Consider the following 72,089-nt stretch of genomic DNA (forward strand, 5'->3'; position numbering starts at 1 on the left):
CCCTCGCTGGAACGAAGAAAACTTCTCGCGCAACACGAGAAAAAGGCCTATCATTGTTGATCGATTCTCTTAATCGATTTTCTCTTTAGCGAATAAACTGACTGCAAATGAATATCCCATTGAGTGTGTTGTTTCAGGCGCAAGCTAACATTATCTTCTGTCGAACTGTACTGTGAGCTTCGTTTATATCGCCGTGGTAAACCAAAGAGAAAGTCGATGAAGAGAATCGATCAACGAGGATAGGCCCTTTTCTAATGCTACGCAAGACTTACACGCTTTCGTACTCGTTTCGTGTGACCTTCGCTGGGTCAGTACTACCAGATTACGTCGCGATAGGGATGATCCGATTACCTGTGCGCTTGTGTGTACCAAAGGTAATGAACTGCACAAAATGTAAGCGACTACGGCATACTGCGGCTTTCTGTGGTAACAAGCCACGCTGTGATCAATGTGGGGAGAAACATTCGGAGGGTTCTTGTCGTGCCTCCCCAAAATGTCCTTATTGTTTGGAAATTCCGATGATACAAACAGCAGGGAGAAAAACTCCAGCGGTCTTTGAAGGCTCGCGCGCAGCGTTCCTTCACGGAAATCCTAAGATCAGTTACTCCATCTTCCCGAGTTCCTCCGTGTAGTAGCCCCTTCGACCTTCTCTCGGTTAATGACCCTAATGTTGGCGAGGGAAGTCATTTCGTTTTCAAAGCCCCACCTAGTAAGCGATCCAAAATGATCACGAAATAGCCTCAGGAGGCCTCTCGTATTGAACCTCGAGTCATCTGGAAGAAACCAGGAAGTAGCGATAATGTTCCGAAAGCCCCTCCACCGGGTTTCAAACCATTTGATGTTTATAGGGACTTTCTACGGCTTCCAGCTTCTTCCAAGGCTCCGGATATTCCAGTTCCACAGCCAGGACTACATGCAGCCATGTTCACGTTTTCAGAAATTGTATGGAATTGATAATAAGCCGCGAGTATTCGGACACCTTTTACCTAACTCTATTTAAAAAAAAAAACATTGTAATAAACAGGGCTGGTAGCGAGTCACTTTTTAGTGACTTGGTCACTTTTTTCAAGTCAGTCACTAAAAAGTCTCTTTTTTAAGGCCAAGTCACTAAAGTCACTTTCACTATTTTCAACTTTTTTAGCGTGAATTTATTTCAAGATTGATTATTCTTTGCGTTGTGACGTTTAATCGTCTTTCTCTATATACAGTATGTCTACTCATTTTTCTGGGTAAAATTACCTGTGTTTTCTAAGTAAGTAAGTCCAAGATCTAAAAGTATCCTGATGAATGTGGGCGTCTTAGTGGACTACCTGTATAATGAGAGAGAGAGAAGGATTAGTAATTTCCATTTAATTCCACTACCTTACGGTAGGTAGTGGAATTAAATGGAAATTACTAATCCTTCTCTCTCTCATTATCTAAAAGTATTCAATGTCTGGAAGTTTTGTATTCCATGTACAAGTTCAAGATATTGAAAACATTCAAAGTGCCAAAGTAAGGTAAACAAATAAATGATTTATTTCATGTTCGTAATTAACTTTATGAAAGATTATAGATCTTCAATGCAGTCCCATCAACTTTACAACAATTGTAGGAACTTTGGAGAAGCTCTGAGGAATGAAAGGAAATGCTGCGAATTTCAGTGAAGCTCTATAAACAAACTGTAGGAACGTAAGGGAAGTTAACACGCTGAAAATATGGGAAACTTACTAGAAGCTGTAAGAACCTCAAAGCGGTTCTTTTATGAAGTTCCTAGAATTTCAGAGAACTTCATAGGTGTCAAGCGAACTTGAGAAATTTAGAAAACTTGAGGGGTATTGTGTAATTTTTTAAGAAGTTCTTAGCACCTCAGAAAAGCTAGATAGATTAAAAATCTATAATCGTAAATTTTGATAAATTCAAGATAGTTCCAGGATGTGCTGAAAAACAAATCGAGAATTCTTAAGATGTTCCGCGAATTTCAGGGAAGTACAGAGACCTTCAGAAAATTTATGAAACTTCAGAAATATTTCAGAAACTTCACAGAAGTCGGATGAATTTCAGGGAAGTTTAAAAGTGTTTACTGGAATTCTATTGATTTCCGAGCAGAACCGAGATCTTCAATAGAACAAAGAGCTTTATGGAAGCTTCGAGAACATCAAGACAGGTCAGATAATCAAAGGGCAGTTCAAATAATTTCAAGGAAATATTAGAAACCCTCAAGAAGTTTCGAGAAACTCAGTGAATTTCCGAAAACTTCAGCAAAGCTCCGAGAGAATTCCTGGAAATTTTATGAACATCCGGAAAACGTGAGAGTATTTTAAGGGTGTGTATCATGGAGGTTTCAAGAACTTAAAAATGCGAAAATTCAGCTAAGTTGATTAGAGAACATCAACGAAGAACTTTTAGCAAGCAGCGATATCTTTAAGAAATTCCAGAGAACTAAATATATATATGTTTAGATAGTTTAATGATATTCAGCGAACTTCCGATTACTTCGCGGACGATCAGAAAGCTTCAGAATAATCCCATTAACTTAACCCAATTTGCACCAACTTACAAGGAGTTCCGTGGAATTATAGGGTATTCCAAGAATTCTATGATTGATCCTTAAACGTCAGAAGCGTCAGGGAATTATGAATATATATCAGAAAATTTGCTGGATTATTAAACAAATTTAGAAAACTTCATGTAAGCATAGATAAGTTCAGGGAAAAGCTAGTGTTATAATACTTAAGGAACATTTTCGAAACTTCAAGGCAAATTAATTGATTTCAGTAAAGTTGCGGGTTCTTAAAAAATACTGATAAATTTAAGGCAGTCTAGAGAACTTTAATGAAATTCAGTAATCGTTTAGGCACCAGGAAAGTCTAGACTATTGAAGAAATTTTAAATTAGTGTCGATAATTTAAGGGAAGTTTTATGAACTTCAGAAAAATCTGGAGAACTTCAGTGAAAATCATAGAACTATATTAATTATTTCGTTCTAATTCCATGAAAATGGCGAGAGCACAAAAATTCCATAAATTCTCTAAAACTTCGGAAACTTCACAGAAGGACAGTGGTCTTCAGAAACAAAAAAGATTTTTTTATTTTTTAAGTTTGTTTCTTATTGAAGATTAATCCACTGTGAATGTTTAAAGTTCAAAGTGTGAATGAAAATAACGAGAAAAACTAAATGGTTGTACAGTCGTACCTCGATATAAAGCAACGTTACGTTATATCGAGTTACGTTATATCGAAGCAAAAAAAAAATATTTTTTTTTAAATCGAAAATTGTTTATCGTAGCCCAAAGATGACCCAATTTTTTTTCTAGTCATCTAACAGGTTTACAATACCTTTCTTATATAATTTTCCCCAATTTTATTAGATAAGTTCCCAAAGCTTACATGAAAGATATGAAAATGAAAAAAAAGTACTAGGGTCTGTGCCTAGGGGCACGAACGGAAGGTTGATGTAGGACCGCGATTGGTCGGTAGACTTGTTTTTGTGCTTAGTTCTTTTCGTTGTTTAAAATCGATATCCTTAAAACTCTTTAAATATTTCAAATGGTGCCGTTTGTGTGAAAATGGAATCGATACCAACAGTGAATGAATTGCGGCACCGGTGGTTTAGTGGTAAACGTGATTGCCTCTCATCCCAAAAGGCCTGGGCTTCAATCCCAGTCGGTGCCTGTGGGGTATTTCTGAGGCATAAAATCTCTGATCACGCCTGCCTTCGGAAGGGAAGTAAAGCCAACAGTAAAGCCGTTGGTCCCCGGTCCATGAGTTGATGGGTCAATAGGGTAGGGTCCAGGTGTGGGAGCTGGCTCAACTTTAGTACAACCGCTGCATTATTTTAATATTACCGATGAGTTTTCTACCGGGGTCTCATAGCCTAGTCAGTAAAGGCACGGTATTACATTACCAAGCCAGAGGCGCCCGGTCCGGTCGAGGGAATCTTTCGGGTTGAAAATTTTCTCGACTTCCCTGGGCATAGAGTATCATTGTGCTTGCCACACAATATACAAATTCATGCATTGGTAATGCATTGAGGCGAATCTAGGAACCTAATGAAACGTGCCACACAAAGAAGAAGTGTTAGTTTGTGATGTCCGTGCAAGTGAATATAGATTCATCCCATCCGTTCGCGATTCTGATTAGTACGCGATATATTCATATTTTATTTGTTAAATTTCTTAATTGTTCAATTGTTCTATTTTCACTATTTGTACTATAAATACATCAAAAAACTACAAGGGACAGCCCTATGGGGTTGTACGCAATGGTGACGTAGGACTACGTGGTCTTATATGAAAAATGTTATTGCAGAAGGAGATTTTTAACAAATTTATGGTGTTCAACACTGATGAAGCTGACGAGCTGTATGTTGTTTGGAACGAGGTTGACGCACTTGGCATAGATGGCCCACAGCGGCTCACGACGCGCAACTGAATCCGATCAGTAGCGGTGCGGCTTCTTCCTCTTTCTTCGATGAATCCAGGGCTCTTGTGGGCAGCTGCTTGCGGACAGCCTTTCATTATGTACTGGAAAACGTCACGCGCCGAAAGCACTGCTGCTGCTAATGACGATCGGACACCACCATTCACCACGCACGGTGATTGAGTAAACACCGTTCGGCGAGACTGAAGGAAATTCCGTTTTTAAATCTGTGTTAAGAAATGCGCTTTTTGCTGGCAATCGGTGATAATTTTGATCGCCATCGCAACAGTTGCACATTCGTACAATTTTCAATAGTGACCTTTTGTAAATTGATAGTCTTATTCTCATTTGTAGAAAAATTTCCAATCGATTGGCGTTTACGAATTAAATTCCATCATCTCTGGATCAAAATCAAACCAATTTCATGCCGCGAGCAACTTTGGTTTTTGTAATTGTGGATTGTCCTAAAAATACATGGTATGTTAGATTGAAACTTATGGGAACTTATATCCGATTAATGACCTTGAGAAATGTCCAGAAAAAAAAACTATTTAACAAATTTATGGTGGTCCTGAAAAGGAACGTTTTGTCGTAATGGTTGAGTAATGCTGAGCTACTATTAGGGTGTTCAATACAGATAAAGCTGGCGAGCTGTATGTTGTTTGAAACGAGGGCGATGCACTTGGAATAGATGGCCCACTGTGGCGCACGACGCGCAACTGAATCCGATCAGTAGCGGTGCGGCTTCGTCCTCTTTCTTCGTAGAATCGAAGGCTGAATCGAGAGCATGCAACTAGCTGCATGCCGGCAGTCTTTCATTATGTACTGAAGAACGCCAAGCGCCGAAAGCACTGCTGCTGCTGCTGATGACGACCGAACACCACCACTCACCACACGCAGTGATTGAATAAACACCGTTTGGCAAGACCGGAGTGAAATCAATTTTTAAATTTGTGTTAGGAAAAGCGCTTTTCGCAGGCAATCGGTGATAATTTAAATTATGATAGAAACAGTTGCACATTCGTGCAATTTTCAATAGTGACCTATTGACAATTGATAAAGTGTTTATTTTAACAGATTTGTAGATGAATTTCCAATCGATTGGCTTGTTTAGAATTAAAATCTATCCGATATGGACAGAGTTATAACTGTTCAAAATCTTTCATAATTTTGTTACATGTTCCATTTTGGATTTTCACAAAGTGTACCCCCATATAGAGATCACAGACGTAGTCATTCGTCAAAATTGCTGGATGCTTTCTCCGTCGAATGAAATATTTCCCAGTATGTATTGGTTTATTTCTCCATTTATAAACTTTTCGTTACATGCCTCCCATGCCTGAAATAATAAAAATCTGAGAGAGAGGAGACAGCTTTGCTATCGATCACGCAAACGTCATCGAGATCCAGTCATGAACTGTCACTGCAAACTAGGCCGAACATTAGAAATGGGACTATCATCCTTTTGAAAACAATTTTTTTCGTGCGGGCCCAGGCTTGGCCTCGTAAACCAACAACACGATTGGGTAGAGGAGAAAAAAAGAAGACAAAGAAAACAAACCATCCGTCATTGAGCTGGTTTCTCTCTCAAGGATAAAAATGATGTTTATTCAAGAAGTCGGCTATGGCGTATTCGGCCCCAACCTAGAGGCCTTCCTAAGCCTACATCGATCTTCTCGGCTGAGGCAACTGCCATCTTCTCAGCCGTTACGGAGTCCAGTTTTTCCTGGAAGGCCAAAGAACCGAAGAACCGACACCCGTTGGTGTAAGCAATCAGAATGGCTTCGAACAGTAACACCGTATATGTCTGGATTCCCAGCCACTGCAATATCAGTGGAAACGAGGCAGCGGACAAGCTGGCAGCGATCAGCAGATCGAAAACACCAGTGGAACCGGTAATCCCTGCAGCGGATTGTGGTAATCTAGACTAGAGAGTGTTAGTGCGGAGGCACTTCAGTACTTAGAGGACAAGGAAGAAAGAGAGTTGGTTACACTGAGACCAGTGAGTGAATAATAAATATTGAAATATCACACGGATTTAAAAATCTGGATCAAAACGATCATCGCTTCGGCATGGGACAAGGAATGGGCTAATACCCGAGATCCTTTCTTACGCAAAATAAAAGGAGATACGAAATGCTGGTCCGACACCAAAAACTGGAAGGACCAGAGGGTACTGTCCAGGTTACGATGCGGGTACACCAGATTCTCACACGATCTCGGATCCCGTGATGGATTCCACAAACAATGTATGGGGTGCTCAACCAAAATGTCAGTTGAGCATTTCATAATAAATTGCCCTGCACATCAAAACCTCCGAGACCAATACGGTATTGGTCTCAGCATCAGAGACGCATTATCCAATGACCCAGACAGGGAAAGATCTCTTCTCGACTTCCTTAAAGACACAGGCTATTATCAATATACGTAGAACCCTGCAACGAACAATGACACGACAACGGACGAACGACGGCAGTTGGACAACACCAGCTCTCTAAATGACATGTCAAACGGAAGAACAACGATGACAACCCCGCAGGCTACGGACATAGACTCTCTCTCTCTCTCTCTCTCTCTCGGAAATTAACCACAACTTCGTTCACCTTCCTTACTGTTAAAACAATCGGAACAGAGCTCTGAGATACTTAAACTCTGTAACAAACACTAGATGTAATTTATTTATTTTCTCTCTCCGGGACCCCCTCAGGAGCCCCAATCCTTCAAAGATACGAACCAGTTACAGGCTGAAAGTCTCTATAATAAAGCAAAAAAAAAATGTTTATTCAACCCAGTGTTATATGAAAAATTTAATAATACTATGTATAAAATAATTTAAAATGGATTTGTAACAGTAATAATCGATTGTGAGTTGATATTTTTCAATTTTTAGACTTAAAAAAAAAGTTACGTTATATCGAGGTGGAAGTTACGTTATATCGAGTTACGTTATATCGAGTTACGTTATATCGAGTTACGTTATATCGAGTTACGTTATATCGAGGTTGCTTTATATCGAGGTATGACTGTATTTTGAAATTTATTATTTTCTATAAAATATCCTTAGTAAGATTTTTTTTTTTAATTCTTTGAGACTTCCAGGTATTTTAAGGAATCAAAAAAATTCCTGAGGATTCCCGGTTTTCCAGATTTTTGAAGTTAGTAGACACGGTACTTATACTGTGGGTCTGGTTATAAGCTTTCTTTTGAATCTTTCACTTTAAAGTTTCATATCGTACATAAGTGTTTATGAGATAATTATTTATTTAATGCACCTTCTTTTAGGTCACTTTTTAGTCACTATTTTTACAACTATAAGTCACTATTTGGTTACTTATTTATTCAACATGGTCACTAAAATCACTATTTCTGACAGCAGTGATCGCTACCGGGCCTGAAAAAAGAATGAATTTCGTTAGCGTTAGCGTTAGCGTTGTTATGATATACTTCGTAGATTGGATACTAGCGACACTCACGTCTCCTCTGAAATTTTCAGTTAGTCTACTTTCAGGAATAATGCTTACTCCCCAGCATTGGTTCCAATCTAAACAAGAGTAACAGAAGCATGACTGTTGCTATTCCCGGCCACGCCCATCTTTACCATAACTAGGGATAGGTGTCAAAAGAAAAATGAATTTCGGCTCCGTGAAGTTTCCGCCTTTGAGCCTTGATAAATAAATGAATTTAAAAAAAAGATAGACCAACTACCTGTATGATTTTGAATTTTGACATAACAACATTCCCATGATCAAGGCAACTTCTGAGTATCGAACTCAACATTTTTTTCTTCATTCGTGGCTGGATGCTTATTATCGTCTATGTTGTTGTCAATATTAATATTCGTCTTCATCTTGGTGGGGATGATTTTGAGGACCAAATGCAAAATGATTATTTTCATTTTATACCAATGTAGTGCTCATGGACGTGTCGTGTTGGCTTTTACTCATAGATCGATGGCAAATTATTGCCTCATGCTGAATTGATGATAATATCGAGGTTTTAGGCTCTGGGGTCGACAATATTCAAAATAATTTTCCTTAAATGAATTTGATTATTTTTCTTTTGAGGATCGCTTCTGATTTTGACAACTTTGGGTTGGATAATCAAGTACAGGTGAATATAAGCAAACGCGTATTCGTCGATGCATAACGAACACATTTGTTCGTTTCGATCGTACGTGACAGCAAAGATTTTCAAAATAAACGCAATTCATCTACATTGGGTTTAAGGGGGTATTCCCGATCTTTTTTTTTTTCAAAATATTAAATTTTTTTTTTCACTTTTTTTTGTACTTTAGACTATATACTTTCATCCCCCCAAGCCGTTTTCCGATCAGCGAATTCGGTGTCCAGGCGTAGCTGACTAATGGTAAGAACCCCCAAATGGTTTTAACTAAAGTCAAAACTTTAAACGCGTTTTTCTCGAAACCACATTTTTTTTATCGGGCGAAGATTTTTCTCAGAAACTATAAGAGATATTGACTTGAATCTTTGCGCATTTTGTTCCTTATTAAATTCTTTGGAGCTTCTCCCACTTTCAGCCAAAAATATTAACATTTAACATTGTTTGAAGCACCTTAAAGCTGCAAAAAAGCGGGCTAAAAATCGCCTGTTTTTTCATATGGCCGCCATTTTGTTAATTTGCAAGATTTTTTGCTGCCAACGGGAGAAGCTCCAGAGAATCTTATGCAGATTATAATTTCATCACGAAATCTGTTTCAGATGAAGCCGTTCCAGAGAAAAGTCTTCGCCCGTCCAGGCGTTTGCGGCGAACAGGGGTCTGTTTGCCGCCATTTTGTGACGTCAATAATGTCTTTTTTTATGTCGAAAAAAATTTATTTGTAAACTTTAATGTTCAATAAACAAGAATCCCAAAGAGTTAGGCGCATTACTATTCATTTTCCTTGAAAAAAAATTAATTGAAAAACAGGCCGAAAAAAGGCAAAAGATTGGGAATACCCCCTTAAGCGATAAAAAACAGACACCGCTCATGCGGTTTGAGGTGTCGCATTAGAGGTTTTGGTCCAAGTCAGAAGCCGGCTACTTCCCCGGAGGTACCTGGATGTAACGAATGTGATCCTGGACACTCAATATGGCCACCATTGAGCCTGTTTTCGAACTCTCATGTGTTTTGATATCTAGATAGACCTGGAATTAGAGCGTAACAGCTTTTGTAAACAGTGACTTCTTTCGATGATTTCTAGGAATTCAAGGCACGCCCATGCAAACCAACATAACCATCGGGTAGGGGAACTCTTCATCCACCCGATGGGAATGTTAATTTGCGTGGGTGAACCTTGACTTTCTAAAAATCATCGAGAGAACTCATTGTTTACTAAAGCTGTTACGCCCCAATTCCAGCTCTATCTAGATATGTCGCATGACGTGTTTGATACGTTTTAAGTCACGAGCTACATTATTTCGTTTCGCACACATACTTACTCACAGACATGTTCAAATCTCGAAGACCTGAGTCGAATGACATATGAATCTTGGCCCTCCAAGCTTCGAATCGTAAGTTCATTTTACAAGTGGCATGGCATGTATACACTTCGTTGTATGAAATGAACATGTAAATGTAACAAGTTGCAAACTCTTCAAAGCGTGACCATCATTCGATCCTTTCAGTTGTTCCGGAGCTCATCTTTCCATAAAATTCTCACACGTATCTTCCATCATTGGACAGTGGTCCCCACATCTGAATCAATCCGTCAATAACCGGATTATCTCGAGCAATGAATGACCATTCCCAAACAACGGCCAACACCGAGCTCAGGTAGGCCTCCGTCCCAATGTAGGTATCATGTTCCCAATAACAAGAACCGAGCGATGCTGGCAGAACCAGTGAACCGTTCGGAGGAAGAAATTTGTAGCGGGAAATTATGCATGAAATACCCGGCGGCGGCGGCGGCGTTGGCGGTGTCCTTTTCGTCCTTTCTTCCATGTTTCTTTGAATCTCGCTTACCGGGAACGGAAGAGGGCAGCCCAAAAATGAACATCTCAATCCGGAATGGGACTGTTTTGCCATTATTGTTTGAACAGAGCTTTGCCTTCCTGAGAAATAATGGTGTGCGAAAAATCTAGCAAATTCCTTTCGAAGGAGATATGCCTGCTTATTGGGTTCCTCATCGATCACTTCGGCACACATATATTGGTAACAAGTGATAATTGATGTTTCAATTAGCCCAGTGCGAACAAAGGGCAGTCAGTCTTTGGCTTCGTCGTTCGCTTAAGAAGGAAGTGGTTCCTTTTCTCAAGATCACTTCACAGGCAATGGTTTCGGAATTATTTGCTCAAGCTCGACGTCGTCGGTGGTCACGGTCGACGATGGGAGTGGTAGCAGCGTTCCCATGGTCTTCTAAAAAGAGACAAAATTCAGACTTATCGTTTGATTGTAGATTGACACCTTAACTCCTGGCGGAGACGATGGACTGTTGTGAGCGTAGGCAGGCACTGATTACCATATCGGTGCGATGCTGCGAGGTTGTCTTCTAGTTGAAGGAAGAGCATCAAGAGGACATCTGTGGCGTCGCATGACAAGGATTGGCTTTTTTTTAGTGGTGTGGTCTGTGAGCTGATAAATCAAGACGGGTTTATTGCTGTAGATTTTTTGACTTCATAATCGGCGTCGTTAGAGAGCCGCGCGATGATAAAGTGCTGGAGATTATTGGCTGAAACGAGCGGAGTTCTGTGGGAATAGGTGTTATCTTTTATGTTCAGATCTCTATGCTTTTTTGTTTGTGGGACTTTGTAGGGGAAGGAGCTGTCCATTTGTTATGTCCAGAAAACTCTTTCAGATAATTTTTCAAAATTAAAGAACCCAATTGTAGAATTTGGTTTAGAAGTATTCTAGAAATGTTCTCTTGAATCCATTAACTGTTAACTCATCTGACGTAGAAAAAATACACCTAAACTTAATAACGGCTAGAAATTAGATCACAACCATCCCTCAGCCAGCTGTCATCTGTCAATGCTCCCACGAAACACGCTTCGAAAGAGTCAGTTCGCTGTCATCATCAGGCGTCGTCAAGTGTTTCTGTTCCTCGCACTGTGTGAATAATGCTGGTGGTGGGCGCATGCTAATATTATGATAACCTATACACACACACACATACTCAGAAATGTGCGCAGGCGTGCTACAGCAGAACCTAACGGAAAATTGATCCTGATGTGGACTTTCCCCTCGTCTTCTCAATTTGTTCCCTGTATAGACAGTGCTGGTGGATGATTGCAATCGCTTGCTCTCTTTCTCGATCTAAAATATGTAAAGTAACGGAAAGTGCGCAGCGCAAATCATAAGGGCTCATTCATGCCATATGTCACTTGGCTGGTTCGCTTCCCCCCTCCCCCTGCCACTCTGTCCCAATCACCCAATCCAACCCGCGTCAGTGTGTGATATGTTTCAGATATCAGACTGCCACAGCGCTCCTCATGTTTCATTGCACGCGGCTTCGTCTGTCAGTCGGTCGGTTTTTAGTACGAGCTGTGAAGAAACTAAGTTGTTGGTTGTTTCACCGAGCACAGAGAGACCGTTGAGAATTGCTTTTGATTGCACATGTTTGTTTATCACAACAGCGACAAACGGCCAAACGATGGCTATCGGGGCCCGGGACATTCATCTTTTTTTGCTGAACCAGACACGGTGACATCATTTCCTCCGTCTTTCTTACTCTCTCTCTAGCTCTGGGCAGGCGAATCAAATGGCTGGGCCACCAAATGAATGCTCTACTCTAATATGTGACATGGTTGCAAATTTGTTTTGGGTGATTTTTTTTATGGTTGCCTGTGGGGAAGAGTTGATTGGGTGTATGCCAACATTATTATTTAGTCTTTACTTAATTAATGGCACCCAGATGTACAACAAACCTGATGACACAGTGAGTGGAGCAATTTTTAATAGATCAATGATAATAGACGCTAAATACTTGCCAGGTCTTTGAAAGCCCCGTGCCGTACTGGAGAAACGCTTCCAAAGCAACAATTTTGGTTTTATCATAGTCTCGTAGACCATGATTTAGACTTGAAGTATGTTTTAGAACCTTTATAAAACTTGATGTTGCTTAGGTTGTATGATAGCGCCGATATTTTCATAACCAGAAGTTTAAGATGACTACGATCCAGGGCTCGTAGCAGATCACTTTTTAGTGACTTCGTGACTATATTGAAGTCAGTCACTAAAAAGTCACTTTTTAAATCAAAAAGCCACTAAAGTTACTATTTCTCTAAAAAGTAAGTTTTTCACAACCAAAATAGAGTGGAATTGAAAATATCAACAAAATGTTTCAATTAACTACTTGGCACTAAGGAAGTCTACATGACAAAATATGCATATCTGTTAAAAAATTAAAAATTTTAACCAGGGTTGCCAGTAAACCGCAAACATTCAAGGAACTTAAAAAAACAGGAAAAATACTGGGAAATGCCTTCAATTTCGATTACGAATCGGGGAAATATACCTCCTTTCCCCGAAAATAAACTCTAAACCTTGAAAACTTTTAAATGGTATTGGTCTGTACTAGATCTTCAGAAGTCTTTTAAAGGAATTCTAATCTCATGTTAAATTAAGTGCTCTGAGGGCCGATTTCTTCACCTCCGCTCGAAATCTTAAATCAGATTTACCAATATAGTTAAACCTGTTTCAATGCTTAAGCGGAGTTGAAAAAACCGGTCCTGAGACTGACTTATACGAGCGCCACTTTCGATTATTGTTTAAATGATTAAAGAAGCAAAATTCAGCTCCGAAACAATTTCGGAAATAATTCCAATATAATTGAGACAAGAGGTCTATGTGCATTATAACTAGAAATACTCAGAGGGAGAGCTGGGCGGAGAGAATGTTTTGAGTCAAATGAGCTGCCAAAATCTGAGCCAATCGAATATTCCCATCAGATTTTGTCCGAGGATTTATTTTATTTGATTAAATTTAAGAGTATTGCAATCGAACAGAAATTCAATCACCTTTATGTTTGGTGTGCTTCTCAAATTCAACTAGTGTTTGGAATCAAAAACAATATTCTAGCTCTATTGAATAATTCATCTTAGTTGGTTAATTGATGGCACCATGAAATGTGCCAAATATTGCGATCCAATCAATTATTATTTTGCACGTAAATCGAATCAAAAATTAAAGTCATGTGAAATGCTGGCTTCTAGCAAGGGTTGCAAGATAATTTAGGTACAAATCCCTGCTGCCGAATTGTATTTTGTTTTCTCCGCCTATCTCTCCCTCTGAGTATTTCTAAGTATTCTATGATGATTGGATGAGGATTCTAGGTCCAATTCTAATAAGAATTCAAAATAGGTCCTGATTTTTTTTAAGGGAGCTCTGAGAGATGATCTCTGCTGATAGTTCTAAAAGAATTCTGGGGTGATTTTTGAGGATATTTCCAAGAGAACTCTGAAGAGTTCGAAATAAATTGCGAGAAGAATTCCAATAGTCGAATCAATCTCAAAGGAACAAAGAAGAGTTTCAAGAGTTGAGATGAATTTTGGTTTTGAGAATTCTGAGAAAATACCGTGGGAATTCTGAGGAAAATACGAATTGAACTCCAATAGAATTCAGGGCAGAACTCCAAGATTATTCTAAGCACAAATTTATTAAATTTCTGTGGTTAATTGCATGGGAATTCTAAGAAGAATTCAAGTAAATTTAAAATGGATTTATGGAATGAACCTTCAAGGAATTCCTGGAAGAATCGTTAAAAAAATCAAAAATACTCTACTTTAACTAGGGGAATTTACGTATTCTCGGCAACTTAAGCAGCGACCTTCTTTCTATAGCCTTTTTCTCTAAGGAACGCTCACATATGCAGTATTGGTTTGTTTACAATCTTTTGCTGCCAGCTGCTCTAACAATTTCAGTCGAAAGAATTGTCAAAAACTGTTTTGAAGCGCTTTTACAAAGCTCCAATCTTCTCTAGTGAGAGCGAGTATTGTCGGCAACCAGTTTTTCTTCGGCAACCGTTCCATTTGAACTGCATGTAAATCTGCTGTTCTATTATCGGCAACTCGAAATCAACTACAATTTGTAGTGCGTGTATTGCATTTCAAGGAAACCTTGCTAGATTGCTTTTTCTCAGTGGTAAAAATATAGTCAAATTGAAGCTGAAAGCATAAAGAATCGTTTGCATGCATTCAGCGAAGTGTTTCAATTTGTGTTGCCGAAAATAGTCTGTCATGCCGAAGCCGTCATTTCCCCTAATCATAGTTCATTACTTTTTGCGTTAAGTTATCGATATCAGAATTAAAGGGAACATTTTTTACGATGGATGAGGAGATGAAAGTATAGAGTTCATAGTTCCGTTATAGTGCGGCAGTGTGAAAATTGTATACAGAAAGCAGAAAACGAGTAAGGGACAATGTTGAGGAGAGCAATCGGGTAGATGCATGTCAGATGGCGACTTGAGGTGAAACAATCGATAGAACTGATTCCGCACATCGGTGTTCATCCCTTTTGCCAGTGGTGGCGGGGGGAAATACCGCTCACCATCCATCAACGGGTGAGTTTGGTAAAAGGAATACTCGATCCGATTCGTGCCATCATCAAAATTGACCTTTGTTCGCATTCTACTTTCTATATACAATTTTCACATTGCCGTACTCTAACGGAACTATCAACTCTACACTTTCATCTCCTCAACTATCGTATAAAATTGTCCACTTTAAGTCTGATATTTGACGTTAAGCATCTTCAACTACGAACAAAATCTCTTTACAAGAATTTTGTTAATTGTTCTGCAAAGGATTTTAAGAAAGCAATATTATTTTGTTTAGCCTATTTTAGAGGCAAGTTTAAGAGAGGGGAAATGATTCTAAAAAAGTTCTTGAGATCATTCTGAAGAAATTTTGTGAAAAAATCTTAGCGAATTATCAAAGTTATCTACTTCTAATTTTAAATCTTTCGAACGTAGCATCAAATTCAAGATCTCCGATAACAAAACAAAAATACTGTCGTTGTAATGATCTATTTAACCCTGTTTGAGCTAGCGGCTTCATTGGTTAATAAATTAATTTAAACGTATATCGCACAAACAGTAAAATTAAAAAAAAATCCCGGGAAAATCCGGGAATTGCTATTTGTCAATCATCATGTATAACGTAATCAAAAGGAAATTATTCAAATCACTTCAAATTCTCTTTATAGGAAATTCCTTTGTGAGATTCGATATAGTTAGAAGAATTAATTAAATTGTCATTTTAAGTTGCATGACATAAAAAAATAATTTCAATATCAAATCAAATGTCACTATTGATTACTTATTTATTATTTAAAAGTTACTATTTGGCCACTATTTCCGTAATTTTAGTCACTAAAGTCACTACTATACATATATCGCCTCCGCACTACCAGCCCTGAGGATCCCAAAATACAGTATGAACAAGCATTCCATATACACAATTGCACCACATTGTTGGATATTTCCAGGGTGGCAAGTAGACTGCGGAAAAGCCGGGATTTTATCTTCACCAGGAAAATAATCTTGCTTCAATTATTTAAACAATGGTGATGAAGGCACATACTTAATCAAATCCGATGTCAATGTTTATTTTTATAAGCAGATCAAAGCTAATCATTTCGTTCAAACTAAAACTCCCACGCAACTAAAAATTTGCTGCAAGATGAGCAAAATTTACTTAAAGATTTAAGTAAATGTTTTGCTTATTCATCGATATTTTCATGAAATTTTTCGAATCAATTGGATGCATGGAAGAACTGAGTAAACATTTAAAACTGTGTATGCCATTGGTAATTGCTCAGTCGTCTTAAAGTACATTTATTTGTATAATTAATTTGCTTCCTATTTAACATAAGAGTGATACTGATATCAAGATAAGTACTACGGTTTAGCTAAAAAAAACCATTCCAAAAGGGTAGAATCTGAGCCAAAAACTACTGACTCGATTGTATATCTTAATGTTCAGTCTTTAATCTGCCTTTTTTGTGTTTGCACTGGGTTAGAACTTTATTAATATTCTTTCAGTTTCTCGCCTGATTCGATCTACTGCTGTATGTTCCGAGTCTATGCGCAATATTCTGCTTAGTAGAATTAACCTTCGTTTGCTTTGCTACTCATTGCCCATGATTAATCATACGAAATCGTATCTTGTACCAAAACCCTAAGTTTTGCAAAGTCTCAATACCTTCTACTTATAAACACTCAAGGACCTGTTACTGTGACTCCAATGGCTATTTTAAGCCTGTTTTAAATGGACCTGGTCTACGATTCAAGGTTGGCTTCTGTGATGATTGGTATCACATAAAAGGTAAAATAGGTAGCACCATCTTCATCGAGATGTAAGTATTATTGACAATAATCAACGATATTGAAACATGCGCGTTTAATCCCGACAACTTCTATTTCTGCATGTCAACACCTTTGACTCTCCTTTCTCTTATCCTTCACCCATGCATCTACACTTCTACGTTAAGAATCAACTTAGCCCTCATTTATTTTCGACAGATTTCAATCGACTCGCATGTTTTCGTAGACGCTATGCTTCTGATTATCTGATTATTATTTTACATATTAGAATAAATCAAAAATTCGGGATGAAGAGGGACCAATTGAAGTGATTTGCATGGAGAGAGTGAAGATGTCAACACCCTGTTGCCAACATTTCGTGGATAATGGACGGGCTCTTCTCCCCATTTATTTGCGCATCTTCCTGTTGGATGGCTCTCACCTCTCTCACCCCTACAAAGGTTTTAGCTGGACGATTTATCTTTAAGATAAATAAATATGACAATTTAACCAGGTTTGCAAACAAAATCGAACTGGTTACAGTTACAGATATAAATTTGCTCTAGAGTTTACAGTTGCTTTACAGCGATATAAATGTGGCAAAGCTCAGGCGTCCACCTCTTAGTTCGACTTTTTGTCCACCTAAAATATTCATAAGTATTACAAGCAATCAAGAGTTAATGGACAATTTACAAAGCATCCTATTACATTAGCAACCCCGCAATCTGATGCTATCATAATTTTCAACAATGTCAGGAATGCTCATGAACCCCCGACATTTGCCAGAAAACTTACTACTAACTCAAGGTACCTTCCAAATAAGCTTCAAAATTGCATTTTGTTTTTATCAAATGTTAAATTCAGTCCTCTATATCCGTAATACGCGCGCCGCGAGGCTCAAACCTTTGTAGACTACTTTTTTTAATTAATCTACTACTGTTAATTCAAATTTTAAAAATCATCACCATCGTGGCGAACAAAAATAGTTTTTGCAGTGCTACAATCATTATTAAAAAGTTATTATGACAGCTATCCATACAAAATAATCCGTTAGAGATAATTCGTCAATTCATAAAAAGATCACTGGAAAACTGTTCAAACGACAGTTTTAACGGGAAACATACCGTTCCGAAAAAAAATAATTAAGTGTCGATTTTTCTAAAATTATTGGGAAAAGATATCAAAAATCTAAAAAAATCACATTTTTTTCGTATTTTTCAAAGAAAATTCACATGCAAAAATATTTTTTGTAATTTATCATGGCATAAAGTTGAACTCAAAACACCACAAAACATCAACTTTTCGGTTTTGCTGAGTCTAATATTTTTTTCATGATGAGATAGAAAAACTATTTTTACATAAAATCTAAGGAAGAAACTGATTTTCTTAGATTTTTGGTATTATTTTTCAATGTTTATAGAGAAATAAAAACGTGCCGGAAATATTTTTTTAATTTCGGGCGGTAATCTTTCCCTTAACGTGTGAAATGCAGTGTCTTTTAAATTCTGTAAGTGTTACTGAACGTTTGATATGTCTAGGCATCGAATTGAAAACATTTATTCCCTTCAAATATAATGAATTTTGTGAAGCACAAGTCAAGAAATGTGGTGTTGTTATTTCAACCGCGTTTCTAGTATTATATCTATGAAAGTCGCTTCCTCTTTCAATTCGAACACACAAATATCGAGACAGCAAACTGTTAACTACTTTAAAAATGAACACCATAGTCAAATATACAATTATTTGCTTCACCGACAACCTTTGTAAGGCGTCTAGCATCAAAGTTGAGGAAGTGAATCTATTACATCTCAATATCAAACGCATTATTTTATTCTGCAAGCGCTGTAATCTCGATATTTGGCCAGATATAAAATGGAAGGGCAAAAGTCTAGATGAGGAGGGATGATTGATTTGTATAGCTGTATTTTACTGGCAATAGTTAAATTGTTTTTCAATCGACATAGAATTCCATACTTCTTGGCAAATTTTCTTGATCACATTGTCAATGTGAGAGTTGAACTTAAGTTTGCCATCAATAATCACGCCAAAATATTTAATCTCCCGAACGCGATCAATAGTCTCATCATCAATTACAACAGAGACGTTGTCATTTAATCGATTCCGCGGAATTATCATAAGTTTAGTTTTACTTGTATTCAATTTCAACTGCTCATACTTCAACCATCTACTTAGAGAACGCAAATCTTCATTCAAGTGTAAAACGGCATCATCTAAATCCTTAGCACACAGTATCGTCTGCAAACAGATTAATGTCGCAAAATCGTAAAACACGTCGCAAGTCGTTAATATACATAATAAATAACAGGGGCCCTAATACACTTCCCTAGGGCACTCCAAGGTTATTCCCCACGGGACTGGAAACAGAATCATTAAAAACAGTCCGTTGAGTTCTGTCAGACAAATAGCTTTCAAACCATTTATATGCAGTACTCGTAATTCCGAAGCGCTTGAGTGATCTTAACAATAAGGGCCTAGAAATTGTTTCAAACGCGCGTTAAGATCCAAGAAAACAGCAACAATCGTATCTTTACACTCCAAGTTATTTGTCCACTTTGCTAATTCCAAATTCAACGCGGTTTCACAAGAATGACCTTCCCGATATTCCGATTGTTCTGGTACCAACAAACTATTACTATTTAAATACTCCAACAGCTGGCCTTTAACAACAAGTTCTAAAAGTTTCTCTAATGTGTGCTTTAATAGTTCCAGCAACTTTTTTCTGCTTGATCAAGTTCAACAGTGACACATCATCATCATCATCATCATCATCATCATCATCATCATCATCATCATCATCATCATCATCATCATCATCATCATCATCATCATCATCATCATCATCATCATCATCATCATCATCATCATCATCATCATCATCATCATCATCATCATCATCATCATCATCATCATCATCATCATCATCATCATCATCATCATCATCATCATCATCATCATCATCATCATCATCATCATCATCATCATCATCATCATCATCATCATCATCATCATCATCATCATCATCATCATCATCATCATCATCATCATCATCATCATCATCATCATCATCATCATCATCATCATCATCATCATCATCATCATCATCATCATCATCATCATCATCATCATCATCATCATCATCATCATCATCATCATCATCATCATCATCATCATCATCATCATCATCATCATCATCATCATCATCATCATCATCATCATCATCATCATCATCATCATCATCATCATCATCATCATCATCATCATCATCATCATCATCATCATCATCATCATCATCATCATCATCATCATCATCATCATCATCATCATCATCATCATCATCATCATCATCATCATCATCATCATCATCATCATCATCATCATCATCATCATCATCATCATCATCATCATCATCATCATCATCATCATCATCATCATCATCATCATCATCATCATCATCATCATCATCATCATCATCATCATCATCATCATCATCATCATCATCATCATCATCATCATCATCATCATCATCATCATCATCATCATCATCATCATCATCATCATCATCATCATCATCATCATCATCATCATCATCATCATCATCATCATCATCATCATCATCATCATCATCATCATCATCATCATCATCATCATCATCATCATCATCATCATCATCATCATCATCATCATCATCATCATCATCATCATCATCATCATCATCATCATCATCATCATCATCATCATCATCATCATCATCATCATCATCATCATCATCATCATCATCATCATCATCATCATCATCATCATCATCATCATCATCATCATCATCATCATCATCATCATCATCATCATCATCATCATCATCATCATCATCATCATCATCATCATCATCATCATCATCATCATCATCATCATCATCATCATCATCATCATCATCATCATCATCATCATCATCATCATCATCATCATCATCATCATCATCATCATCATCATCATCATCATCATCATCATCATCATCATCATCATCATCATCATCATCATCATCATCATCATCATCATCATCATCATCATCATCATCATCGTTAATTGTGTGCAAAACTTGTTATAAGAAAACATAATAATTTTGTGGAAAATTTTAGAGGAATTCTTAAGATAATTCTAAAAGAATTCTGTGGAGAATTCCCAGGTTATTCAACTAGAAGTTCAAGGTAATTTTGAGAAGTATTTCAAGAAATTTATGGAGATCGTGTGTAAAATTCCAAGGTGAGTTAGACGAAAGTTCCAAGCGAATTTCGAAAAAAAAAATCAAAGGAATATAATTTTCAGAATAATTCTAAGTGAATTCTAGGAAGAGTTTGAGAAGAATTTGAAAGATAATCCCAAATATATTTCAAAAAATTCTATCAAGGGCATTTTGAGGAGAATTTCAAGCGGTTTAAAGTAAGCCTACGACAATGTTTTGGGAACAACCTGGGATGGATTTCAAGAGCAGGAAACCCCTACAGATAATTCCTAACCAAGGAGTCAAAAATATCTCAAAATGACAAAATGACAAGCGATCAACGAACCGAATAATAACGCTATGTCAGAAGTGGAAAGCAATAATGATATAATCTTCTTCGTTCTTTTTCATGACAAGCAGCCTGTGCGACACAACTCACTCGGGGCGGTAGAAGTAAACGAGCAAATTGTTGGCAAGCTGCTTCACGAAGTAGAGCCGAAGATGATACACGTGTGTTAATGGGAAGTTTTTTGTTATGTCTTTTCTCGATTCATATCAAGCTATGTCCTCATCCGTGTATATTGCAACAAAACAGGCAAGCAATATATCATTATCCTTCTACCACTCGGATCGAGCTTTGTTATAGAGCGAGTTTGTCATGGTAGTCGTAGCAACCGTTTTGTCTGTATCGTTGGTTGCTTTATGTGTTTGGATTCGCTGTTCCTAACCAATTCTGATAAGAATTTCAAGAAAAGTCTGAGGTAGACTTTAGGGGAATTGTGAGGAGAATTTCATGCTTTCTAAATTCTAAAGGACGCACCATGAGATTTCTGTGTACGCGTCTGTATACAAGGAATGAAAAATTTATCCAAATGACAAAATGACAAGCCATCAACGAGCCGAACGATAACGCTTTGTCAGAAATGGAAAGCAATAATGATATAATCTTCTTCCTCTTTTTCATGACAAACTGCCTTTGCAATGTAGCTCGCTCGGGCCGCACAGTGGGACGAAATAAAAAAAAAAAAGGCCATTTGCGACGAAACTATTGAGTGCATCGTTTTGAAGTCTTCTAGAATGTTTCTACAGTTTTTTAATTCTAAATTAAATTTTGTGCTTATGGGAGGTATACACTAAGATAAAGAAAAATAAATTTGTTACATTTTGTTAAAATTGATGATCATCTATGGAAACATTGCAGTTGAAGTCATTTCAAGAAACTTTGTCGAAAATGTCAATTTTCCATCTCTCAAGTGGACTGAGTTATAGGGTGAAAATGGAGTACAAACGGTAGTACAGGCCGGACTCGATTATCCGGAGGCTCGATTAACCGGAGGCTCGATTATCCGGGGCTCGATTATCCGGAGAAAATGGCTCGATTATCCGGAGTCATATTTTTTTTTCCTATCTTGCAAATTATTTTTCATAAACCGCTTGGAAAACCGACTTTCGATCCGAGGACGAGTAACATACATCATTCGACTCAGTCTGACAAGATCGGGAAATGACTATATTTAAGTGTTTGTGTGCATTTGTTACAAAATCCGGCGTTAAAGGGTTTTCGATTAACTTTGACCTGAAAGGAATCCAACATATCATGTGCCACAACAACATACAAAAACTGAATCCCATGATGGTCCGTTCACTAATTACGTCACGTTTCGGGGTAGAGATGAACCAGCCTAAGGCTGAAAGTCTCGTTAATAAAGGAAAAAAAAAAAAAAAACGTCACGTTTCAGGGGGACGGGGAATGGCAACCAAAATTTTTGAAGATCCGTAAAAAAAATGTACCAAAACGTCTTTAACCCTCCGTTACTCGTGCTGTTGTACTTTGTACAACACACATGAGTTTTCCATTGCCATTTTGTTGCTGAGTTACCAATCGATCTGAAACCAACGAGTATTCCTCAAAAAACTTGTTTTGATCTAAACAAGCTAAACTTTGATTACAGTAAACACCTAAAAAATGCTGATAATAGAGAAAATGTAAATGGAAACCGAGAAAACTGTGACCATACTACGTGGGATTTGACTTAATTGATTACAACATGGAATATATCAAGATTGTGACAAGATAGAAAGTTACTGTCTCTGACAAAGTTGTTCAGGAGATCATAGCCTTGTCGCTGGCGGACAGTAGTTCATAATTTTCTCACTACGTAGCGCTAGTATACATGTGAAATTTTTGCATGTGACATATCTCGAGATCCTGACCAGATAAAAAGTTACTGTCTTTCACAAAGTTTTTCAGGAGATCAAAGCCTATTCAGAATTTGCTCACTACGCGACGCTAGTATACACGTGAAATTCTCATATAAAATATCTCGGATTCCAAACCATATAGAAAGGTACTGTCTTCGGCATAGTTGTTCAGGATGTCAAGGCTTTTTCGCAGGTGGACAGTAGTTCAGAGTTTTCTCACTTTGCGGCGCTACTATAGATGTGAAACTCTTGCATATAAAATATCTCTAGATCCTGACCAGATAGAAAGTAAATGTATTCGGCAAAGTTTTTCAGGAAGTCAAGATCTTTTTGTTGGGTGACAATAGTTTAGAATTTTCTCACTATGCGGTTCTAGTATATACGTGTCTTTCTCCCATATTCAATAGCTTGAGATCTTGATCAGCTAGAAAGTTGCTGTCTTCGGCAAAGTTGTTTAGGGGGTCAAGAATTTTTGTCTGGTAAACAGTAGTTAATAATTTTCTCACCACGTGGCGTTAGTATACATGTACACTTCTCGCATATGCTATATCTCGAGATCCTGATCAGATAGAAAGTTGTTCAGGAGGTCAAGGTCTTTTGGCTGGTGGACAGTAGTACAGAATTTTCTCACTTCATGATGCTAGTATACATGTGAAATTCTCGCATATAAAATATCTCACGTTCTTGACCAGATAGAAAGTTACTGTCTTGAACAAAGTTGTTCAGGAGTTCAAAGCCTAGAGCCTTGAAAATTCTAAACTATTGTTCACCAGCCAAAAAAATTGACCTCCTGAATAACTTTGTTGCAGACAGTAACTTTCTATCTGATTAGGATCTCGAAATATAGCATATGCAAGAAGTGTACATCTATGCCACGTGGTGAGAAAATTCTTAACTACTGTTTACCAGCCAAAAATGCTTTGACCTCCTGAACAACTTTGTCGAAGACAGTAATTTTCTCGTGTTATAAAAGTTGGCGGCGTTGGCGCGAGTAACGGAGGGTTAAGATCAGCATTGACTATGTCAGCATCAGACATAACATCGAATTCCGCATTCTCGTCTTCATTTTCGCCTGCAGCCGTTTTATCAGCAACCATCAGTTGAATTGTTACACTATCATCCCTAGAGCACCGGAACTAATAATTGCAATGTTAACATTTCAAAAATATTAATGGAAAATGGTCGAAATTGATCGAGTGCGTCAAGTTAGGAACCGCGTCAAATATGGTGCCTTCACGCCGTGATTTTTAGCCAAGCTCAACTTTGTCTCTACACACTCGTGAGAGTCGCGAGATTACGATTTTTCTCAAGTTGGCGTTGGCTACACGTTCGCTTCTCAAGCGGATGGTCCATGGGGTTCAATTCCATTGATCTTCTTATCGAATTTTGATGTATTTTAATGTAATGCCTCATGATAGGTTATTATCCAAGTCCGATTCTGGTGACTTCCAGGGGCACCTGGAACTTGTCCGGAAGTGGCCAATATGGTCCAAGGTACTTAATTTTTTCCACCATTGATCTGGTTATCGAATTTTGATATAATCTGATGTGTCGCATGATAGGTTATTATTCAAGTCTGGTTCTGGCCACTTTTCCGGAGGCACCCGGAACTTGCCCGGAAGTGGCCAATATGGTCCAAGGTACTTAATGTTTGCCACCATTGATCTTGATATCAAATTTTGGGACCACTAAAAACATTAAATGAGACCACATGAGACCAAAAAAAAAATTTTTTTTTAATGGCTCAATTATCCGGAGTGAAATTTTTTTCAAGACTCCGGATAATCGAGTCCGCCCTGTAGTTTGAATTTTTCAATTTTTTCAAGGTTGTACAAAGTAAGTGATCTAAAAATGCATAATTCAATTGACCCAAGTTCCTTCGCTTACCGAAAACTGAATGGCCGGTTCAACGAAAGCCTGTGGAAGAACAAGTACGGCAGTTGTCCCATCATCAGGAAGTAGTACACGACCCGATTATCGATGTGACCCGCTTCTCAAGTTGGCATCACTTCCACTACGTGTGTAAAGCAGCAATACTGTTCAAGGAACACGATAAGGGTATCTTCGGAAGAGTTTGCTGAAGCGGACAACTTATTGTGGCGACAAGCGCAGGAGGAAGCGTTTTCACAGGAGTATCTGATACTGAAAACAAAAAACGATGGTGAGAACGAACCAATGGTGGACAAATCGAGTCCACGGGAGTCATTAGAATGGGCAGTCGTATTGGGGCTGCTCCATTCGCCCCGTACGAAGCTAAGTACCCCATTATCTTGCCGAAAAAGTATCCGATAACCTTCCTTCTTACTGACAGCTACCATCAACCAAAGGTTCTAAGTTCCTGCTTTGCCGATTGTCAGCGGTGCAAGAACTCCAAAGCGCTTCCTCGGATCCCTCGGATGGCACCGTTACCAAGAGCTCGGCTGACTCCGTTCGTGAAACCGTTTTCGTACGTTGGTATTGACTACTTCGGTCCGATGTTGGTCAAAATGGGAAGAAGTCAAGTCAAGCGCTTTATTCACCTGCTTGACCATCACATGGAGGTCGTCCACACTCTATCGGCGCAATCGTGCATAATGGTATTTCGGCGGTTTGTGGCACGGCGCGGGACGCCTCTAGAAGTGTACAGCAATAACGGCACCTGTTTTGTCGGAGCGAATCGACAACTGAAGATGGAGATGAAGAAGATCAATGAAAACTGCACATCAACATTCACCAATGCGCGCACAAAATGGATTTTCAATCCACCTGCAGCACCGCACTTGGGTGGACTGTGGGACCGGATGGTACGATCTGTAAAAACAGCCATGCTTACCATTGGGGACGGACTGCGACAACCGAACGAGGAAACTTTCAAAACCATTGTTCTAGAAGCCGAAGCAGTCGTCAACTCACGTCCTTTAACGTACATCGCTCTCGATTCGGCTGATCAAGAAGCACTTACGCCGAATCACTTCCTGTTGTATGGGACACAGGGAGAAAATCAACCAGCAGTGCAGCCAGTAGACTATTGTAGCGCGCTGAGAAATAGTTGGAAGCTAGCTCAATGGATGATCGACGAATTCTGGCGCCGATGGACTCGTGAGTACTTACCGGTGCTGGCCAGGCGGTCCAAGTGGTTCGAGCCGGTGAAGCCACTCCAGGTGGGTGATATAGTGATCGTGGTGGACGATATGACGAGGAATCAGTGGCGGAAGGATCACGGAGGTTTTCGTAGCTCCAGATGGACAGGTCAGGAAGGCTAGGATTCGGACAGCGAAAGGGATCATCTTGCGACCGTCAGTGAAGATACATAGCGGTCTTGGACGTCTTCGGCAGTCCCGGACCACACGGGTCGGGGAATGTTGCGACAACCACTGGGTCGTCACCGGGCGATTGTGTGAGCGGGTGCTCCCTCGACGTAGCTGAATGACAGGAGTGTCAACCTTTACAATTGCAAGTGTATAATTATTGTGAGAAGAGCAGTATTTTCACTTAACCACGTTCCAAATTAGATACGAAGTATAATTAAATTATTTGGCAGTAAATTACTACTTTCATTTGATTTGCATAAGTAAGTTTGAGCTATGGTAGTGTTTTAGATCCACATTTATACTAGAGTTCATAAATACGTAAGCCTAAATATATAACGTATGAAATTCTTAACTAACTTGAATTATAACCTAGATTCACCGATAGCTCAAATCATAGATTGATTAGATAATTGGCATCTAAATTTATTCCATTTACACTGAAATGTAAGTATTACGCTATATGCTAAATTTGTTAATCGCCACATAAAACCTTCTACAACTCCGATCAAGCTATATTACAGAGAGAGTGTATCGTGGTAGTAGTAGTAAGCGATTTGTCTCTATCGTTGATTGCTTTATGTGTTTGGATTCGCTGGGTGTATATCCTTTTTAAAAAAATTCTCCGGCGCTCATTTTGAATATTTTCGTTAATTTTAGAACCTTGAAAACTGTTCGAGACACAGAATCTATAAATTTTCTCTATTTCTGGGATATTGAATGCACTTCCATAGAGGATTTTCCCTAATTTGAGATCTCACGTACACTGTTAAACTTAATGAAATTTCAAGCCTCATATACTTGAACAGTTTTCTGAACAGACCCAGGATATTGCAATTTGTTCTCAATCGAAGTCTTAGAATGTTGATTTTTTTTTTTGTTAATCCTGGATCTTGTCATTTTTGTGAACGGATTCATATTTTATTTTAATGTTCGAATTCACAAACTTATTTCAATATATCTTTGCCAGTCGGGTTACCCTAAGCGCAATCTTCCTGTTCAACAATTCTCAAAACGTAAACAAATCTCGCGCTACGCGTTGATCGATTATCTTAATTTTATCTTTCGCGAATAACCCGACTGCAATAGAATTTCCCATTGAGTGTGTTGAGGGATTCCATCCAGAATGAGCTGAAAAAAACTGAAATCGTGCTCGACCATCTTCGATTTGGATGATACTTTGCCCATATTTTCAGTATGATAGACCAAGTATTTTCCGCAGGCGCTTTTCAAAAATTACCCTTGAGTCAAAAGGGTCTCCTCTCCTGCGGAAAATACTTGGTCTATCATACTGAAAATATCATCCAGATCGAAGATAGTCAAATTTGGTGACTGACCGATTTGGCGTGGAATTGGTCTGTTGTTTCAGGCGCAATCCAACATCATCTTCTGTCGAACTGTTCTTCTGCGAGCTTCGCAAGAAATTCATTTATGTTGCCGTGGTAAACCAAAGAAAAAATCGATGAAGAGAATCGATACGCCCTTTTCAAATGTTACGTGAGAAATAAAAAGTTATTGCTTTAAATCGATACAAATTAGTGAAACTAGAAGACCCTATGCTTTTTGGAACCGATTTCGATATGTTTATGGCTCTAAATTACGATTTCAATGTTGTTGAATAGGTAAAAAGAGAGGTTATGAGACGCCACAGATCTTTGCAAATTGCTTAGCATTATTCCAAAATGTCTTTAAAATTACTTTTAGTTTCTTCAGGAATTCTGTGCAGATTATTTTAGGAATTCTCTCAAGAAAACTCTTGAGATTCACTATACATTTATCTTCGTATTCTTAATCATTCTCGCGAGAATTTGCTTTAATTTTTGAATTCACATGGAGAGAGAATTTACACAAGTACTAAATTTCTTTGTATTTCACCTCAAAATTGCATGGGAATTTTGCTTACAATTTAATCTCAAAATACCATTGAGAGGATCTCAGGAATTTTCTTGCACCCAAAATTATAAATGACCTGAGATTCTCGTCTATATAGTCAAGTTCCATTTCCAGAATTCCTTTGGAATTGTCCCTATAATTCATCTACAATTCTCCTCAATTTATTCGACATTCTCATCTTAGTGTAAGAATCCTAAAACGTGTCCTTGTGTATAATCTAATCTAATCTAATCTTATCTAACACCAACACCAACACAGCCAGTTCTTGAAAACATCATGGAAAATGATGAATATACCTCCATCATTTTTCTTGTCTATTTGATATATGTTTCACATCGAAGATGCGTCACACATATCAAATCGGCCAGGCCTAATGTGCAGCATTTAAGGGACAAGATGATTCAGAAAACATCGGGCCTGTCCGAATGCCCCCGGTAAAATGAGTAACGGCAAACTTGTAATGTTTGAAAAATCCTAGTTATTAACAAATTTTAAATCTATTGGTGCCATATGAAACTACATACTTTGAACATCATCTATTCGGTTTCAATAGATATAAAATCTATAGATAAATTGCTGAGCAATGGTTTTTCAAAAAATGACAATTTGCCGTTACACATTTTACAGAAGGCATCGTGTTCGGAATATTTTAATACGCCATTCTCCTAAAGTTTAAAAAAAAATATTAAAAGTAGCCTAGCCTCAAAATGTTGTAATGTTATGTTATCCTAAAAACATTTCGCAGTCCAACAATTAAAACGTTATTCCGTAGATTTCATTTCCCATGCAACCCACATGTTCTATAACAGTTTATATAACCTCTGTATGACTGGTTTTGGTTGTACAGCAATTAACTCAATATAATTCTATAAATTTGCGTTACTTGAGTTTCTCCAATTTTTTTACATTACTGATAAAATTTCGGTCTTTCTCCAGTGACATCAATTGCTGAAATCAATCATGCTGGGAGTGAGTAGTGATTCATCTAAAAAACATTCTATAATGAAGAAACAAAATTCAATGGCCACCCTGAGTATATGTAATATAAGAAAAACAACATCAAGCTTGGTTTATGAGGTCAGTTCAGGGTTAGTCGCATTATTCGGCCAAATTTCCGTTCGACCTAATGTCCATTCGGCAAATCGTCTATTCGGCCAAATGTCTATATGTCAAACGCCCATGTGCCAAACGTTCCGTACTCTATCCACAGGCCTTGCAAATTTATGCTACGATAAGTCCAGTAGCAAGAGGATAAATCAGATGACTTCAGGGACAATCCTTGCGATCTTAAGAGGCAAGTTCAGTGGGAAGATCATGCGTCTTATCTGCCAAGTCTAGAGATCTTGAATGATTTCCAATTCTAGGCTGCACAGATGGGGTACATTTTTTGAGTTAAAGTTTCTGAAGCACTGCTATTAGATCAATTTCACATCAATTTAAATCGAAGTCAACGAAAGAATATTTAAAGGATTTCAGTAAACATTTCCGATTATCAGCTTAGCTTAGTCATCTACTGTCCGTCCGCTTTGTTTGAACAATTCTAACGCCCAAACGCCATACGAAGAGGACCGGCACGAATCGCACTAAGCTTTGTTATTCAATTATTTAACTTCAATTATATTTCCTGTGCTAACAAAAGCCATCCTCCCCGTCAGATGTTGTATCCATCCATTCAGTACCACATTAGAAGGTAAGTAACCGACGACCGACCGACAGACAGCCAAATCCCAAGAAGACACACACACTCGTCGGTCGTTATCCATCACTTATGGCGTTCGTCGTCTCAGTGCGTCTGGGAAGCTGTGAATGAATGACAGCCATTCCGCGTGAATGAACATTCCTCCATGCCGAAATAAGCACGCCGAACCCTTTTGTTCGACAAACAGCAACAACGAGAGCGCTGTTTTTGCATAAATTTTCTCCAGAACACCAAAAGAGGTACTCATTAGCTACAGTCTGTGCCCGCCCGCCACCTTGGAGGTAGGTACTTGTGTATGAAGATGCGAAGCAATGATGTTCCTTCCGTCCGTCTGCTGTTTCAATTGAAGCAAAAGTGCCAGGACCAGGTTTAGAACATTACTCGCGCACTCGGTGTGGTGTGTGCGGTGATTTGAACAAATTGGCAACAGCAGCAGTCCATTCTTGGGCTTGGCAACAGCCAACTGGCTTCAGTTGGGGCCTGTGGGAATCGTCTGGGGCCCGTCGTCGCCAGGATCATCTTGTTCTTTAATCATCACTTTCAGTTTCAATTTCGAAGGATGTTCTTATCAGCAGTCAGTCAGCAGCACTAAACCCACACACAGACACACCTTTTGGCTGAAAGTGAAAGAGAATTGAGGATCTTCATTTAAATGCCGCCTCTCAGCTGACCAACCTACTTGGGCACAGGAAAAGTCCTTGGGAAAAATTTGCTCGCTTTTCAACATCTGATTGCACTGCACTTGCACATATCGGCGTTGTTTGGCTCGATAAGAGCAATTTAAAGTTCTCACGGCCAAGTTCGGTCTCGACTTGTGTGTTGTTGATAGCTCTAGTACAGAAGGGCTTCCAGTCGGGATTCGATGAATGCACTTTTCAACTGGCCTAATTATAGGTATTAAATTAAATTGGGTTAGGATGATCATGCGAATGCGCGAGCAAAACATATTGATTAACGCCGCCGAACACTGACTGACTGCCTGCCTGTTGCCATGCGCAGTTTGGTAAATGGAAGTTTTGGCGTTCTAAGGAGTTTGGCCATTTGTAATTCGTTCAGTAGGAAAATAGGTTTCAACTGTCGAAAGATCTTTTTTGATAAGCTAATTGCATCGGAAATTTACATAATACATACATCAGGTTTCAAAAGTATCATGAGACTAATGAGCAGTTCCAGGCAAAATTGAATCGACCTGCAATGATTCACATTTTTGCTAAAATTCGGCCATTTTGTACCTTTCTGATCGAAACGACGTCTGAGACAATGTTTTAGAGAAAAATAATGTCTTTCTGGTTTAAGTAAAAATTAAAAAAAAAGATAAAGACCTAAATATGTATTAAGATTTTTAGATTTTTAGATTTTTAGAATTTTTGGATTTTTGAGACAGGCTTGCAATTGCTCATTACAGCTAAAATGCTAGTTTTCGTAATTATGAAACTATGGGATACTATAATTATTTAAGTGTCCTGAGCGCCATCCCTGGCGCAAAGGGCCAACGTGAAAGATCTCCATCCTGGGCGATTGTTTGCTTTCGCCTTGACCTGGGCCCAGGTCAAATTCCGGTCGACTTGCTTAATCTCCTTGTTTAGGCTTCGCCGCCATGAGCCCCTGGGTCTGCCTCTGCTGCGATGTCCGGCTGGATTCCAATCCAGCGCTTGTTTGCAGATTTCATTTCCGCTCTTCCGTAGAGTGTGGCCAACCCACCTCCACTTACGTTCCCGAATTTCTGTCGATATCGGCTTCTGGTGACACCGTCGATGGAGCTCGGCATTCGAAATCCAGTTGTGAGGCCACCAAGCACGAATTATATACCGCAGGCATCGGTTGATGAACACCTGCAGCTTCTGTGTGATCTCCGCTGATACGCACCATGTTTCGCTAGCGTACAGCAGTACAGATTTCACGTTAGAGTTGAAAATTCGGATCTTCGTGCGGAGACTAATCTGATTTGACTTCCAGATGTTTCGTAAACTCGCAAAAGCAGCCCTTGCCTTCTTGATCCGTGCACCTATGTCACTCTTGGTTCCGCCGTCCGACGCTATCTGGCTGCCAAGATATTGGAAACTTTCAACCTTCTCCACTTCCTGACCAGCTACCGTAAAATTGGATGGATTTCCCGTGTTGATATCCAACGATTTAGTCTTGCTGACGTTGATGTTGAGACCTGCCGCTGAGGAGCGTTCGGCGAGATCGTCGAGCTTACTCTGCATGTCAGAACGCCGTTGTGATACTAAAGCAACGTCATCCGCCAAATCTAGGTCGTTTAGATGCTCCATTGTAATAGGCTGCCAGAGCAACCCACGGTTCGGCACACGGTCGATCGCACCAACCATTATCTCGTCGATTACGATGAGGAACAGTAGCGGTGATAGAATACATCCTTGCCTCACTCCAGCGACTACCCGAATAGGGTCAGATAGGGCTCCGTTGTGCAGCACCCTGCACGTGAAAGCCTCATACTGAGCTTCGATGAGGTTGACGATTTTATCCGGAACTCCCTTGCGCCTTAGGGCGCCCCACAGGTTTTCGTGGTTGAGTCGGTCGAAAGCTTTTTCGTAGTCAATGAAAACCAAGTAAAGGGACTCTTGGAATTCGTTGACCTGCTCCAAGATTATGCGGAGCGAGACAATATGGTCCACACAGGATCTTCCAGCACGGAATCCCGCCTGCTGCCGTCGGAGAGTCGCGTCGATCTTCTCCTGTATCCGGTTGAGGATAACTTTGCATAGAACTTTGAGAACACAACACAGTAACATAATGCCACGCCAGTTATCGCATACAGTTGGGTCCCCCTTCTTTGGGACCTTCACTAAGACGCCCTGCATCCAGTCAGCCGGAAAAGTCGCGGTGTCCCAGATATTGCAGAATAGTTGATGCAACATTTGTGCAGATAGCATGGGGTCAGCTTTGAGCATCTCTGCTGATAAGCGATCGACCCCGGGAGCCTTGTTGGATTTCATGGTTCGGATAGCAGCTTCGATCTCCGGTAGGGATGGCGCCTCAGAATTGACGCGAGTGATGCGTCGCACTCTTGGCGGTTCATGCCGAGATGTTGATGGCTGGTTGACCGACGAAACTTGTAGAAGCTGTTCGAAGTGTTCAAACCAGCGTTTCAGCTGATCAGTGGGGTCGGTGAGCAACTGACCAGTCGCGTCCTTCACTGGCATCCTAGGATTCATCCTTGCTCCACTCAGGCGTCGTGAGATATCGTAGAGAAGACGGATATCGCCTGTTGCTGCGGCTTTCTCACCTTCATCGGCTAGGGAGTCCACCCACGCTCGCTTATCCCGCCTACACGAGCGCTTCACTTCCTTCTCGAGAGCCGAATACAGTTGGCGGGCCTGGTTCTTCGCTCCTCTGGTTCTCGCCCGCTCTATCGCGGCTTTTGCATTTCTCCGCTCCTCTATCTTCCTCCAGGTGTCATCCGTGATCCACTCCTTTCTCTGAGCGCGCAGCTCGCCCAGGTTGTTTTCACTCGTTTCAGTAAAGGCATCCTTGATCGCCGTCCATTGCTCTTCTACGCTGCCACCATCAGGAATATCCGCAGCTCTGGTCTCCAGTTCCTCGACGAATGACCTTTTTACTGCTGGATCTTCCAATCGGCGTGTGTTGAATCGCCGTCCGAGCCGCTCCTCCCGCCGCTGGACCCGCGCGATACGAAGGCGGATCTCTCCAACGAGGAGATGGTGGTCAGACGCGATGTCGGCACTGCGTTTGTTCCGAACGTCAAGTAGGCTCCTTCTCCATTTTCGGCTGATGCAGATGTGGTCGATTTGATTTTCGGTATGTCCATCACGGGAAACCCACGTGACTTTGTGCACTGGTCGATGGGGGAAGAGCGAACCCCCGATCACCATGTTGTTATTGCCACAAAACTCTGCCAACAGCTCACCGTTTTCGCTCATTTCGCCAAGACCATGGCGCCCCATGACACGCTCATAATCCGTGTTGTCGGAGCCGATCTTCGCATTGAAGTCGCCGATGTAGATCTTGATGTCACCTCTCGGAATTTTATCCACGACTGCATTCAGTTGACTGTAAAAGTTCTCTTTGTCCTGTAACTCGGCAGCATCGGTTGGCGCATAACATTGGATTATGGTTAGGTTACGAACCCGCGTTCTGAATCTGGCAACGATTATCCTCTCATTGATAGGTTCCCACTTGATGAGCGCCGCATTTGCTTGGGCGCTAAGCAGGAAACCAACTCCACGGTGGCGGGGAGCGTTTTCACCTCGAATACCAGAATAGAGTAGTACCTGTCCCGACGGCAGCTTGTGTTCTCCAAAGTTTGGCCAACGGACTTCGCTTAGTCCCAGGATTTCGAGCTTCATGCGTCGAGCCTCGCTGGCGAGTTGTGCCAGCTTCCCCTGTTGGGCTAGCGTTAGTACATTCCATGTTCCAATTCTTATCCGTTGTTTTGCGCTAAAAGTCGTTGCCGTAATATCAGTCCGTGATCTTTCTCTATTGGTTTCTGTAACAGTTGTAAAGTTTCGGGGACAGTAGGTAGTTAGCCTAAGGTCTCCTATCCGCCGTGATGGGGCTGCCATCTTGGGTATAGCTTTCGGGGATAAGCATTTCTTGTTTCAGCCGCTGGATGCCAGGCAGACGCTGTTTGAGCCGCACCTCCATGGTGGACAGACGCTCAGTTATTGTGTGGATGGGGCTGCCATCTTAGATTTAGCTGACACAATACAGCATTTCTTATTCAGCCGCTGGATGCCAGTCAGACGCTGTTTGAGCCGCACCTCCATGGTGAACAGACGCTCAGGCCGTGTAGGCCGAACCCGCTAGGGGCCCCCTTCCCTGTCAGCATATGACCAAAGCTCCCACCGGGGTTGGTTACCCGATCTTCGCTAAGGTTGCTCATATCCCAGGAGACACCACGAGGAGGTAGGGATAGGAGTTACTGGGTAAGAGGCTAATGGACCACTAATGGGGTCTATTTTATCCTTCAAGTACTCGCGGTACTGGTGGTACGCATTACCCAGTCGTTTGCCCCGCTGGCCAATGGCCAGCGGTGATGAAAAGAATATGATACTTTTACATCATCCCATATGATGATACTATAATATATACTATGATACTATAATGATAATTTTTATTTGTAAGCAGCAAGAAGAGGTGGTAAAGTTTGTGTATGACGTATAAAATTTGTCGATTTTGCTTTCAGAAGGTCACAATTAGCGATTTTATGATCGCTGATTGCTCGCTCATCGCATAGCTCATCGTTACAGCTAATCGCTATCTTGACCCTCTGAAAGCTTAGTTGACAGGTTTTATGTGTCATACACACACCTTACCTTCTCTTCTTGCATCTTGTAAATAAGGATTATCATTAAAACATCTCATAGCTTCATAAATAAAAAAAAACATTTTAGCTGTAATAAGCATTTGCAAGCTTGTTTTGAGATTATAAGATTTTAAGATTTTAAGATTTTAAGATTTTAAGATTTTAAGATTTTAAGATTTTAAGATTTTAAGATTTTAAGATTTTAAGATTTTAAGATTTTAAGATTTTAAGATTTTAAGATTTTAAGATTTTAAGATTTTAAGATTTTAAGATTTTAAGATTTTAAGATTTTAAGATTTTAAGATTTTAAGATTTTAAGATTTTAAGATTTTAAGATTTTAAGATTTTAAGATTTTAAGATTTTAAGATTTTAAGATTTTAAGATTTTAAGATTTTAAGATTTTAAGATTTTAAGATTTTAAGATTTTAAGATTTTAAGATTTTAAGATTTTAAGATTTTAAGATTTTAAGATTTTAAGATTTTAAGATTTTAAGATTTTAAGATTTTAAAATTTTAAGATTTTAAGATTTTAAGATTTTAAGATTTTAAGATTTTAAGATTTTAAGATTTTAAGATTTTAAGATTTTAAGATTTTAAGATTTTAAGATTTTAAGATTTTAAGATTTTAAGATTTTAAGATTTTAAGATTTTAAGATTTTAAGATTTTAAGATTTTAAGATTTTAAGATTTTAAGATTTTAAGATTTTAAGATTTTAAGATTTTAAGATTTTAAGATTTTAAGATTTTAAGATTTTAAGATTTTAAGATTTTAAGATTTTAAGATTTTAAGATTTTAAGATTTTAAGATTTTAAGATTTTAAGATTTTAAGATTTTAGGATTTTAAGATTTTAAGATTTTAAGATTTTAAGGTTTTTTTTTCTATGATTTTGATTTTTTAGTTTTTTAGATTGTTAGGTTTTTAGTTTTTTAGATTTTTAGATTTTTAGATTTATCGGTTTATTAATTTATAGATTTTTTTGATTTTTTTATTTTTTGATTTTTTGATTTTTTGATTTTTTGATTTTTTGATTTTTTGACTTCTTGATTTTTTGACTTTTTGATTTTTTGATTTTTTGATTTTTTATTTTTTTGATTTTTTTGATTTTTATTTTATTTTGAGATTTTTTGATTTACTGGTTTTTTGATTTACTGATTCATTGATTTATTGATTTATTGATTTTTTGGATTAATTGAGTTTTTGATTTTTGATTTATTGATTTATTGATTTATTGATTTATTGATTAATTGATCAATTGATTTATTGATTAATTGATTTATTGATTTATTGATTTATTGATTTATTGATTTATTGATTTATTGATTTATTGATTTATTAATTCATTGATTTATTGATTTATTGATTTATTGATTTATTGATTTATTGATTTATTGATTTATTGATTTATTGATTTATAAATTTATCTTAATTTATTTATTTATTTCTTTATTTCTTCATTTCGTCATTTCTTAAATTTCTTTATTTCTTTATTTCTTTATATTTTTATTTCTTTATTTCTTTATTTCTTTATATCTTTTTTTATTTATATCTTTATTTCTTCATTTCTTCACATCTTTATTTCTGTATTTCTTTATTCTTTTATGTCTTTATTTCTTTATTTCTTTATTTCTTTATTTCATTTTTTCCTTTACGTCTTTATTTCTTTATATTTTTTTTTTTATTCCTCTATTTATTTATTTCTATATATCTTTATATCTTTATTTCTTTATTTCTTTATATATCTATTTCCTTTTTCTTCATTTCTGAATTTCTTAATCTCTTTATTTCTTTATTTCTTTATTTCTTTGTTTCTTTATTGATTTTTTTTGCTATGATTTTTTGATTTTTTGGTTTTTGATTTTTTGATTTATTAATTAATTGATTTATTGATTTATTGATTTATTGATTTATTGATTTATTGATTTATTGATTTATTGATTTATTGATTTATTGATATATTGATTTATTGATATATTGATTTATTGATTTATTGATTTATTGATTTATTGAATTATTGATTTATTGATTTATTGATTTATTAAATTATTGATTTATTGATTTATTGATTTATTGATTTATTGATTTATTGATTTATTGATTTATTGATTTATTGATTTATTGATTTATTGATTTAATGATTTATTGATTTATTGATTTATTGATTTATTGATTTATTGATTTATTGATTTATTGATTTATTGATATATTGATTTATTGATTTATTGATTTATTGATTTATTGATTTATTGATTTATTGATTTATTGATTTATTGATTTATTGATTTATTGATTTATTGATTTATTGATTTATTGATTTATTGATTTATTGATTTATTGATTTATTGATTTATTGATTTATTGATTTATTGATTTATTGATTTATTGATTTATTGATTTATTGATTTATTGATTTATTGATTTGTTGATTTATTGATTTATTGATTTATTGATTTATTGATTTATTGATTTATTGATTTATTGATTTTTTTATTTATTGATTTATTGATTTATTGATTTATTGATTTATTGATTTATTGATTTATTGATTTGTTGATTTATTGATTTATTGATTTATTGATTTACTGATTTATGGATTTATTGATATATTGATTTGATTGATTTATTGATTTATTGATTAATTGATTTATAAATTTATCTATTAATTTATTTATTATTTATTATTTATTTATTTGTTTAGTTATTCAGTTATTTCGTTATTTAGTTATTTAGTTATTAAGTTATTTAGTTATTTAGTTATTTAGTTATTTAGTTATATATTTATTTAGTTGTTTAGTTATTTATTTATTTATTTATTTATAGTTAGTCAGTTAGTTAGTCAGTTAGTTAGTCAGTTAGTTAGTCAGTTAGTTAGTCAGTTAGTTAGTCAGTTAGTTAGTCAGTTAGTTAGTCAGTTTTTAGTCAGTTAGTTAGTCAGTTAGTTAGTTAGTTAGTCAGTTAGTTAGTCAGTTAGTTAGTTAGTTAGTTAGTCAGTTAGATAGTCAGGTTTTAGTCAGTTAGTTAGTCAGTTAGTTGGTTAGTTAGTCAGTTAGTTAGTTAGTAAGTTAGACAGTTTGTTAGTCAGTTAGTTAGTCACTAAGTTCGATGGTATCGTGGTTGGAGTTGGGTACCACTTCATAATGTTCTCGGCGGCACTCGGATATCTAACAGAGAAAGAAGACTCACGCTGTCAACATCCCCATTCAATAACTTGGCAACAAATGCTACCTGTTGATTAATCCGTCGACGTTCCAGGGTTTCCAAACTCAGCAAATTGCAGTGATCAGAATACGGCGGGAGATTTTTAAAAACGCGCCGCGGTAGGTTACACAATGCCACTCTGATAAACTTTCGCTGAACACCTTCGATCCTCAAGTTCCAAGTCAACTAATGAGGAATCCGGACCAAGGAGGCCTTTTCCAGGATAGGTCGAACAAGGGAGCAATAAAGAGCTCTCAAGCAGTGTGGGTCAGAGAAGACTTTTGATATTTTCAACTCGAACCCTAACTGACGGTTAGCCTTGGTGATCACAGCAGTACGGTGGAGGTTAAACGTTAATTTATGACCTAGTAGAACGCCTAGATCGCCTAACGCGGTTCTTTGCAGTATAACACCGAGCAAATCCACGTTCGTTTTCTTTTCAAAATGTTCTTTTGCCATTGCAGTTCAATCACACAGAATAGTACAATCACTCAATACGCGCCCACTATGTCCAGCGTCTATTGCAGGGGCGCAGTGACGTAGTGGTGACCGTTTTTGCTCTCTATCAAATCGTTTACCAATACAAAGTATTACCTATTACCTGCCCTTATCAACGCTTCAGGTAAATTCTCGGCTTTCAAGCAAGTATTTCCTACCGGGTATTGCACAAAATCAATGAGATCACTAGAATTGGCGCATTGAAGATAAACGCTACTCCCAAGCACCATCTATTGGTTTTCTGTGCAATTACAGCTGACCGTTGGAATAATGACAACAAAGCCAAAAGAGAATTTACTGAATCTAATCCTTCCAAAAGATCATCGAAGTGTTCCTAATGGGAACTTCCTGTAGCTTCGAAATGGCGCTATGAGTTTAAGTAGTTTCTTCTTAAAAATTCCTTGCGTGTGATAGCGAAGAACTGATCCATCACGATTGTATGTTGTTGATCCAGACATCGCGCTCGCTGTTACGTACGCCCCTCTTTTTTTCATTTTGTTTCAAAAGTTCAGCAATCGCCGCGCGATTCGTTCCCGAACGAGATGATCCTAAATGAAGCGAAAATTTATGATTTTTTTTTTTTAGCCTGCTATCCGGACTCTATTTTGGCTAAAACATCAATCAATCACGCACAAAAGCAACCCATCACAAGCACGCATTTTGCTTTAGTGGTTTGAGGGGGTCGAAAGCGGTGAAGGAGGGGGGGGGGGTAGGGGAAATTGCTATTGGATTCTAATGGTTAATATTTACCGATTTTGGCTGCGGTGGCATGGTGGCAAATTAAAATTGATGCTTCGCTGGACGATGATTTGATGGGTTTTGTATGTGATGGAAAATTAGTGCGAGGTAGAAAATTTGTTAGAACTTCCTGATAGAGAATTGGGGAAGTTTGTTAGGCAAACTACCAGTTTTGTGTCTCCTTTCAATGCGTTTGGATATTACGTTTTTTGTGAGGAAAATCAGAACACTTGTGTGAAATTTATGTCCAATTCTCTTTCAAACTAGAGTCTAAGCAAGGTCAAATACCTTACATCTCATGCTATCTGCAGTTGTCTAATACAACGCCTACCCCATGTAGAGTAAATATCTCACTGATCTCACTATGATCGTTAAAAAACAACAATTATCTTTCGACATTGTTCCCCCTCCCTTCAACAAACGATGAAACATCCGAGCCGACGACGACGACGCCCTCATCCACGCAGCTTAGCTGCGGGATAAACAACTCAGACGCCCTCCAGTACCGAAATCATACCAAAACGAATTCTATATGAACTACCTCCTCTCCCCGCGCGCCGGCATCCCTATTTCCGCATCCAGCATCCAGATTCTGTCGATCTGAACCGGCCGGTTACTAGGCATGTACTCTTTACAACAATCACACGAGCCAGCTCCAGACCCCAGCAGGAGCTCCACCAGCCATCTTCCAGACCGCCATCACCTTTACCAGGCCACGCTGATGCCGCGAGAGCTGGGTCAACTTTTCCGTTGGAATCTTTCTTTCCTTCGAGCATCATCATCGCCGTGGCAACGGCGGCGTTGGAATTGATTTAAATTTCCATACGACCGACCGGCCGTGTGTCGGATAAAAGTAGGTTGTAACGAACTTTTCTCGCCTTGGCCTTTCCGTCCTTTCGCGTTCTGTGTGGCACTGGCACGAACGTTGCTCTCCTGCTTCTAAAAGCGTTGGGCCGGGCACGGGCATCCTCTGAAGTGCGCTTTGTGGAGGCTGCGCGATAACGAGTGCTCAGCCAATGTTGCAAATGTGTCGCGTCGAATCGAGCATATCAGTGGGTGGTTTTCATATGTTGATAAATTCTCGGGAAGCTGAACTGTTCGATGGACGTGCCGCATTGTTGGCAGAATTAAATTGAAATTGAAAACTTAAGCTAAAAATTGAACTTGAAAATCAATCGAAAATCGAAAATCGAAAATTGAAAATCGAAAATCAAAAATTGAAAATCGAAAATTGAAATTCGAATATTTAAAATCTTAAATTGAAAATCGAAAATTGAAAATCGAAAATTACTATCGTTTTGCTATGGAAGTTAATTCAATTCGCCTATACATTGCACGATAGACACTTTTAAAGGAAACAAGTTTTTCTAACAACAACTTTTCCATATTTTTTGTTAGAGAGTGGGAATGTAAACTGTCAATCTTTTAATTATTTGTTTAATGAAAACTCAGACCATTCTCTACAATCCACTCATAGGTCACATTTTTGTTCCCTTACAGGGTTGCTGGTGTGCCAAAAAGTTTCTTTGAGTTAGGAAAGCTCTTAACGCTCGTAAATTTATTAAATTTTCAAGGTTTAGCACGAGTTCCTTAAGCTCTTGAATTCGTAATTCTTGCGGTTGATTGCCCGCAAAGTGCCGGAGCTCTCAAGAGTTGCTAAAGTTCTCGAGGCTCCTATAGCTCTGAGAGTTCTTGCAGTTCGTGCAGTCTTAGAGTATTCGTATTTTTTGGTGGTTCTCGAGAGTTTTCTTAGGGTTGCTTGTGATTGAAAAGTTTCGGAGAGTCGCTATGCCACTATGCTGGGGCCGTGCCTATTGATATCTTATTAAACATAAGTGAATGTCAACGAAGTTCTCTAAAATTCATCAAATATTCCTGTACTTCTACATAGTTTCTTGAACTGAGTCCTGAAATTCTGTCCAATCCATGGGGTTCGAATTTCCTGAGCTTATATGAAGTTGCTTGAATTTGTGGGAAGTTCTACGACCTCCTGGAAAGTTCAGGAAATTGAGGGACGGCCCCGTCGTAGTGTTTTTTCTTTCTTTGGATTTGTTTTCAGTCGATCTTGTTTTCCGTACTGAGTACCAATGCTACCGACGCCAGGAAGTCAGCTCCCACACCTGGACCCTACCTATGGACCCATCAATTTATGAACCGGGGACCAACGGCTTTACTTCCCTTCCGACGGAAGGCGTGATCAGAGATTTTATGCCTCAGAAAATCCCGGCGGCGCCGACTGGACACCTATCACGCCAAAGTCACGAGTTCAAATCTCGTGACCCAAGTGTGTTGAAGTTACTATAGTAAAAAAATTACGGAAACTTCTAGAAAGTTCCGTGAACTTCTAAGATTTTTCCATAACTAAAACACACTACAACTGAACTTCTTCCAAGTTTGTTGAACTTGTACGAATTTCCTATAGCTTATTCAACTACAAAGTTCTCTTATCTTTACTTCTAGTACCATTTACCAACTTCTCTGAACTTCTGTCAAGTTCCATTATTTTTTCCAAGCTCTCTTAATACGACCATGATCTCAGAACATACATGAGTCTCTCCAAACTTCCGGGAAGTGCCTGAACCTGTTCTATGAATTTCCCTGAATATCTGGGCACAACGAAGTTTCCAAAACATACCCCCTGAAGTCCGAAGAAGTGTGCTGAACCGCTACGGCATTCCCTGATCTTCTTCCAAGTTCATAGATATTCTACAATGTTTGCCGAATTTCTACGAAGTTCTCTGAACGTTACAAAATTCCATGCAATTCTATGAAGCTTCACGAAGTTCTTCGAATTGCGTCGTAACTCGCTAAACTTCTACGGAGCTCGCTGAAGTACTTTGACGTTCCCTGCACTTCTACGAATTTCGTTGATTCTCTGCGAAGTTCCCTGAAGTTCTACAAAGTTTCCCGAACTTCTACGGAATTGCCTTAACTGTACCAAGTCCATTAAACTTAAATGAAAAGCTCTGAAGTTTACTGAACGTAAGCAAAGTTATCGAAGATTCCCAAACTTAGTTCGCGTAGAAGTTCCGTGAATTTCTCCGATGTCCCTGAACATCCACAAAGTGCCTGAAGTTCAAATAAGTTTTATAAAATTAAAGGAAAACCCCTGAACTTCAATGAAGTTGCCCGAATTTCTTCAAAATTCGATAAATTTCTCCTCAGTTCGCTTAATGAAAGTTTGATGAAGTTCCTCAATGTTCTCTAAACTTTTACAAAAAATGCTGAAGTTCTACCAAATTATTAGTTTTCTGGACTTTCAAAAAGTTAGCTGGTGTCCTATAAACTATAAAACTTGTATAAAGTTTCGAAAACTTTTACGCAGTTCCCTGAACTTATACGAAGTTTTCTTAAGTTCTACGTTTGCTAGTTAGTGAAGATCTGTGTAGTTGTTTGAAATGTTACAACTGAACTTTAACGAAGCTCCCCAAACATCTATGAACTTCTCTGAAAAGTGAAATGATGTTCTCTTAACTTCCGCGAATCGCACTTGACTTCTGTCAAGGTCCCTGAACTTTTGTAACTCAGTAGAGTCAGTTTTACAAATCCGACACATTGGACACCTTCCTCCGCCCAGAAATGTTAAAAGTAGCAATTAAGACATGTGAAGACATTTCGTATATCTCGTTGAAGATTTTTTCTAAATACACCAGGCATCCATCTGACGTTCCAATGCTTGGACGATGGTCCTTTTTGCATTCCTTCAAGTTTTCTAAAATTGGTTGTTTTTCAAGCCGTGAAAAGGTTCTAAAATACTTGATTTTTTCTAAGGTTCTAAGGGTTGCTGGAGTTCCTGAAGTGATGGAGGTTTCCACAGTTTCAGACGTTGTCTGAAAATTCAAAATACTCAGGAAGGTTTCCCGGAACTGCAGAAGATTTGAGAGCAGTTTCTGCAGTTATTGAAGTTCCCAAAGCTCTCAGTCGATGCTGTTAGATCAGTTCCGCAATCATTCTCTGCTGGTTTCTGTGACAATTGATAAGATTCGAGAGCATATAGACATCAGGATAGAGCTCGCTTCCGGGGATACGTATGCAAGAACTTCTCAATACTGGACGGAACATCTAGTTCTACAACTGTTTTCTAAGTACTCCAGGATTGATTGATTTGCTGCAGGCTGGTTCATCTCTGGAAAGATAATTCTCAAAAACGGAAAGTCCTGGAGCTTCCGTAAAGTTTCGAAACTTTCGGAACTTAGAAGGATCTAGACTAGACTAGACTAGACTAGGCAAGTTGTAGGTGTGCCGGGAGTTGAAATTTCGAATGTTCTGAATTTTCCCGAATTTCTGGCTGCTCCGGGGGTTGCTGAAGAATCTAGAGTTCTTGAAGTTCCAGTAGTCGCAAAAAGCTCCGAACGTTCCGGAGTTTCCGAAATAGTTCTACCAGTTTATTTTGAGCTTCTTTTATCCGATAATTCTAGAGCGATTGGTGTTCCTGAATGGTTTACAGTTTGGAGACTTTATGGAACTTTCTACTTTTGCCTTTTTACTGATCAGGGAGTTTGGGAGTTTTTGGATTATCGAAGTGTCCATGAGTTCCCTGAGTGTTCTGTAACTTTCAGAAACTTCCGAAGCACATGGAGTTCGACCTTTAAAGAGGTCAACAACTCCTTGACTTCTTCTAAAACTTTTTAAAGATTTTCAGAACTGCCGAGGTTTCTTCTTCCAAACCGGCCTTGAAAGTTGTACCGAAACTGAAATACATTTCCTTCCTACGTCACCACATTCACATCTAGCCAGCGAAACAACTCCCATAGCAAGCATTCTAATTAGTGGCCCGATCACCATCATCAGCTGAAACGAAACGAACGCTAAACTCAATTGACTCCAATTCGTCTCGCGGGGCATTATAGGCATCATTCTCAATTGGCGTGCTCTCCACCGCAACAAGCAACTAGGTCCAAAGAAGTCAGCCAGTGGGCACCACCAATTGATATTAATTTATTTGTATCCACCATATTCTCACCACCGACTGGCCGGACGGACACAGCGCGCGTAGCTGATGGGGATGATGAGCGCAACCGTTCCGGTCTCGGTTCTCAAGCGGAGTGTGACACTTTCTTTTTCATCGCACTTGGTCACGATCGATAAAAGCGATTTTGTTTGATTGAATCCATGGGGAAAAAGGGGTGAAATTTTCTCACGGATTGGTCGTTTCACCGAAAGGGGTTTTTCGGTGATTTTGAATTGTTATGACAATGTTTGAAAATCGAAATAAAGCAAGTTTATACATTGAAAGATGGCCAATTGCTAGACTGAAAATGGAGATTGCCAACAATTCAAATCATCCGATTTAAGACATTCGGTGAAATGGCCTTTGAATCACCTTTTTTTTATTTCAATCAGCGAGTGACCGTTATAGATTTTCGAAGCAGAAACGTTTCTTTGCCTGTAAATTCATCTCGAACAAGGATACATCGAAGCGTCGAACAAAGGGAATCAGGGAAACTCGTTGAAACGCCCACTTCACAGCAAGTTCAAACATGACTGCGACAATTTTGGGACAACAATCAGCGCACTTATTGTCTAGCTTGGCGTATGTGGAATTCTCAAGTCGATCGATCCAGGCAAAGAGGGGAGGTGCCGGCAGGTGCCGTCCCCGATCTGCCTTCTTTCCGAATCCGGTGGAAAAGGGGTTGTCTGGTTCGATTTACAGTCTCACGCCTCAGCTTCAGTCGCCGCTCGGAATTATCTGGCACCTGGACCAGATTCGAGGCTACGGGGTTGTTGCAAAAAATTATCCATACTTTGATACAGTATTCGTTTCCATTATCTTGAATTACACACGTTAGGAGTTTTTTGCTCTCTGATCCCCTCGAGGATGGGATTTCCCATCTTCGGGACGTTTCCTTGTTGAAGGTCCACGACCGACTTCGGCCGGTGCAAGCACATGAGAAAATGTCAAATTTTCGTGGTCCTTCTCGGGACGGACTCTAACCAAGGGAACCCGACGAAGACGACCCCTCTCTGTCTTTAATTCCATCTTCAGAAAGTACACGCACATGCAATGACTACATACGCTTCCTAAATCATACCGTCATGATCGTCAAACATTTTTACCTGTTCCAAAATCCCTTTTCATGCTCATCAATTTCCGCAAGCGGAGAGACGAGAGAGAGAGAGAAGAGGACCCCACCATGCAATCAAATGATGGGAACTTCCTATCCTGTCCTTATTCCTTCGACAGCGACGACGGCGGCAGTCGGAAGGAAGCGCGAATAAATGGGAGATTTTTATGTAAAAATCTACTCATCTACCTTTTCATTAATCCCTTTTCAGGTTTGTTGGTACACACGGTCTAGGACTACGACGACAGGAGCATCTTGTTGGCTCGGATGTCCTTGAGATGAGCGAGGAGCTAACTTATAAGGGGATGGATGCGTGAATGCCCGATAAAAGTTTGTGCTTGATCCGGAAAGTATCCGGAAGCTAAAATCGATGGGCAGGTGATGTATTATTGTGCTTAGAATCCCAGTTACATATCCCATATTCGCAGGAATCCAGCAGTAATTCTTAGGTCCCCGATCAACAAGTCCAGAATAGTTCAGAGTGATCATTTGGAATGTAAGGCTTCTTGCCACAATCCATCATTGTGTTCAAAGTTCTTCAAATCTTACCCTAGAATTCCCTCAGACCTGTTCCAGAACTAAACCTTTTCATAAGCTGCTTTGGACATGCAGGGCTGATAGTAGGTCACTTTTTAGTGGGTTGGTCACTATTTTGAGGTCAGTCACTAAAAAGTCACTTTTTACACCAAAAAAACACTAAAGTCAATATTTTCCAAAAAATAGTCTCTAAACTCACTTTTTCCCATCAATATAGGGTGTGAAAAATATCATTAAAATGTTTAAAATTAGAACTTTTCACTAAGGAAGTCTACATTAGTTATGACGAAATATGCATATCTGTCAAAAAATAAACAATTATAGCCGGACAAATTCAAGGAATTTTAAAACACCGGGAAACAAACAAAAGTTTTGAATTTCGAGAGAGCAGCTCCAAAACAATTTTTGGAAGAATTCCAAGATAATTGAGAGACGAGCTCCAGGTGCATTGTAACGAGAGTTCTGAAAAGAATTCTATGACGATTGGATGAAGATTCTTGGTCCAAATTCTAATAAGTTTTTAAAATAAGTTCTGATAAATTATTTAAGCAAATCTCGTGAACTCCAAAGGTCTCCAAGCTCAGCGAATAGTAAAGGGATTCTGGGACGATTTCTGAGGCTGATTCCAAGAGAATCCCAAAGAATTCGAATGAAATTCCAAGAAGAATTCCAATAGAATCAAAATGGAACTGTGAGAAGAGTTCCAGGGGTATTCTGAGGTGGATTTTTTGTTGAGAATCTAAACTCTAAAGTTTAGAACAGAACAGAAATTTAAGACATTTCTGAGGTTAATTGCGTGCGAATTCTAAGGAGACTTCAAGTAAGTTAATGATTCTAAAAAAGATCTTGAGAACATTGCGATGAATTTCTGTAAAAATTTCTTAGCGAATAATCAAGGTTAACTTACCTAGATACATTGAAATTTTTAAGATTTCGAACGCAGAAACAAATTTAAATTATACTAAAAATACTGCAGTTGTAGTAATGATCTATTTAACCCTATTTAACCTAGTGGCTTCATTGGTTTATACATTAGTTTAAATGTATGTCGCACAACCAGTAAAAATACAATACTCCAGGAAAACCCGATTTTCTGGTCATCATGTAAAATGTAATCAAAATAAAATTATTCAAATCGATAAAATTAAAGGGATTTATGAAATGTTCTTTTAGGTTCCATGACAAAAAATTAATTTATTTCAATATCAAACCGTATTTGAATTTCTGAGTTACCATATTTATTATTTATTTCTTAAAATTGTCTTAAAATTCCAAAATGGCCTGAATATGTGATAATGGCCCTAAACACGCCAACAATCGACAGAAAACGAAAAACAAAGATCCAAAAATGTCAATTGGCCTAAAATCGGTTTTTAAAAATTACAAAATAGCCCAAAAACGCCAAAAATGGTACGAGAAACGAGATAAATTACGCAAAAGCATAATGACCCAAGGCACGCCAACAATTGACCGATAACTATAACCAATTATCTAAAAATGTAAATTGTCCTAAAATTGTACAAAAATGGTTCAAAAACGGCAAAATGTCCCAATTGGCTTTGAAATTGCAAAATAGCAAAAATTCTGCAAAAAACGAGATAAATGGTACCAAAAATGGTCATAAATTGCAAAATTGATCTCTACACTGGCTTTAAATTTGCGAAATAGCCCAAAGATGCCAAAAATGGTGAAAGAAAAGGAGATAAATGAAGCCAAACATGGTTAGAAATCGTACAAACATGTCATAAATGGTAATAAATTGGCAAAATTAATCTTCCAAACAGGTTTCAAAATTGAAAAATTGCCCAAAAAATGATTTAATTGGCGATAAAAATGTCACAAACAAACGGAGACAAATGGCCCCAACACTGGTCCAGAAAACATGCCAAAAGTGCCGGAAATTTTAAATTGGCCAAAACTTTCCAAACTGGCCCCATTAACACTCCAAAATGGCCTGGAAACGCCAAAAATGGTCCAAAACTAATTCGCCATAAATGGTGCAAAAATGTCAAAATTGTGGTTCCAATATGATCCAAACATATTCTAATGGCCCTAACCACGCAAAAATGGGTCAAAAAATGTCAAAACAGCCTAGACTTTCCAAACTGGTTATTAACTTCTGTAAAGTCCTGAAAATTGTGCAAAAATGTCAAAATGGCAAAAACAGTACAACGAAGTGGCTCCAAGGATAGATAAAAATGTCAAAATGACCTTCTAGACTGGCTTTAAAATTACATAATGGCCTGAAAGATTCTAAAAATGCACAAAAAAAAAATCTAAACCGGTGCAAAAAAACTAGAAAAATGGCCGAAAAATTACATAATGACCCAAAACATGCCAAAAATGTCAAAATGGTTCAAAACACCCCAAAAATGGTGCAGAATTTCAAAATGGCCTGAAATCTCCAAAAAAAATCACCAAAAATGTACCAAAATCGGGAAAAATTGTTCGAAAATGGTTTTAAAACTGTCATAATGTCCCAAAACATGCCAAAAGTGGTTCTTAAATAGTTGCGATATTGTTTTAAGAAAAATGGTGCCAAAAATGGTCAACAAATGTCATAACGGGTCAAAACACCCTAAAAATTGTCCAAAAATACCAAATTACCTAAACATGTAATACTGGCTTTTAAATTGCAAAAATAATGCCTGTTATTGCCAAAACATTTCCCAAAAAATTTCAAAAATCGTACAAAAATCGAGAAAATTGGTCAAAATGGTAAAAAAAACACGCCAAAAATTGCCCGAAATTTTAAATTGGCCTAAACTTTTAAAATTGTCCACATAAAAATTTCCCAAATAGCCTAAAAAGCCAAAAATGGCCCAAAATTGGTCATAAATGGTGCAAAAATGTCAAAATGGCACAAAAAATAAGAGTGGTTTCAAAATTCTTCAAACTTGTTTTAATGGCCCAAACCACGAAAAAATGGGTAAAAAATGTCAAAATAGCCTAGACTTTTCAAACTGGCTATTAATTTACTGTAATGACCTGAAAACACAAAATAGGGCAAAAATGCCAAAATTTAAAAAATAAAATAAAACGAGCTGGCTCCAAAGATGGTTAAAAATTTCAAAAAGACTGACTTTAAAATTACAAAATGGCCTGGAAGTCTAAAAATGCTCCAAAAACTTGCCAAAAATGGCGCAAAAATATCTAAAAAAAATGGCGTGGAAAATGTCAATGACCCAATTTTCTCAAAAATTTAAAAATGGTTCAAAACACTCCAAAAAAGATACAGAATTTCAAAATGGCCTGAAATCTAAACAAAAAAACGACCAAAAATGAACTAAACACGGGAAAAAAATTGTTGCGAAAAGGTTCAAAACTGCCGTAATGGTCCAAAACATGCCAAAAGTGGTTCTTAAACAATTGCGATATTGTTTTTAAAGTTCCAAAATGTCCTGAAAACTTAAAAAAATGGTCCAAAAAACGCCAAAAAAGAACAAGAAAAATGGTGCCAAAAATGGTCGAAACAATTGTCCAAAAATACTAAATGACCTAACCATGCAATACTGCCTTTAAAATTGCAAAAATAATACCTGTTAATGCCAAAACATTTCCAAAAAAATGTCCACAAAAATCGCTGCTCTGAAAATGGTCAAACAACACGCCAAGAATTGTTTGAAATATTAAATTGGCCTAAACTTTCCAAACTGGCTCAATGCCAAAATGGCCCGAATCACGCCTAAATGGTCAAAAAATGTCAAATTCCATAATGGCCCGAGAATGGCCACAAAACGAGCAGGCGCCAAAGATAGCTTGAGCTTGAGCTTGAGCTTGATTGACCGCCCACGGTTGCTACTCTGTTACTGCCAGATCAGCTGTAATTACACAGAGAACCAATAGACGATGCTTGGGACTAGCAATCATCCTCAATGTGTAAAAACTGGTGATCTTAAATTAGGCAATACCAGCGCCGGCCGCGCCCGAACACAGGTCAAGAAAGGAATGGGAAGGATTGTGTTGACATGACACTCGCTTTGATGGAAGCCGAGAACACCTCTGCACTTCCACGAGGAATCACTGGGATGTTGGATAAGAGGGTTGGGTTTGCAGCAGGGTTCGTTTTGGTAAACGATAAGCTGAATTGATGTCCTAACGATCATATAACGCGAAGGAGCTTGGGACTAAGCCTACGGTCTTCTGCTCAGTAAGCAAAAACGTTTGCCACTAGGCAGACGAGCACCTTTTTAATCACCTAGTTGCTGTTATTACCATGTAGTCATATTAACAAATAAACCGATTGACGAATCTTGAATGTGGATGGGCCTGAGATTAGACTCATGATGTTCTGCTCAGTAAGCAAAAACGGTTGCCCTAAGGCTACCGAGCCCCTCATATCACATAATACCGTTGCTCAAATTTGTGTATCCATTCAAACCCGGAACCAACGACAACAACGAGTTTCGCAAAATACACGATACACAAGCGATTTTACCATAAATCTCTTTGATATGTAAGGACCTGGGACCGCGTTTTTCTGCTCAGTAAGCAGGCCACTGTAACCGACGATCTTTCAAATCCAAAAACTAAAAACTACGAAAAAGTACTTAGGCCTTCATTAAGTTCCACTTTCACGCGACGTTCAATGACAGGGTCCTATCCAGGATTACATCTGAAAAATCCAAATCTGGCCAACGCCCACCTAAATCTGTTCTAATCCACCTGAAATGACTAACGAATGGAAGACTTTGACTACCCAGCCATGCAATAGTCTCATTCCGTGCCTTATGGCAACTTGATGATTCTATTGCGCTCATCTTTTGGCACCACCCAGGGGAGACTTGGTCCTGTACCCAATGCTTAACTTATCTCCATTCCACTCAGCTACTCGCAATTTCTTGTGATATAGTGGGCGGAATATTATTATATGAGACAATTCAATGCAGACGTCTTTACAAATTTGGCAGATCGACAGGTAATCGGTTAGTTACCACGATAGTTGCTATTCAACAACTCGACAACGTCCCATCGTCAACGCCTGCTATGATAATTTCCCATTGCAGACGCCAACGAAATGACGTCATCGAGCTATCGATCAACTACCCTGGTTATCGCCTGGTACCTTATAGTACGATGCTAGGAGGTGAACCGGAAGAATCGATGAGCTACCTCTCCCCCCAAAACGAAAAGGCACCAAAGATAGTCCAAAAATTTCAAAATGGTCTAGTCCTTCTAAATTGACTTTAAATTTGCAAAATGGCCGAAAATTCCAAAAAATGCCTTCAAAAATGCAACAAATGGTGCAATAAAATTACACTACTTTTGTCATAATGCCCCAAAATATGCCACAACTAGTCCAAAAATCCTTCCAAAACTGGCTTTAAAATTCCATGAAAATTAGAAAAACCGCAAAAAAGCGAGAAAAAAAGCACCAATAATGCCATAATGGCCTAGACTTTCCAAAAAATTTCCTCCCCCATGCTTACTCTAGTGCACCACGTTTTTTTTAACAATAGATTTATGAAAGTTTAAACGATTTTTGAGATTTCCACATGATATGTAATAATGCTAATATAGTTAAGTCAATATCTCAAGACACTTCAGAGAAATTGGTTTTCAAAACCAGTTTTTTTTTTTTCAAAACGCTCTGGGCAGGAAAGAGTTGAAATGTCGAAAAGGCATTGTACCCGCCAATATAGTTTTGAAACAGCTGAATAGTCCTGAAATTAAATCATCGAATAGCTCAAAAATGGCTTTAAAATTCTTTAATGATTTGGTCCGAAAACTCCAAAAAATGACTTAACCAAAATTCGACAAAAATGGTTCAATATTTAATATCAAATGGCCTAGACTTTCCAAAGTAGCTTTAAAGCTCCAAAATGGCCTGAAAACTCTAAAAAATTGCCCAAAATACACCAAAAATGGTGCAAAAAATGTCCAAACTTGCTCTAAACTTGCAAAATGACCACCAAAATGGCATTTAAATTCTTAAATTATTTTGGCCCAAAAATTATGCCAAAAATGGTTCAAAACTCGAGATAAATCTCGATGAACTTTTCAAATGGTCCTATCTGCTTTGATCGATTATCTTCATCGACTTTCTCTTTTGATAACCACTGCTATAGGAACAGATATCGCGTTAATTTTACAACATTCCACTTCGTCAGCAAGTTCTCATCAGTTGGCAAGTGGAATGATGGTGATTTGGGAAGATGGTTACATTCTATTCTCCCACACGTGTCGAACAAACCATGAGTCAAAGGGTTGGACATGAGCCGCGACTTTATACGCGTTATGTCAAGGCTTATGTCCAATCACTGCTCGTTAGACTTGCACTCCTATCGAATTGGGCTCTCAGACAGCAATTTATGGAAAACAACCCGCGATACCCGTTAGAGATATTTTGGCGAGCCGAGATCTCGACTATTTGAATTTAATTTATGTGTTTTTAAAACGGATAGATCTGAGGATTTAGTAGTTAGTGTCATCTTGTGTTCTCCCAAGTTGTTAGCTGCCCATCGGTGTACCCCCATGTTTGTCTTTTTCATCAGAGTGTCGCCTAGTTCGAGATGAAGAGCACATTGTTTTCCAAGCCTTGTGTTCACAATTCCTGCCCTGCCATCCATTTGTTACAATTTGTTACCCCTAACCTCGAGATAGAAGCGAGTAATCGGCCCCCGCTTTACTAACGTTAGTTTTAAGTAATTTTGTAATCAAAAACAATTAAAATCGGCTCCGCAAAGCTACAGCAAATGAACCTGGATAAATAAACGCATTATAAAAAATATGGAAAGGTTTTGCAGCTGAGTTATTAACGGAAGAGAAAGTCGATGAAGAGAATCGATCAATGCAGATAGAACCTTTTGAAATATTTATCTAGAAATGTTGTCAAAAAAGGGTCCAAAAATGTCACAATGGTTCAAACCACTCCAAAAATGGTGCAAAAATGTCAAATGGTCTAGACTTTCCAAACTGGCTTTAAAATACCAAAATGGCCTGAAAACACCCAAAAGTGTTCCAAATACACCAACAATGCTGTAAACAAACTAGAAAATGGTTCCAAAAATGTCCAAACTTGCTCTCAAATTGCAAAATGGCCCGAAAAAAAAGCAAATTGTGCTCAAACAAATGTCCCAAAATACTCCAAAATTGGTGCAAAAAAACAAGAAAAATGGCGCAAAAAAGTACTAACTACCCAACCCCCCAAAAATGTCCAAACTTACTCTCAAATTACAACATGAAAATGCAGAAAATTGTTCAAAATTCCATTAATGAGGAAAATGGCATTCATATTCTTAAATGATTTTAAAACGGTCCGAAAACTCTAAAAACTTATCCAAAAGTGCGAAACATACTGGATAATGGTGTCTAAAAGGTCCAAAAATATCATAATGATCCTAATGGTTCAAACATGTCAATCTGGCTGGTTAAATTCCAAAATGGCCTGAAAACAAAAAAAAATCACCTGATGTCCAAAAATGGTGCGAAAAATTAAGAAAATTGCCAATGGCTTAAAGTTTCTTTAATAAAGTAACCTAACCTAACCAAACGATAAAATTGTGCCAAAACTATTCCAAAAATGTTCAAACTTGCTTTGAGATTGGAAATTGCCCTGAAAAGGCAAAAAAGTACGCCAAAAATGGACCAAAATTGTAAGCATTTCCCGGAAAAATAAAAAAAATGCCCAAAATACACTATAAATGGTGCCAAAAACGAGAAAAATAGCACCAAAAAATGTCAAATGGCATCATTCTCCAAGTATGCCGAAAATGGTTCAAAGCTGTCCAAACTTTCTCTCAAATTAAAAAATGGTCTAAAAACGCAAAATAATGTTCAAAAATCCATTAATAAGAAAAATGGCATTCAAATTCTTAAAATAATTTCGACATGGTCCGAAAAATCAAAAAACTACCAAAAATGGTTCAAAAAACGAGATGAATAGTGTCAAAAAGCCTTAAAAACGTCACAATGGTCCAAAACAGGCTTAAAATGTTTCAAAATAGGAAAATTTCCTAGACATTCTAAACTGACTTTAATATTCCAAAGAGGCTTGAAAACTCAACAAAAAATGCCTAAACTACACCTAAAATGGTGCGGAAAACGAGAAAAATGGCCGAAAATGGTTTAAAAGTGTCCAAATTTGCTTCGAAATTTAAAATGGCGTGATAAGTCATTCTTTTCCTTTTCAAAATTCCACTTAAAAAGAAAAATTTCATTCAAATTCTTAAATGATTTTAAATTAGCCTGAAAACTTTAAAATCTGCCCAAAAATAAAATCTAAAAAAAATTTAAAAAAAAACTAGGAAAATTGTGTCACAAAAAGTCACAGTTGGATGCAATCGAGCAGGTCCAAGCAAAATAGCGAAAAGAAATTGAATTTTGTCCGAATTAAAGAAATTAAAAGAAAGTCCGAATTAAAGAAAAAAAGAAATTAAATTTCTCCGATTTGTATGAAACTTTACGTAAATTTTTTGTACAAGCATTTATTCACATTTTTTTCACATGTTCACAATTCGTCCATTTTGGATCTTGTAAAAATTTCAAAATGGCGTCCTTGAATGAATGATTATAAAAATTGTTTTATTGAAACGACATTCCTGATCGAAATCACGTCTGAGTTAAACTAATAGAGAAAAATATTATCTCTCTGGAAAAAATAAACACAAAATGTTGTTTATACATGTCTCAAAACGTCCTTGCCCGATTTGTTTATTTTTTTATTCAAGAAAACGCATTTGATAAATCCAAACTTTTGGATTGTTCAAAACCATGGACACTTGAAAAGTGACAACAATCGTTGAGCAATATTTTTGGTCAAATTTTTAAACTTCTTGACAATACGCTTTTTTGTACGCAGAAAATGATTTTAAATGTCTCAAACATTGTTTTTGAATATAAATTACATGAAAAAACGCTTTAACAAAAATATCAAAAAATTTACCAAAGTTTGTTTTTGTCAATTTTTAAGTGTCCAAAATTTTAAAGATTTAGAAAATTTGGATTTTTTATGAGTTTGAAAAAAATAGACAAGAACATTTTAAAATATTAAGGTTTTTAATATTTTTAATTACTAAAAAGTCACAATTAACACAAAAATTTAAAATCAATTTAAATTATGAATTTAAAATTTGAACACGATAGCATTTTAAAATTTGAAATTTTAAAATTTTGAATGTCGAATTTACAATTTATAATTTTGAATTTTACCATTTCAAATTTAAAATTCAATTTAAATTCAACATTTAACTATCTTCATTTAGCATTATGTAAAGTTTGTGTTCAATTTTACTTCCTTAAATTGTTTGATTAATTTATTTTTAATTTTTTTGTTCTAATGAATATTGATAATTTGCGGTTAAAAAGACAAATTCGAATGGAGCTGTGGTTGTTTCGACCACCGAGTTCGACCGCACTGGACTGCACTGGAAAAAAATCTGGAATGAAATATTTAACGTAACACATAACATAGTAAACATTTCATAGTTATCATTTTATAATTTATATTGAACATATTACATTTAATATTAAGCATTTATCATATAGCATTTTACATTTCTAATTTAACATTCATAACATAAAATTTAAAATTGAGTAAAATACCATTAAACATCCATAAAATAATAAATCATAAATTTAAAATGAAAATGTCAAATGGTAAACGTCAATACCATTTGACATTTTCATTTTAAATTTATGATTTATTGTTAAACATTTAACAGGAAAATTGAACTATCAAAATTTAAATTTTAACATTGAAAGTTTAAATTAAATGTTTAACGTTAAAAATTAATTATTTTAAATTTTAAATGTAAAATTCAAATCTGAATATTTAAAGATTGAAAATTTACATTATTGATTTTAAAATTTCAAAATTTAAATTATGAATTTAAAATTTTATCATTTAAATCATTAGCACTTTAAAATTTGAACTTCTTAATTCACCATTCAAAATTTGTCAATTTATAATTTATAATTTTAGCATTTTAAATTTAAAATTTAATTTAAATTCACCGTTTAACAATCTTTAATTAAAACAAGTTAAAGTTTGTGTTCGATTTTACTTTGACATTTTTTCAGTGTACATCAGTTCTGACTCTGACAGCTGCGGTACTGACTATTCGTTTTCCTTTGCTTATTCTTATTTTTATTCTTCTACTACTCTTTCTTTACTCAGCCAAATGGGAATTTTTATGTGGAGCAGCAATACTTGAATATTGAAATTCAATTAGTTTGAAGTTGCGATAAATTATAACTTCATTGTTTAATTTTTATGAATTTGATGAATTTTGATGATTTTTGAACTTTTATTAAATAAATTGATGAAATTCGAGCATTTTTTTAAATTTAACATTCAAAGAATTTCTAAAAATTACAATATTGTGGCAAGTTTTAATTTAGTTAATTAGCACAAGAAGTCATTATTTACGATAACAAAGAAGCCAATGAATGAATTGAGTTAAAATATCCATTTCTTTTACAATTTTTGTTTTTTTTCAGCTTCATTTTCTTTGTTTACTTATCATTTTTTCGGTTTCTTTTTTGCATTCTATTTCCCTTCATTTCTCATTCAAATAATGATTCTGCTTGGCCTCATGATTTTCGTTTTCTCCATTTCTAAATTTCCAGTACATTGTTTCGTTTTCTTCTCTTTAGTTATAGATTTGTAAAAATCCTTTTACGAACTGTTTCGTAAACGTAAACGTTTTCATTTGAACGAGATTTATTTCTACTCGGGATCTCCTCGTTGTTCTCGATGGGTCCACCCAGGTAGACATCGGAACGAATTCGATTAGAATTTCAAATAAATCGGAAGAAGTGGTGCTCGGTGCATCATTTGCCTACTCCCATGTCCCTTCCCCGCTCCTAATAGTGATGTGTGTGTTCAGCTAAAACTACCGCTACTCTTGACTGTGATCTTCACGAGTTGTGCATATGTACATATTCAACTACGGCGTTCACGGTGCGAGGACACATGTTTATGTAAGGTATTCAAATCGATATCGCCAGCTCTTGGAGCAACAGTGGGTCGACTGTCATACGGGTTCGATTATGCATTCAAACCCAGTTCTAAACAAATGCACACACATACAGTCGGATGTCGACGAAGATCGTTGACCCCTCTCTCTCTCTCTCTGTACAGCAGTTATAGGACACGGGATCGATTGTGGTGTAGTTTCCCAAACTACCTTCGACGAAACGGTTTTTCTGATTACTCGATTCAACTCACAAACGTTTCTAATCAGAGGACAATCGAAAGTTTGATGAGTCTCCTTTCATCGCCGGGGTCGTCGGGGGAAAATAGGGAATCTGTGCCACTCTTTATGGCATCCCATATGTGTTATCATTGTTGAGGTTTTCGAAAATCCATTCAGATGGAACGAGGATTAGCATAGCAGTTCGGTGTCGCATGTCTGTGTCGCAGGTATCTGTAACGGATTTTGTCTGCCACAATGTTAGGTAATGTGGACAAAATGTGGGTGTGGATGGGATAATGGATTATGCTAGGGCCGTGCAATAAAACTGCAGATTGGGAAAGTAAACAAATGACTTCGGGGATTGGTGTTGTTAAAGTTTGCCAATTTTTGGCACATCATCACAGAACTGGCCGTTGGGCTTCCGTTTATGGAGGCCTAATTTGATCCGGTCCGTTACGGAAGATTTATGAGTAAATTTTGAGGAAATTCTTCAAGCAGCTGTTGATGATTGTTTTACGGTATTCTTAAACAACTTTCCGAAAATTGATCTTGAGATCAAGATGGATTTTTTAATATTAAAAATTGGCGATGGAATTTGGATCATCCTCGCGGTCATTACTGTCCAACAGTTATCATAAAAATAAGTTAATTGAGAGTAATTATAAAAGCAGCGAAATCAGTGAAACCAAAGTTGCATCAGAGAAAATATAAGAATCAGAATATTCAAAATTTAACAGAAACTAATAAATCAAAGAAATTAAAAAAAAAAAACAAAAATTCGTTGAAATCAGAAAATTAAAAAAAAAACATGAATTCATTCACTTATGGTGAGATATGACTCTCCATACAAATATATAATTTTATGGAACATATCCGGTTGTGGCCAATGTGGTCCGATGTAATATTTATGATTCCAATTCATCCTTTCGAATGAATGGTTTGGCCAGTTTTAGGCCATTTCTGACATCATTCATGGCCGGTACTCTCTGGACCATGCTGTGGGCTAGATTTTCAGAACCAGTTCAATTGCGTTCTAAGGGCCCATGATACGGTTTGTTTGGCATCTTTTACATCCAATTTGGTACAGTGGTTGCCACATGCATATACACACAAACACAAGCCTACGATTGTACGATCGTAGAAGGATTAAAGGTCGAAACACAAAATGACAAAAGGACGAATCAAGGTTAAAAGGACAAAAGTTCGAATAGACAATTGTCAAATTGTCCTCAGATATCGCTCGATTGGACGTAACTCTGGACAATTTGGCGGATTTGCGGTTTTTGGTACATGATTTGCTTCGTACCACTCCATCACAGTTTTAACATAATGGCATGATGCCAAATCGGGCCAGAACAAAGGGTTTTCTTTGTGGTTTTTGATGAAGGGGAGCAATTGCTTCTGCAAGCACTCTTTCTGGTGAATCTCCTTGTTAGTTGTGCCTGTAGTGACGAAAGATTTACTCTTTCGGCCACACGTGCAAATTACTTGCCAAAAAAGGTATTTTTTGGGAAATTTCGATGCCTTTTTCGTCATGAAATACTCAGCTGTAGCATTTTTGGTCATAGCAGAATAGAAAGCCAGTCCTGGAAGCTGCTTGAAATCCTCCAGAACATAATTTTCAACGCATGAAAACTTCGTCAAATATTCGCAGTACAACCCGACGAGCCCGTGATTTTGCTGTCAAATTCTGTTTGTCGTTGCGATTTGGAACTGTTTTTACTTTATACCACTTCAGCCCCAAACGCTGTTTTGATTTTTGGACAATACCCGGTGACATTCCTATTTTACGAGCCACCGTTCGAACAGAGAGATTCGGGTTTTCCTTTAATATCCTCTTCATCTTTCGGTCCATGGCAGGATCAGCACGTCCAATGTTTTTATCACTTCTCGGTTTCCTCTCCACCGTCAAACGTTCCGAAAATGATTTGAGCACACCGTGTACAGTGGATTGTCCATGACTAGACACTGAAGAAGTTTGCAAGTAGTAAACGAAATACGTATCTGTTATAGTTCAAAGTGATAGTGAAAGTAAAGAGTGAAAGTGAATTAGTGAAAGTGAATTAGTGAAAGTGAATTAGTGAAAGTCAATTAGTCAAAGTGAATGAGTGAAAATGAATTTGGGAAAGTGAATTAGTGAAAGTTAAAGTGTTACAAAAGTAGTAGAATTAAAAGGAAAAATCGACGTAGAAGGCAAACATGGAATGTAAACACTAATGATAGTCTTTTTCATCAATGACTCCCAGCTGTACCTCAGCGAAATTTTTCACTCCTGCACGTATTTCAAAAGTTACAGTGATTTGAAGGTGTTCGGTTTAATGTTGGATACAGACCTTATTTACTAAAATCCACAGGCAAAAGTGCGCGCGTTTGACTTTCCCATATACTGTCTGCGGTCTGGAAATTTCGGCAACGTGGGGCTTTAGGTAGTGCTGAACGTCGCTAGAACTATTCCACAGCCGCAGACGCAGAGCAAGTCAAACGCGCGCTCTTTTGCCTGTGAATCCACGAGTAAATACCTCAAATCCCCTCACCCATCAAGTGTGAGCTAGGTAAATGAGTGCACATTTGATTAGTATTGTACCATTAATAGCCCTTTGCAAACAGAGAAATTAAAGAACCCAGAAGAATCAGAGAAGTATCAAATAACTTCGGAATTATAAATGAAATTGCTAATCCAAATAAATAACGGATACGAGAAAAAAAATATTAGAGAAATCAGAGTGCTCAGAAAAATCAAAAGAAAAACAATGAGGGATATCAATAAAATAAGACTAATTAACTAAATAAACATTGAGAAACCAGGAACTTAAGGAAAAGCTTGACGCAACAATCCGTGAAATCCAATATTTTAGAAAAAAATAAAATATTAGAGAAACTGAATAATGTTGTGAAATCAGAGCAATCAGCGTAAACAAAGGAAACAAACAAATTATAGGAATCAGAAAGCAAATCAGGCAAATCGAAGCAATCTGCCCAATCAGAAAAGTCGTCAATTACAGAAGACCAGTTGCACGCCAATTTTTTTTTTTAATCTTTATTTATCTTATCTTTATCCCAAGCTGAAGTGCACGCCAAATGACGAATCGGAAAAACTCGAACTTCTTCGATTTGCATGAAACTTTGCATTATTCTTTGGGCAATTATTCACATTTCTGCAAACAGTCGGCCATTTTGGATCTTGCAATTTTTTCAAAACTGCGTCTTGGCATTTTTCCGTTTCCATTTTATTTGTTTTATTAATTCTTATATCTTCAATTTAAAAAAAAAATATTTAGAAAAAAGCTCATTAAAAAATGCAAGCTTTTGGAATATTTAAAACCATGAACACGTAACAAATTTTCAAAAACCGTAGAACAAAAACTATTGATCACATTTTTGAACTTGGCGATTGAGGGTTGGGATTGCAGCAGGTTCCGTCAGTAAGCAAAATCGGTCGCCACTAGGTCACCTAGCTTCTTACATCACAAAACAATTACGATCAAGGTTCCGGTCAACTTGTTACTATCCTGGCGGCGCCTCAGCAACGACGACGACAACAACTGCTCTTGACAAGGAGAGAAGGAGAAGGATTTGATATGGATCAACCGAATTTCTTCTTGGGATTGAAACCATGCTTTTCTGCTTAGCAAGCAAAGCTCCTTATTTCACAAACAATTTGCAGTTACTACGATTTGTTATAGATTTCCGATCAACATGTATTTCCTAAAACATGAATATTATTTCTTCTACGTACTTATTCCTCCAACCGAATTTCAACACGCTTTATCTCATATTAAGAATAATTCCGATTCACACAAAAACTCAATAATGTGAAGGAGCTTGAGATTGAACCCATAATATTCTGCTCAATAAGCAAAATCGGACGCCACTAGGCCACCGAGCTCCTTATATCACAAACAAAATTACGTTCAAGCTCCTGTCCAACTTGCTGTTACTAGATTTCGGTCCCGGCGGGGACCTCACAGACGACGACAACAATTGCTCTTGGGAAGGATTTGACGATCTTCTATTCAGTAAACAAAAGTGGCAATTAATTTTTTGAGACGTTATTTGTTAGATATTGAATTAAATTTAAACAAATAACTGGAAAGACTTATCCGAATGATCTGTAATTACCCAGCCTCCTAATGTTTCATAAACTTAAAACAATCGAATTATTCGTCGCGGTTTCGAAGAAATTCTCGAACTTTTCAATCAATATGAGCCATCCAGCGGCGCACAACCAATAGTTGATCTTAGCTGCCGTTTTGATGACTGTACCTTTTACCTTCCGTTTCCTCTTCATAATTGCCCAGTAGTTTTCAATGGGCCTAAGCTGGAGATAATTGGGCAGATTGAGGGTTTTCGGGACATACGAGGACTCCGTTGTCATTGTACCATTGTTGACTTCCCGGCTGTAGTGACAACTCGCAAGATCCGGCCGTAATTTCACCGGACCATCATGTGACTGCATGAAGAGCAGAATTCGCTTCTGGACACATTCGGTTTTGAAAACCTCCGAGTTCATCATTTTCTCAGTGACGAAAATCTTTGTCTTCTGGCCGTAGCTGCAAATTCCCTGCCAGATCATATATTTGTGTGCGAATTTATCCGCGAGGCTTCGCCTTGTAAAATGTTGGTCCTGGAAGCTGTCCGAAGTCGACCTTTACATAGGATTCATCATGCATAAGAATGCAGCCACCGCACTTGGTCAGCAAGTTGTCATACAGTTTTCGAGCACGGGTTCTAGCTACGGTATTCTGCTCGAGTGATCGATTTGAAGCCTTGCAGCGAATTCGTTGCACTGTTCTATGGGCGGCATCATACTTTTTACTCAAATCGCGATCGGACATACCTGAGTTGCTTCTGATGGACCTCACGACCTTTTCATGAAGCGGTTTACTTTGAGGCTTCCGATTCGTCGTCAAGGTTTCCCTGTAGGTTTTGAGCACTTTGTTTCTAGGAAAATTCAACACTTTAGACTGCTTGGACGCCGGACACGATGGATTTTCCAGGTTACTGTTCACGATTAATTTCTACGCTCCTCTTGCATGGTGACTGTCTCTAAATCACGAGCGTTTTATGAACTGACAAATACACTGTTATTGTTATTGTTGTTGTCAACAAATAGACGTCAAAAGCTTACAAAATCGTCCACTAGGAGCGCTGTGATAAGCAAAGTTTGTTCCATTACTAAGTGGGTCATGGTTTAGGCCTCAATTATGGTGATAAACGCGATAATTTTTTTATGTATGGAAAACACGGCTCGAACGAATACGAAGGCTGAATAATAAGTGAATTTAAAGATGTTTCATCATCGAAGAGCTGAACATAAACTTAAATAATTCAATTAAATAGATCTAGCCTGAACGAAGGCTGAAAAAAGTTAATCATAATAATATAAATCCAAAGATTTTCCATCATCGATGGGCTGAAACAAATAAATCAAAATTCCCAGCCTGGACAAAGGCTAAAAAAATTAATCTAAAGATGTCTCATCATCGAGGAGCTGAAAATAAACTTGATTAAGTTGTTGTTGTTGATTCTTTTTTAAGGAATTTTCTGATAATTTAAATCAACTGACACAATGGTACTTTTGTAACATCTGTGTCACAAATGTTGTGCTGTTAATTCGAAAGCTACACGATAATCTGATATCAATAACGATACTTCCATATAATTTTCACTGGCCTGAACCCTCATCACTAATCCCAATCACACACTTCAGCTAAAGATCAATCTCAAAAACTCACAAAATGAAGAAATCTAGAATAATGATCACAAATCTTTAAAACGTTCTTCTACTGGAACAAACTTACCAAATCCAACTATGATCGTTAGACTGATGCAAAATTTGAAATTTTCGCTCCACAGTGTTCAAACGGTTTCAAATCGGCTCCTGATCAGCATCCGAAAGTTTAAACTCATTTGATAAGAAACTGACTTGGCACAAACCATTTGAAGTTTATATGGAAATTACTATGGGAAAACAAAAGTTTTTGTTCAGTGTCTTCTAACTTTTTTTTACATATTCTACTGTTAACAAATTCTATTACTATTCTTATGGGAATTTTTATCAGCTACAACTTTGCAGAATATCGTTTTTCAGCCAAACGTCAAATTAAATAGTTATTAATTGCTTAAGAGATTGATAATCTTATGGCAAGATTAAGCAACTGTATTGTGGGCAACACTGTATTCTGCAGTGTGACATAGTAGCCATGATTTTTGTCCTCTATTCTACGCGCCATAAACACCAATGTTGCCTGCTGAACAGTTGATTGAGCATAATCATAAGATATCAGTGACTTGAATCATTAATAATTGTTGTTCCTTACTTTCGATCGAAAACTGGTCTTCAACAAAGTTGTAGCAGAGAAAATTGGAACGAGCTCAGCTATCATTTTCTAAAGTAGAGTGAACTGGTGGGTTTTGAGATAGATATGAACCGAAATTATGCTTTTTCCATAGTAATTCCCATATAAACTTCAAATGGTTTGTGCCAAGTCAGTTTCTCACTAAATGAGTTCAAATTTTGGGAGGCTAATCAGGGCCCAATTTGAAACCGTTTGAGCACTGTGGAGCGATAATTTCAAATTTTACATCAGTCTACCCAGCATCCTAACAGAAATACTCGTATGTCATTTAGCTGTCTTGCAGTTGACTTGTTCTTTAAAACATGATTAGTTCTTTGACAGATTAAAGCCAGCATCTCATGAAAGTCTTCTTCGAGTAAAGGGTGTCCACGATGAAATTGCCACACACAAAATTGATTCGCAAAATTCGAGTTTTCATCCGATTGCCATCAAATTTTCAGGGATTGAGAAATAACTATTAAACTTCATTTTACCATTTTACTCGTATTTTATTTACAGTCCATACGCAAATGCCCGCACCTTGGCCTTAACCCCGGCCATAAGATTCTGCACAACCTGTGAATCAACCGTTTTTTGCATGTAAACCCATACTTTCTTCAGTTCCTCGACTGTCTTCACTACCTTAGGTCGTTTAAGAAGGTGCTGCTTCATAATCGCCCAGTACTTCTCGATGGGGCGGAGCTCCGGAGTGTTGGGAGGGTTGAACATTTTCGGCACGAAATTGACCTTATTGTCCACATACCACTTCAGCACGTCCTTGGAGTAGTGGCATGAGGCCAAATCCGGCCAGAAGATTGTTGGGAAGTTGTGGGCCTTCAGGAGAGGAAGCAGCCGCTTCTGGAGGCACTCTTTTATGTACACCTGTCCGTTCATCGTGTCCTGGGTCACGAAAGGTGCACTCCGCATCCCGCACGTGCAGATGGCTTGCCAAACCAGGAATTTCTTCGCAAATTTGGACATCTTCTGAGTGCGGACATGCTCCGGAACGCTGAACTTATCCTTGGCCGTGAAAAAAAACAGGTTGCCGGGGATCTGTTTGAAGTCGGCCTTCACATATGTTTCGTCGTCCATGATGCAGCATTCAACTTTCGTCAGCATGTTGAGGTACAACTTCCTGGCACGGGTTTTGGCGGACTTGTTCTGCTTCTCGTCGCGATCAGGGGCCTTTTGTACCTTGAACGTTCGAAGCCCAGCCTTAGTTTTGGCCTTCTGGACAAAACTTCGGCTTAGGTGCAGCTTCTTAGCCACATCCCTAACGGAGGCGTTCGGATTTCGGTTGAAGGCCCCAACTACGCGGTTGTGATTTTTGGTGTTGTACGGAATACTTTTTCCTTCACTTCTGGGCTTTCGATCGGTGGTCAACCGTTCTTCGAACCGCTTAATCACTCGCGACACCGTGGAATTCGCGATTCCCAACGTTTTAGCGATGGAACGATGCGAGAGATCCTTGTTCTCGTGATGAATGCGCAAGATTTTATCACGCACGAGCTGTTCTTTCGACTCCATTTCCGCGAGTTTTGAGCACAGGACTTTAAAACTTGCAGGATGTAAATAATGCACTATGAACTAAATCCACCCAAATTTTCATTAAATTCTACCCAACGGTTAAAAAGTTAGAGCAATTTCATAGTGTGGCAATTTCATCGTGGACACCCTTTACCGTGGTTGTCACAAGCACATACACATAAACACAAGGCCACGATTATAGGATGAAAGGTTGAAGGACTAAACTACCTATAATCGCATATAAGTCCCATATGGATTTTCGTTAATTTTAAGATAACAACACTACCCACTATCAATTGGCATCTACTTTCATGTTATGTGATAAAACTATGGACTTTGATCTTGAAAAAAATTAAAACAACATCAGGTCAGTTTGACCCATCAAGCAAAGTAATCGCATATCAGTCCCAGTTCTGCTTTTTAAATTGCCATATTTTTCACTGAAATAACAATACATCCAAGCATCATTGCAAGTGATTTTAATTTGAAAAAATATCACTAAATGCACTATGATTTTTCAAATATTTGATAGGCCCTTTTCTCGTGTTGCGCGAGATACAAATACGTAAAGCAAAAAATCGGGATTTTCCCCTCTATTTAACAATAATGGTGGTAAGCTCTCCCGTTCAAAAATGTTCAGCTACTTTGATGTCGACATCAAAGTAAATCTACACGACTTCAGGTAAATATTTTGTAGATCATCCGAACAGGGTTGGTATTAAAAGTTAATCCGAGTTGGAGCTGACTGACGCTTTACAAGATCCCCCTTCTCTTCGAATTATGCAAAGCGATCTCAGTCCCTCTTTCTATTTTCAAAATTGAATAAAACAATCACAATCAACAGAGTTGTTCCCATATGCCTTCTAGACTAACATTTGAAAAGGGTCTAACTCCAAAATGACCATATCGAGAAAATTGCTTCCGAATTTTTATGACCTAAAAATTAATCCTATTTCACGACTTTCCATTTTCTGGGTGATTTCATAAGCTTGACATATAGTTAATAGTGTAATCTATCATCATGCATCTCTAAAACTCAAAAAAAGGTTTTCTTTGTCGTGAAATTGAGAAGAAAACATCATACAGCCTGATAATTTCTTACATGTTGCTACCCCCGGATCTTCCATCCTTTGAACTGCCAACACTGGTGATACGCCGTGGAACTACACCCTCGAGATTTTTTGTTTCTTATTCCGCCTTGGTTCTTCGTTCGCAAATTTTGTGAGAGTGGAATTACGCCCGGAGATTTTTTTTTGGTCTTCTTTTTGTTCGTTGTTTACACGTGAAATATCAATCGGATGCATTTCAAATGAATCGAGCGTGACTAGATGCTACAGAATCAGTACGTTTGGCGTATTGAAACAATATAATTCTATATAATATTCTCGTAGTTCTGGTGCAAGGCGTAACAACCAGATGCATAGAGTTGAAAGTTAGAAATAATCCATGCAAGAAGAAACGGTTTTGATTATTTGAAGTGATATTTTCTTCTACTTTTTCGTGTTTATCGAGTAGTTTGTGAACTGTTCTCTCTATATGTGGCAAAATATTGTTTGTTTACATTTTGGAGCTACGCCCTTTTCAAATATTAGTCTAGTCTTCGTCCTGAATAAGCTAAAATCGAACACGAATCTTTCTGATTTAAATTAAGCCTTGTCTATGTTTTCGTCAGGGCTAAAATGAATCTTCCATAGATATTTAGACCATTTTGGCGCAAGAGTCATATTCAGGGGTTGAAACAGTTGACGTTTTTTACTACACTCGCTTCGTTGTCGTGCGCGACAGTCTGTTTGTATTCGAACACTCATGCTCTACCGTCGTCTCTCTCACACAACACGAGCGGTAGAATAACATTCGAGCTAAAAGAAAATTATCATAATAGCTATCTTGTGACATGTGTGATTTCGTTGTAATTCCTCAATTTGGTGTAAATCAAACCATTTCTGATCAGAAATATTATTATTAGGACATCATTGCTTGCTTTTTTTCAGAATTCACACAAGCACACCATCAGCAGCTCTTATTATGAGAAAAACTAAAAACCATACATTCGTGACGGTCTTCGGCGACGGTGTCATATGACAGAGCCTGTCATACGACATTTTAGTTTGGTACTGTACTATGATAGCTTGTTTTGCTAGTGTCGGAGGCAAAGGCAGTCAATTATCCCAGAAAATGTGTCGACTACCGTGACCGCTTACAAGCCTGGTCATATTTTAAAAAGGCGTATGTAGGGGAAATGCAGGTAATGTCGGCCTAAGTGTCCCTAATTTTGGCCCATACATAAATTCAGCAATCGACTAAATTTTCAATAGCAACCAAAAATATCCATTAGTAACGTCCCAATAACGCGTTCATCTAGATAAAATTGATAAATAGCAGATATATGGCGATGGGCCCAATCTTAGATCCATAGGCCAACATTAGAGACATTTCCCCTATGTTCAAGAACACTATGCTAAAAACTATACACTAAAAAAAATAATGGACCAATTTTTTTTAATTCATTATAATTCATTCACTTCAATCCAAATTTTTATTTTTATTTTTATTCTATCTAGGAAAAATACAAGTCAAGTAGAGACTTTTAAAAATATTTCTGAGTTGGTACAAACTTTATTAACAGATTTTGTAGAAGACCTACTTTTTATGAATTTTAGAAAGTCTATGTTTATTTACAGATATCTATGAAAAATTCACAGATATTTGTGAAAAATTACAGGAAATCTGCGAAACTGTTTACGAACGTTCAGCTGTTGAGATTTCGGTAAAATTTTACAGATTTCTGTAAAAATGTCTAAGTGTGTGTGCTATGTTTCAATGCCTAATATCACTGAAAACAGCAGTAAACCATTTTCGCCAGATTTTAGCCCTAGTTACTCCCCTGTGCAATGGTTCGAATCTCGCCATTTCCCTCCGTTGCTGGTAGTAGTTCAGTGGCTGCTGGGCTCCGTTTATCGCTTGCTTTATTGGTCTCCGGAATCACCACGTCCATCTTCACCATCTCGTCACCTCTGTTGCCTTGCTCTTGATGTGCAACGATGCATCTCCAGACACTACACCCACGTACGTGCAGCTATCTGAGCTGCTACCACTCGTCTTATTCAGCATCTTTCTGTTTTTTCTCCTTTTATCTTGGGGGAAGAAATCATTCAATTTCCTTCCGTCTTGCATAAGAAGCATTTATTTTAATTCCCTTCATAAAATATGTTAAGCAAGGAGGGAGTCTACTTTTTACATGTACATGTCCAGGCCCAACTGCGCAGGGAATTTCTCCCGGACGATGCGCTTCTTACCTCTCAAATATATCAAAATGGTAACTTTTTTTCGTTTTGTGTCCACCGTTTTTCAGTTAATGTTGCCCGTTTTCTGGCCATTTTTGCGTTTTAAACCCATCCTTGAATGTGGGTTCATCCGTTAGTTTTGGCGATTTCGAGGCCATGTTAAGGCAATTTTTCGATCTCGGGTTTACTACGATCACTTTAAAAACGAATGTTTCTAGTGAAAATCGCAATACCACCCTAAAACCGTCCGTCGTAGTATTAAATTGTTTAACGATTCCGACTGAGTTGTTGACTCTCAATGAAACGAATCCCCAAAAAAAAGTCTGCCTTTTCCACTGCTCAAGTCAAGGCGCGCAAATACGAATGTCGCTGCTGCTGTTGCCGCCGAGCTAGTTTCCCTTTAATCATAAGAACCAATTTGGCGAATTTTCTTTTGTTCCCCTCTCGAGCTTACAACAACCGATGACGGCGACGGCGACGAAGAAGATCGCAAATCAGAGCGCGAAAATCGTCTTTTCTCTGCTGCTGCTGCTGCTGCTGCTGCTGCTGCTGCGGCAACGTAACCTTCCCTGACAATGCGCCTAGTCGGTCTAGGCTAGGGGAGAAGAGCCACAAAAGGTAAACAATTAGCTCTGTAACGAATACGGAAACAATTACCTTCGGTCGGTCACAAGAATGGAGGAAGAAAGTGGCGCGGAGATTCTTGGGATTTTTGAGACACTCACACACACACACATGGTGGTGCGGCGGGAAGATTCAGGGGTGATTTAAATCACGGATTTTTGCCTGGTCAGATGGTCAGCTGATTGAAGGCAGCTTGCAAAATTTTCGGATGCATCAAGAATTCAGTGGTGGAGTGTTGAGGAGTGAGGGCAACTGGATGATGCGGAACTGGATTTCTCTTCGCCAGTCAATGTTGACGACTGACAATGGGCTCTTTAATGAGATGGGAAATTGTCAGACTTTGGTGGAAGACTGACATTTTCCAAATATTTTCACACACGTCGTCGTGGATTTCCGCTCCGGAATATTTCCCATAACCTTTCTCCAACCAGGTCATTGAATTGATTATCATTTTTTATTTCGTTCAAAATATTCCAAATACAGGAACGCACCAGATGACGCTAGACGCCACGGAACGACATAAAAAAGGTGAAAAATGCAAATCCACAATAGAGCACCGAGACGGAATATTTGACTTTCATTAAAATACCTTTCTCCCCTATAAATGGTAGGACGAGCGAGCATTCGGAACGGTGCCATATGATCCGATGGTAGCGCCCCATATGTGAATGAACTCACAAAGGACCAAACAGCAAAAAAAGAAAAAGAGCGGGAAGGAAGCAGTCCTACAACTAGGTCCTTAGTTTCCTTTTTCACGCAGCACTAAAAAATGTGCCCGACGACATTGCTGTTGGATAATTATCCTGCTTTTTGGCGCGCCTGTGTCGATGAAGGCATTTTCCCATGTAAAAATCGGCTCACGAAGGACTCCGTTTTGGAAACTTGAATCCTTTCGGCAACATGTGCTACAAAGAGCAACTCCATTCGATGGCGGAACGGACAAATTGTCCCAGAGTTCTGCTTCAGTAGGACCTGTCTCCTGTGTGTGCGTCTGTGTTTTTTTGTTTGTGCCAAGAAGGACATTGAACCATATGGTCTGTCGGTATGGTTTGTGAATCGAATTGTATACACAAGTGATTTTTGCTTATGACAAATTGTTTCCAATGTGTTAAGTTATTGTGACACAATCCTGGATACGCTTTACGGTGCCAAATGTAATTTTGTTATTTTTTTTAAATTCTGTGCCCATTTCGATCTTTTATCTATTTTTGGTCTTTTGTCTATTTAAAATTTTTGCTCATTCCACTTTTTTGTCCCTTTCGAACTTTAGCCCATTCGACATTTGTCCATCCGAACTTCAGTCCATTCGACCTTTTATCCATTTCGACATTATGTCTATTCGATCCCCTTAAAATTGAATCGACCTTTTGTCTCTTCGAGCTTTTATGCTTCGACCAGTTTTGTGCTTTCGACCTTTTATGACTTCGACCTTTTCTCCCTTCGAGCTTTTGTTTTTCGACCTTTTGTCTTTCGACCTTTTGTGATCCACGCCAAATGACGAATCGGAAAAATTCGACCTTTTACGATTTGCCCGAAACATTACATCATTGTTTGTTATGGACAATGATTAAAAATTTTGCTAAAATTCGGCCATTTTAGATCTTGTAAAATTTTCAAAATGGGGCATTTGAATTTTTTCAAAAAATTGTAGCACGGAAACGGCACTTCTGATCAAAATGTCGTCTGAGACAAAGTTGTAGAGAAAAATAATGTCTTTCTGGGAAAAGTATACGCACAATTTTTTTTGATTAATTTCAAGTACTAATTCCAAAAAATTTTGAAAACTAAAAATATCTTAAAATGTCCTTGTCCGATTTATGATTATTTTTAAATGCTCATGAAAAATGCAAACTATTGGAATATTTAAAATTATGCACACTTATAAATTGACAAAAACCGTAAAACAAGATCTTGTGATCAAATTTTTTATCTGTTTGTTAATACGTTTTAATATAATTTATACTAAGAAAACAATGTTTGAGACATTTTAAATCATTTTCCTGTGAAAAAAAATACACCAAAATGAGTACAAACAAAAAGTTCAAACATTTACCAAAAAGTTCTTGTTCAACCTCATTTGTCAACTTTTAAGTGTCCATAATTATAAACATTACAATTTGAATTTTACATTGGCTTTTGTTTAAATATCCAAAATGGTACAAGGACATTTTAAGATATTTACGTTGTAAATTTTTGTTTTCAATGTTTACTTGATATCACTGAAGGGATGTTTTTGTATATTTTTCTCTACCACTCTATGCTGGTTTCGTGCATCAATTTTTTGAAAAATTTCAACGACGTTATTTTGAAAAATTTACAAGATCCAAAATAACAGATTTTTAGCAAAAATGTTATTTATGTGCTATAACAAACAATTAAGCAAAGTTTCATACAAAACGGACGAGAAGGTCAATTCAAATGTTCATTTTTTTACCTGGAACTGCTCCATAGATTTATTTCTATCAATTAAAGTACCGGACGAAACCACCTAGTACTTTTTTCACTCCTAAAAAGTTCAAAGAGCTGGATGGAGATGAAATTTCCTGAAATCTTGACTGCTGGTTGGATAAGTATCCAAGACTGATCGGTATAATTTGAGCTTGGTTGATGAAATTAGTATGAATTTGGGCGATTTTTTTAAAACAACTGTTTTTTTGTATTTCTTTTTTTAAACTGCTACTTATTGCTAACTCATTTGGTTTACTATGCACACTTAGAAATACCTAACCTTACACGTGACAGAATCCATCTTTGACATAAAGGATGAGACGTAAACAAACATGTCATGTAAAATTAAATGCTCTGAGACTGAAAAGTCCGAAAGTACGTTTGATTAAGCTGAATTTCGCGTCTATTATAACTCAATTTTATGTCAAAATTGACGCTCGTATATGTCAG

General features: G+C 37.7%; 1 protein-coding gene across 1 annotated transcript; it reads left to right on the plus strand.

Moving 5' to 3' along the window:
- Positions 1-25,288: 25,288 nt before the first annotated feature.
- Positions 25,289-26,320, plus strand: LOC135696907 (uncharacterized). The gene has a single exon (XM_065216444.1). The coding sequence runs from the start codon at positions 25,289-25,291 to the stop codon at positions 26,318-26,320; it is 1,032 nt and encodes a 343-aa protein (XP_065072516.1).
- Positions 26,321-72,089: the final 45,769 nt, after the last annotated feature.

The sequence above is a fragment of the Ochlerotatus camptorhynchus genome, unplaced genomic scaffold (genome assembly GCF_037179485.1).
Source record: "Ochlerotatus camptorhynchus isolate MF236.1 unplaced genomic scaffold, CSIRO-AGI_Acam_v1.1 ptg000063l, whole genome shotgun sequence".
In the NCBI taxonomy this organism is placed as follows: domain Eukaryota; kingdom Metazoa; phylum Arthropoda; class Insecta; order Diptera; family Culicidae; genus Ochlerotatus; species Ochlerotatus camptorhynchus.

Coding starts and splice junctions, on each gene's coding strand:
- LOC135696907 (XM_065216444.1), top strand. CDS start 25,289: ATGGGCAGTCGTATTGGGGCTGCTCCATTCGCCCCGTACGAAGCTAAG.